Consider the following 60,948-nt stretch of genomic DNA (forward strand, 5'->3'; position numbering starts at 1 on the left):
GACCAGAATACATACTTATTATCATTACTGCTAATTTTCTCATCTGAGTGAAAAAAAAAAAAACATGCAAATTCTTGATGTCGCAAAAGCAGATAGATCCTCAAAAAAACTTTGTTCCAAAATAGATTAATTGCAGTCTTGGTAAAAACTGGACACACACACACAAACTAGTTAAGTAAAATATTGAAAGATGTAAATAAAAGGATGAAATAAATGAAACAAGTTAAAGGAAATGTTTTTTACTGGAATCGTCACATATGTGTCATATCATGTTGAAATTTCTGCTGATGACACAGGTAATAATGACCAAAGTTAAATGATGTAAGCAGTGAATTTTATTTGATGAAAAACAAGTTTTACAAAATTCAATCAAAATGAATCCACAATTACAAATACATAATTAACAGTGTTTAATACCATTTACTTTTAAATAAAAGCAAGCAAAATTTGCTGTTCACTAATGCAAAGTACAAAAAAGAATTCATAAGCTTTGCAGTGAAGCACAGCCAGAATAAATAAGCATATATGTTTGGTTTGAATTCATAAATTTTTTTCAAATAAGCAATTCATAGGCTCGTTGTGGTTGTTCTCTTCAACCAACACACTGCTCACTAACAAAATAATACTAAGATACAACCTGTGACCTAAGAGGAAGTAGTCTGGCTTTGCATGTTTTGAATTGAAGCAATATATGAACAGTGTGTTTTAGAAAAATGACAATTAATTTCCTGGAAGATATTCCTGCGGCAGAGGCGCAGAGGACAAGGTTGGAACAGAATATATAATTTTATTTTGCTCGGGCATGTCGATGGACAGCGTTTCTCTCAAATCTAAAAAGGACAGAAAGACCAATTTTAGACCAAGCAAACATCTTCAGACATTTGGTAGACAGGCAACATCTCAAATGAGTGTTACTGGTCTTGTATTTCCACAACATTCATACCTTCATCAGCTCTTTTGTCCTGTGATGGAGAGATGTCTTCCTCCTCATCTGAGCCCAACTCATCAATCAGGATCTGGTCCATGGCCTGCCTGCCTTGTGACTCTGTGTAGAGGGTCTCCACCTGGGGAGGAGCTGAGGGAGCGGCAGGATCTGCAGCTGGAACTGAGTCTTGGGACGGAGCTGGGGCTGAAACAGCATCTGGATCTGGAGCTGAATCTTGGACAGGAACTGGAGCCGTCTCTGGAGTTGGTGCAGCTGGAGCAGGAGAGGTCAGAAAAGGAGCAAAGACAGGGCTTTGGACAGATTCAAGCAGTGGTGCAGACGCAGGTGCAGCAAGGATGGGAACTAGTTGTGATTCCACCGTGATCACGGGGGTCAGGTAGTCTGATATTTGATCTGGGATGACCTCAGCAGGTTCAGGTACCACCACTACTGCAGGACCTTCCTGAGTCCCCGCTGCCTCTTCCTGAACAACTGATATCTGCAGCGTGGGGTCAGTCTTCCTGGGTCTCCCCCTCCTCTTTGTACCACTCTTGTCTTGAGCTCTTGATCTTTTCCTTTGGCTCTCCACCCTGAGAGTACAACAATTGTAATTAAGCTCAACAACAGTGGATATTGATACAGCTCTTTATGCTACTTTACAAAGCTAATAGTACAAAGTCCTTGAACGGGATCTGGGACATCAATAGAAAGACCAGAGCAACCTTTGCTTTCCTCTTGCTCCATATTCAATATAAACCAGATGAGTGATAAGCAGGCTGAGAGCTGATAGTGTTTTCAGCATGCACTGTAAAGTACAGTGCCACAATGCAAAAGCTTTCTAACTGAGGCTAAAACTTCTCCTCCCACTCTCTGCTGCATCAGAACAATTATTTACAATGTAAGTGGTAAAAGTGCTTAGATTTGCAGAACTTCTTCACTAGTTCATGAACATAGCTGTAAATGTAGGTCAGTGCACAGAGATTGACTGTGCTTCTCAACAAATTTACCCCCAAACCCACTGGTTAGTTTCCTTCTCTTCTGCCTCAGCTTTTCTCTTCTTGAGAAGGTCCCTGTCCCGCAATCGGCGACGGATTCCACCTTTAAAACAGAAACCCAGTACAGAGAAACCACATGTTTATATCAAAGATACACTGAGCAGCATTTGTTACGCATGACTCGCTAATGTGACTCATGGCATATAAAGAGTTGATTTATAGAGATTTTTTTTCTTTGCAGCTACATGCTGGCAAGGCTTTAGCAGACGTATTTACAAGCTTGGGTTTAATGTACAATTACACAGATTGACACAATTAGTCCGTCATTTGTAGTATAACTGCACAGACGTTGATCAAAATACCTCGGTCTCTGAGTTGACCTCAAGTCACCACACAGTGTACAAAGATGTAACTGGCTCACTCAGCTTTTTGGTGTAAACATATTGAAGTACCTCATTTTAAAAGAAGAGAAGAATTTCAAAAAGTTACCTTGGACCTCATTTGGATTTTGATATTCCAACTCTTCTTTCTCTTGTTGTGACATCTGCTCCATTCTGACTCCTGTTTTGAATGAATTCAACTCATTGAAGGCGGGCAAGCGCAGAAAACAAGACAGAATAACCTCTGACTGTTTTCTATTCCCACCCCTAAATGAATTATCTGGTTAACCATTACCATAGTGCAGGGAGAGTACTTGCAGCTTTGGTCTTATCATATTTGTAAAGGCGGATGAGTTGGCGCAGCACTGACAGAGAAAAAAAATAAAAAAAAAATTGTGTGTGTGGGCAGCTTGTGATAGGAAGAAATACATATATATGTGCTAATGGAGAAACTCCATATAGCCTATTTAGACTGCTGCTCAAAAATAAAGCAAAAACAGTACATGTAAAATACTTTTTTAATTAAACTTGTGAGCAGACTAGTCAATAAAATAATATATAGCCTATTTAGACTGCTGCTCAAAAATAAAGCAAAAACGGTACATGTAAAATACTTTTTTAATTAAACTTGTGAGCAGACTAGTCAATAAAATAAAATATAGCCTATTTAGACTGCTGCTCAAAAATAAAGCAAAAACGGTACATGTAAAATATTTTTTAATTAAACTTGTGAGCAGACTAGTCAATAAAATAAAATGTTGTGCATGTGCTGAACCAAAAACTGAATCTTTAAGCGAAATAGTTTACAAAAGGCAAAACTTTGAATGAAGACAATTATTCAATGTCTAAATTCTGAAGGGCCCAAAACAGTTCGGGTTTTATTAAGTTTTGAATATGTTCCAAAGGCCCACATGTGGCTTTCTGAATAAATACTAGTTAGTTATACTGTCACTAAGAGATGTCAAATGGGTCTGTTTGGGGGGGGGGGGGGGGGGGGGGGGGGGGGGTGAGCGACATTGCAGAGCACTCAGATAGCCTGAAACCAAGTGAGAGATCCTGTCTTCTAAAAGAGCAGGGGCAGATCTGTCTTATCTCTCAGATGGAGAGCAGCTCAGTTGGGGTGTGTTCTCAATCTTCTCACAACACATTGAGCCCTGATGTGTGTTTGAGCCACTCAGAGAAAAAAATGGCTATCCTGCAGAGTAAATAACACTCAACTGCCAATTGCCTCCAGCACTGTAATGGAAATGTTGAGGGTCCTTTTGTTCAAATCACTGACTTCTGTGTGGAGGGAGGTTCTTGCAATCCACACACAATTTCTTAAAAAAAACCTATATATATATATATATATATACACAGTAAGAGAATTTAAATTACTGTCTGTTTGATGTGCATTCTTTATGGGTGAACTCATGAGTGCAAATAAGTGGCAGTGGAAAATATTCTCTCATTTCAGTATTCAAACTCACTACACACCCACTGCGATAAACAACACCGTTACATTTAAACAAAAACTAATTTACACACACTCAAATTCGAGCTACAGATGTTCACCAGCACCTCCATTATCAGTGTGGACTCCCAGCTGGTCAAAAGATCACAGATGGCACACAGTTAACTCTTCAGATAATAAAAAGGTCCAACAAAGGACTCCTTCCAAGTCTCTCTAAATATCTGTCACTATCAGTATCAGCAGTACTGTTGCAGCCAAAAGCAGAGACGGCTGTCATTCACAAACATCCCTGCTGATGCACAATGACACCTAAATTTGAAGAATGTCAGTATACAGTGCCATCTTCTGGACTGCCTTTTCAACTACCAAACACCGTGTTAAAGACTGTTTTTATGTGTATACTCTGAACGTATGAGGCCGGAGATATGGTATTTGGATAGTGTGCCCTCAACAGTGGCTATATAGCAGTATATGGCTAAATCCATCCTATATCCTTACTATGTCACTAACCTTAATTTTTTTTTTTTTAAACTCCATAATTTGACAAATACACAGAATATTAAGGCTGATTTGTTGTTTTATTTGACTCAAACTCAGCCATCACTCTCAGTAGTTTTCTACTTCATGGCTCTGGGTGTCTCAGGAAGTAATGGGGAGGGGTTGGAGGGGGTGCCCGACTCCTCCATATATATATACAATGCTCTCTTTACTGCAAACCAAATACACCCCTCCTTTCTAGTAATGTGGCCAAACTGGTGGGGGGGGGGGGGGGGAGAAAAAAAAAAAACAAACAGGCATTTATGATTCATGCTTTGAGTTTATTTGTCAAAAATGTACACACAGATCACACATTTGCAAGATATATTTTTGCTTCAGTAGGCAACAGGTTTGCATAACATTTAAAATGTGTGATTTTTTTGCCTGACCTGTGCACTGATTGTGGGACAATTTAAGTACACCAAAACGCAGGTTTGCTTTCTGTGAAACTTTATTAAGTTAGGCATAAACAGAGTTCACCATGTGACCTACATTCTCGACGTCTATTTTGCGTAATCTGCACACATGTATTCTGCACAACGTCGCTGCATCACATTGACTTTAAACACCCCCCCCCCAAAAAAAAAATGGCTCATGTCTTCACTAAGCACGGTACAGTAGTTTCCTTGCAGAAATAAATTGCACCACAGCACTGTTTCGGGGGCAGCGTCATGTTTTGTGACTGCAATGCCTATTGAGCAGCGATGGGCGTTTCTGGACGCAGATGGCGCTGTTGAGCATATATTTTGTTTCAGTCCCGTTTCCCTCCATGGTTTCCCCTCTCTCCGACTAACTTAGCGTTTGGCTCAGTTCATTATACAGTCCTATATTCTCCCTCCATTAGGGCATCTCTGCCTTTGGACTGAAGATCCCAGCAAAACCCGAGAGAGAAAAGTTTAACTTTCATAGGGCACGATGGACATGAAAAAGAGGATCCACTTGGAGCTAAGAAACAGGACACCGTCTGATGTGAGTCGTGCTTTTTTAAAAAAAAAAAAAAAAAAAAAAAAACCAACCCTTAGTTTTCTGGCTAGCCTCGCTAGCTAGCTTGCTACTTTTTTTTTTTTTTTTTTTTTTGCTTTGCGAGTGACCTGTGTGGCTAAACGTAATGGTGACCACATGGGCTTTTTTTTTTTTTTAAAGATGATGTTTCTTCTTTATAACGGGGCGGAAAACACTCGGCACAAACAAGCTCCGATCCCCCTTTTTTTTTTTTTTTTTTTTAATACTAGTCTCGGATTTTTTTTGGGGCGTACAAGAGAGGGGACACCGAGACGAGGGGAAAAAAAAAGCTTTATATTCAATCGTTACTTTGAAACGACGAAGTCCCCCCCTCAAAAGCTCAAAAGCTCCGCCGGTATTATCGCAGTGCTTTAACCGTTTCGCAGCCCCCCTTCCTCGGTCGGTCAGCGGCGCACACGCACGCACGGTGGTTTCGGCTCGTCTCCACCGCGGTGGCACAATTAGTAAACTTCTTTTCACGCCGATGTGTTCATGAAACCTGCTTTCCCTGCGCCGCGTTTTGCCATTCAAGAGCGAGAGAGCGGTGTGTTTTATACAGACCTTGGGAGCCATGTTTTGCTGCTAGCATAACTGCTATATAAAAAAAAAATAATAAAAAAAAAAAAAAAAAAATGGGGCGCTTTTTTTTTTTTTTTATTACAACTCTTAAAAGATGTTCGTGCTAAAAAATAATAATAAAAAAATGTAAGAGTTTTTGTATAAAAGACCAAACGAGCCGATCGCGAGTCATGTCCTGACATTTCTGTAACGTTTACCATCAAAATGGGACAAATTCAGCAGCGACAACAACAACACACACACACACACACACACAAACCCAACACTTGGTTCACCGGTCATCGTTTCACCTCCTTCACTGAAGTATGAACCCGTAAAACACGAACCACCCGGCGGACACACTCCGCTCCTCTCCGCGGTGTCTTTAAACACGTCCAAGCTGTTGCAATCCGTAAGTTGTTGTTTTTTTTTGAACGGGAAGTGTCCATCGGTTTAATTCCTGTAAATAGACCCGGTCGTCGCCCACCAGCAGCTCTCTCTTTTTTTTTTTCTTTCTTTCTTTCCCCCCCCAGCTGTCTGCTCTCTAAAATGTGACATGCTGATGAAAGTGAAGTCTGCTGATCGTTCAGACAACAAGCCAGATAACTTCGTGTTTTTTTGTTCCCGCCATATTACCCCCCTTCTCCACACCGACCCCCCCCCCCCAAAAAAAAAAAAAAGACAACAAGAATACGTCCACTTAAAACATCAAAACAACAACGAGTCTGTGCTCCGGTATTTGTTTTTTTGTTTTTGTTTTTTTAAGCCGGTGGTTGTAACGATGAACCAGCGGCTTCATGAACCGAGACAGGCTGCTTGAAAGACCCGGAGATCCGGAGCACCGCGCTTCGTGCGTGGGCAGCCCCCAAAAAAAAAAAAACCTCGACGGTCGGCGTTTCCCCCCCTCATGCACGAAATAAAACAAATTTAACACAGGAAAAAAACAACAACACTTCAGATAATGTTTACGTAGCTACAATCACTCTTTCTACACAGCACGTTCCGCCATTGAAGCGACCAGAGGACCGCATACTGTATCTCAGGCATCGCCATGTTGTCATTCTGTCGTCTGAAGCTCTGGGAGAGAGGACCTGTCTCCATCTTTGTTTTTGTTTTATATATACTAAAAATGTCCGTTCTCAATATATTTCCTTCGACCTGAAAGCGATGTTGTACCCTGTAACAAAAGCTGGCAATATCAAGGAATATTCCACTTTTTTTTTTTTTTTTCTTTTTTTTTTTTTTCCCCCCATTGAAAAGCTGGTTTAACGAAAAAAAAAAAAAAAAGAGGAGCGTCTTTACTGAGGGTGTAATTCGCGATCCTTCCCGCTGCTGCTGGGTTGGTTAATGGCGGGCAGACAGACTCGAGCTGCTCCTCCGCCGCACGGCAGCGTTTAAAAAAAGGGGGCAATGGCTAGCCTGTAGCGAGCTAGCTCACAAAAAAAAAAAAAAAAAAAATCATTGCATTTGTCATTAGTGACTGAATCAGCAGGACATGTGGGAAGCTGCTGCTGCTGCTGGGCTCTTCCTCGTCTCCCAACAAATCGATGTATTTATCTGTCGCGGCCGAGCAAATGAAGCCCACAGTGGTACAAAGTGTTGTTAGATGGAGCCACGAGGAGCGTTTTCGGTGTTTTGTTTTGTTTTGTTTACTTCACAAATCAGGATCTTTGACGTTTTGACAACAACTTTTTTTTTTTTTTTTTTTTCCCTGTTCCACAATGAATTGCGCAACCAGTGTTAGCTTTAAGTAACTCAAACTAACTCCGCCTTCAGACTTGTTTTTCTTATATTTTTAAGCAACTATAAAAAAAAAAATATATGCCTTTTTGAATCGCTTTACGCAAAGTAAAGGGCCCTTTCACGAAACAACCACCCCTGTTTTACGCGTTGTATTTAGGTTGTACAGCTGCTTTTCTTAGCAGCTGTAGATTTAATTGACAAAATAAGAGTTTGTGAAATATATCCTAAAACGGGAAATATTTGGTTTGTTTTAGAATAAAACGTAGCCATAGATAAGTATTGCAGGGCTACGATGTAACGATTATTTTCATTATTCAATGAATCTGTTGAATATTTTCTTCATCAATAGATTAGCTGTTTTGGTCTTTAAAATGGTGAAAGACAATGACCAGTGTTTGTCAAAGTCCAAATTGCAACCTAAAATGTTTTTTGTCCCGACCAACAGCCCGCCACCAAAATATAGTTTATTATCATGGGGGACTTAAAGAACCAGAAAATATTTACATTTTAGAAATTGGGTTCAGGGAATTGTTGCATTTTTCATTAAAAAAAAAATAAAATAATAATAATCACTCAAAACAATATATTGATTATCAGATATCAAATTTATTAAATGGCTAATCTTTTCATCTAAAGCAGTTATAGTATCACAACATGCATAAAATATTGCAGTTTATTAATGCAATATTATATTTTTCTACATTTCAGGTACGAGAACTCGTCCTCGACAATTGTCGATCAGTTGAAGGAAAAATCGAAGGCCTCACAGCTGAGTTTGTCAACCTGGAATTCCTCAGTTTGATAAATGTTGGCTTAATCTCAGTCTCCAACCTGCCTAAACTAGGAAAACTGAAAAAGGTAAGTGTGATGTTCCACCTTCATACGCCTTCTAAAAACTAATGTGACAGCTGGATTAATCTCTCTTTCCACTTGTCTTTCAGCTGGAGTTGAGTGACAACAGAATCAGCGGCGGTCTTGATGTTTTAGCAGAGAAACTTCCCAACCTCACACATCTAAACCTGAGTGGCAACAAATTGAAAGACATCAGCACATTGGAACCATTGGTATGTGTCCAGATGGATGTGTTTTAAGAGCCATTTAGATGCAACACAGTGGTTCCACATGTCTTTGGAATGATGGAGACTTGTGCAGACTTTATGCTTTTGGTGTTTTATATCATGTTAATACAATATTTATAGTCAACAACAAACTAAAACGTGTATTGCTGTGGTGCATACACAGCTGTACTAAGGGAAATGTGGTTGTAGTTCATCGAATGTTATTACATCGTCAGCATACAAATACCAACTACATTTCTAATGTCAAGGCTGCTTTCTATATATATATATATATATATATATATATATATATGGACATTAATATTCAAACAAGTTGCACTGCATCATATGCTGGAACTGACAGTGGAAAAAGGTCAGCAGGAACCCTTCTTATTCAATTGTTTGTTTTAAAAAAAAAAAGAGAATTATCATTGAAAAAGACACCATTGAATTCAATTGACTGCACATGCGGCTGTTCTTGTTAAGGGTTCAAGAAATTTTTACGCATTTTACGATCGTGTTTTTTTTTCCTGAAACACACTTTAGAAAGCAAAGCTTCACGTAGAAAAATTACCAGATATTTTTGTCTAATCCAGAAGCAAAAATCATGTAAACCCAGTAGCAGTTTTGTTTACTGATCGGCACCGCTGGCTGCAGTGTCCCAATACAGCCCGAGATGTTAAAGGGATAACCCAACCAGTAGAAGACATGCACGGGCTGACCATCAAAGTCGTCTCACATTACATCTCAGTACCACTAAAACAGGAGAACACAGTTGAGCAGCAGAGTGTAATCACAGCACTTCGCTGCTTCTCATCCACAGAAAAAGCTGGACAACCTGAAGAGTTTGGACCTGTTCAACTGTGAAGTGACAAACCTCAACGACTACAGAGAGAGTGTGTTCAAGCTGCTGCCTCAGCTCACCTACCTGGATGGCTACGACATGGAGGACAGGGAAGCCTCTGACTCTGACGGAGAGGTGGACGGAGATGGTGTAGATGATGATGAGGATGAAGGTATGACGTTTCATCCACTCTTTCCAGCGGCTCAGATTAACTGACAAACAGAATGAGAATCATACGCTCTGTAATTTTCTAAATAATATAGATCAGCATTACAACATGGTTTAATAAATTCTGTCTCTCACTTTTAATGGATAACTGCTGATTTTCTACTTTTTAAGCTAACAAATCTCATGAAAAGACCAAAACCAACAATAAATTGCTCTTGCTAATAGCTATTGTCTGTGAATCCCATGTCTGAATTTAGCGCATTCCTCTGAGCCATGAAGCTCCAACGTTGTTCAGAGACATCAGTTTGACATGCTGTTGCACTGGCTGATGTGTTTCTCTATGATGACAAATATGTGCACTGTAGTTCATTTAGAAACAATATCACAGACAAATCACAGTGATCACTTTCACATCTCTGAAAAGGGATCACTGTGACCGGTCTGCTTTCACTTTGTGCTAGACTGATTCTTTTTACTTTTTGTTTGTTGCAGAGGGAGAGGAGGAGGAAGATGAGGATGGAGAGGAGGAGGATTTTGATGAGGAAGAAGACGAAGAGGAAGACGAAGAGGAGGTAGAAGGAGAGGAGGAGGATGAAGAAGTCAGCGGTGAAGATGAGGTAAAAACACAACAAGCTTGGTGGGGTCATTGAAGCAGTTCAGATTGCATTGTGTCTGATGTTTCAACTTGTGAAATTTTTGTCTACCAAGGAGGAAGACTTTGGTCAGGATGGAGAAGTAGATGAAGAAGATGAGGATGAGGATGAAGATGAAGATGGTATGTATCTACTTAAAGTAACTTTATACCCAGTTTTAGCTTCATGTGTTAAAAACTGCATTTAAACCCAGAACATCTCAAACAGCACAACACTCAGTCACAAGTCCCTCCATCTCTTATTTCATGACAAACGCAGACAAGGCCGAGACTTCCATCAGGGGCATGATGATTTTATTATTTCTACAGAAAAGAAGTAACTTGATTTGTGTTTTGGAAAATGGCTAAGAAATATCAAATAAAGTGGCTAAATACAAATGCAGTCATGTTACTCATTAAGTGAGTCGAAAATGTTTGTATAAAGCCAACATGAGCCCTTCTCTCAAATGGAAAATTGAAAATGCCAAATACTTCTACACAGCGAGAGAACCGTATTGGCCTGTAAAGTGTGCTGTGTGTGGGCAAAGGTTTGGTATGTTTTTAAATTCATAAAAAAAGAAAGAAGAGAGTTCAGCTTTTCCATTTTATTTCTACAAAAGCTCTAAAGGTAAATAAAGAAAATGTGTTGGTAGAATGGGGAGTACATGTGCATATATGGGTGCCGTGGCTAACTTTGTATCGAGGGCTACAGGCTGTGGCCAAAGTGGTCGTATGTTCCCCTACAAACAGCGCATGAAGCTTGTCCAATCCATTGATCAGTTACCATGATACAAAAATGAAGCTGCCTATAGCTGATTGTTTGATTAAAAAAAAAAACAACGAGGAGCCAACAAAAGGCTCTGAATCAGATGTCACTGATGATGAAAGTGCAGGCAGGGGAAAAAAAAAAACTACTGATCCTGTGAAGAATAAAAGTTACTACTTTTAACCACAGTGCCTCACACAGTACTAGTTGTTGTGGTATGAGGGGGAAACTAGGCTGGAGGCTTTCTACAAGGTGGCTGGTCTATTGCAGGTGACTCAAAATTTGTGACAATGTCAGTGCAGTTTAACTTTGAAACTTTGTTTCAAACAACAGTAAGAAACACAAAACCTGCTGAAGCAGAAGTGTGACCTGAAACACTTAGCCCCTACTGATTTACTTTCAGCGGTTACGTGAGAGTAATCGCTCAGCAGAGCCACTGCTTGTTGTAGAGAAATGTAATATTCAAATTCAAATATTTTCCATGTCTCGAGTCACTTTATATCTTCACGGCAATGCAAAACTGGGGAATGCAAATTAAGGCCACTTATCATCAGCGTCCAAGGTCTTTGATAAATATAATGATGTACCAAAAACCAAAAGTTGCAGCCACCTGAGAAAGTTGGTAGCAGTAAAAAAGTGAGTCGGTTGCCCTGATATTTGAAGATATTTGATTTCAGTAAGATTATGACACCTGCTGGAGATTCTAGTTACTTTAAACCAAAAGGTGTAAAGGGACTGCTTTGGTGGTTAATACATACTGACTATTATAACTAAAATAAGACATGCACTGCTAGTCATAAGTAAAACAAACTGACAATCTTAATCAGGGCATTAAAAACTAAGTGGAGCTCAGTGCAGAAGGTCTGAGGAGGGCAGGGCCCGTTTAAAACAAGAGAAATTTCAGTGCTGAACATTCATATCTGACACTGTTTATTTTGAGCTCCGAATAATGTAACACGAGAACATGCAGGGACAGCAAAACATGATAGTGGCCATTCTTAAGCACTGCCTCAGATCCCACACAGAATGTGTTTGATAGTACAAAGATTAAAGTTGTTTATGATGAAGTAAGTGTGAGGAACCTTCTACGATAGCCAACATCTAAAGACTATATCTGAGGTCGATTGCTGTGTTCATGGTTGCAGATATAATTTTGTATTTGTTTGGATAAGACTGAAGTTTTGTGATATCGGCATTGGGACACCACCTGATACATATTTCTTCTTCTTTACCCCCAGAAGCAGAAACTGCTGCCAAAGGCGAGAAGAGAAAGCGAGAACCAGAGGATGAAGACGAGGACGACGATGACGAAGACGACGATTAAAAGCTAAACTGAAAACGAGAGCCTACCGAGTTACCCTTCCTCCCCCACAAACCCGAACGTCCGCCCTCCTACAACTCGCACCGCCTTTGTAATCCACGTCTACCCTCTCCCCCCCCCCCCAGCTCTGAGCTCTTTTTATGGGGCAAGACTGTACCGGATGGGTGGGCCGAGTGGAGCTGCCCCCACCTTTTTTTCCTCCCCCGATGGAACTGAGAGCCACCCAACACCCTGCGCCTCACCCCACCCACGGCCCCCCGAGGTTCTCAGGCAGCCCACCACTCAGCATTCCACAATTTCACTGTCGATCCCTCTTTATGTATTCCCGTGTGAGGACTTTGGGACTGGTATCTAGTTTTGGGTCTGTGCTTTTAATATTTTGTTGGATGAATTATTTTTTGTTGTTGGGTTTATTATTTCTCTTTTTTTTTTTTGTCTTAAATTTTTTTTTTTTTTTTCCTGTTCCTTATTTTTCCCAATAAAATTATTGCTATAGCAGCTGTGCAACCAGCGGGCCATGATTTTTAGCGTGGCCGCCTGTTGCACAAATCAAGGTTGTAGCTACATTTTTACTTTCTGTATGACAAAAAAACAACTTTGTAAATAAAATGTTAACATTTTGTGCTTTTCCCTTTTCCTACCTTGCTCTTCTGCCAAAATTAACGTAAACGGATGGACAATGACTGATCCGCAGTCTGCATCTGTACCCTAAACCAGGAGTTGCATGCTCATATGGACATTGAAAGAATCATTAGTCAGTGCTATATTGACCAGTAATGATGCAAGAAAAGTGGATAAAATCTCATGCAAAGGTCCAGTTCACCTGCACTAACCGAAGACTTCAGCAGCCTGAGTTAACTCAAACAAGTGCTGACTGTCCAAAGTCTTTTCAAAGTGAAGTTCATTGTGTTTCCTCAGACACAGGGAATTTTGTACCAAAAAGACCAACTCCGGAAGCCAAATCTAGATTTATTTTTCAGCCAAGCTGTTCATTAATTCAGGTTTTTTTCCCCTTTGTAAACTGTTATGCAGCATTGTTGAGATAAACCACTTTGGCAAACTTAGACTGCTGAAGCCTCATTTTGGCTTTGGCTGAACCGAAGAATACATTCCTTCGGAGAACAATGGATTTTGTCACAGAGAGGGAACATTTCACAGCCAGTATGAACAGGAGGAACGATTACTTGCTCTTTAAAATTTATTAGGGCTTGTAAGGGATTATTGTTTAAGACAATCAATTCTTTGAATGAAAAGTCAAATGTAGGGTATGTAAAAATGCCCTAATTCAAAGCTAATTTTGGGCTTCACAGTCAGTTAGACAAATCAATTAAAGATTCTCCCAATTTACAGTACTTTTTCTTTGTGTTAATATTCCTACACAGCAGCTTAGTGCTGTCCAGAGAAACACAAAAATAACTTAATGCTCAAATTTTAACTTCACTCAAAACCCAATTTATTTCATTAATTCAATCAGACGACTTTGCTGGGTGAGGATGGTGGATTTTCGATTACAATCCTGTTAAGAGCAGTTCATTTCACAGCTATGCCTGCATCTTTAAAATGCACATGTCGGTATGCAAGTATTGTACTGACATAGTTTAAAAAATACAATCCCATTCCACATCAAGTTTTCCACCTGAAAAGCTACATTTGTAGCCTGTAGTTTGAAGTTTATTATATGTTTTGTAACCAAGTGCAGTCATTTTTCAGTTCACAGTCTCAGTAATGTAACCTCAAGATAAAGGCCACTGGTGTCTACCACCTTTATTCTTAATATCAAGGCCTGAAACGGCAACTGACCTGCACCATGGAGCAAAAATAATTATTTGTTTTTGGCTGCTGCTTCTTTTATAGACCATTTTGAACACAGACCATCATTTACAGATAAAGTGTTTGTTTCCACATGTTGCAGCCTCAGACTCCAAATATTCAGCAGTTCACTGACATCTGCTGTTTTTGTAACAGAAAGAGTTCTGCTCACATAGGAATGAATGACTAAAATGTTTATATTTCTGTTTATTTGTTTGTGAAGGACAATACTCTGCTTTATCAGAGACAGCCTACAAACAGAGAAAAAAAGATTTCCCAGAAAATTGTAATAATATTTTGTAATTAATATTTTTGTTTTAGATATTTTGAAAAATCAAAATCAAAAGAAATGGGGAAAATTCTTAAAGTTTTCCTAAATACATTAAAACAACGATCTAAAGACGTCACAGTAACTGCATTAAAAATGCACCCGAGTCTGGCACAGCGAGGCTCATACAAACTCGGCAACAACCATTAAATTAAAATAGTTTATTAAATCAGACAGCCAACACTACAAATGACTTTGCAGCTACATTATTGCTTCAGTGTAATGTAGGAGTCTGTCAGAGTGGGCATGCTTTAATGCCGAGGTCTAGAGCATGGATTGATATTGTTGTTTTCAATTGGCTTATTAAGAGAGTTTTTTTTTTTTTTCTTGGTACACAGCACATTCATAACAGAGCAGCAGAGTGATCATCATCATCATCTGAGTTTTACAATTATAACTCTCAGTAGAGCGTCACAACAGTGTGATGATTCATCCATTCACCATACCAGAACTCAGAGGAAACGGCAAGAAAAAGATTCATGAGGAAACAACTTTGCGAAACAACTTTGCTTTGCCGCTTCACACAGCTTATTGTTAATAATTCATACTACTGCATGACGAGTGTATATACTGTAGAAATTATACTCTATTTCAAAAGCAAGCCACAGACTGACAGGGAAAGGATATCAGAGGGTATGTGATAGCAGTGAGGTTATGATTTTGTTGGCTCAGTGAGTCCACAAAAAAATGTGTAATCAAATTCTACTAGCCCTCCCTTCCATAATCAAGTATTGTATTAATAGTGAAAAATGCGTGACTCACCAGAGAGGAATCTTAACAACCTTGATGCAGCAGAGGTAGTCTGACTATTGGTTTCTGGTGGTCAAACTCCAAAATGCTGGATTTTACACATCCCATGGTCCATTCGGTGAACTCTTTTGTTTGACTGTCCTATTTGCCTCTACAGCTTCATTTGGTCTTGTATTATCAGTAGTTAATTGTGGCTAATGTTACCAAACCTCTCATATTTGCTGCCGGCCGGAAAAAAGTACGTTTGTTATGATCTCATTGGCTATTCAGGCATCGCTCCACCACCTGTGCAATGGTCTAATCAGCCAGAATAATTGGAAACACTTGTGTAGGTGTACAGAACCTACTTAACTCAGCATTCAGTTTTATGTTCTCTCAAAGAGGCTCCAATATTTTTACAGACACCAAATGTCTCAGGCTATTGAATCTAAAATATATGCACGAGATATTTTCATGTGATGAAGCAGTACAGCAATAAAAACAGAGAAACTTGAGCTGAAGGTTTCAATCAGCGGAAATAAGGCTCATGCATCATGATACTGACAAGACAATGTAGTATAAGGTGATTATTCCTGTCTTAAAGCTACTTCAGGCTGGAAAGGGGACAAAATAGTCTATTATTCTGATAAGTTTACACTCCATCTGAAGGGACTAAAATTCAAAATAAAATAAAAAATTTCAATGGTAAATGTGTATATTTTTTTTTTTAACTCAAAAAGTGTAAAATTGTAATTTATCTTTAACAATGTGTCCAAATACTAACAGCCATCACTGAAAGAGCCTGTCATTAATTACTGTTCAACCACATTCAGCAGTAGGAAGGGACAGCAGTAAAGAGAGTGCTTCACACAAAGTTTGCTGATGACAGTTCAGCCGCGATGGAAGAAGTGCTGAAGAAACAGGCTCAAAATGGCAGCTGCGGTTGCTATTTAACTGGTGATATTCAGCATTTCCTACAAGCTGAGAATTTATTCCAACAGCACCACAAGTCAGCAAATGAAAGACATTTTAAACACTCCAAATTTCTTTGGACTTTTGGAAAAGTAAAATAATACAGACGTACAAAAAAAAACTTTTATTGTTTGAGGCAAATCTATCTGCCCAAATAAAAACTATGAGGAAACATAGACAGGATTCAGCTGGTTGGAATGATTCTGTAGTGGAAAAGGAAATAAAATGGAGGTAAAACCTGTTACCTCAAAATGTTTAATGTGAACAGTCAAATAAGCCCCTGGAACGAGTGCCCTGGCCAACTGTAAAAAAAACAGCAGCACACGGTGGGAATGTGTTGAGACTTGTCGGCCAACATCAGTGGTCGGAGTTCACACCGGCCTCGGAACAAAAGTCAGCCAGAGACGAAGCTGCTGTGCTAGAACTGTCCTGCCAGAGGTCAGAGGGGTCACACACATCACAATTGTATTGAAGTGAGTGCGGGTTGGTGTGGCAGTTTCCATGTGATACCTGAAATCTGTGCCAAGTCTAGAAAATCATTGTGGTGCGTGTGCCTCTAAGTATGTAAATAAAAACCTGCATGGTCGTTCGTACTAAATCTGATCATGCTATACTGCTGTGTTGTCTGTTTTCTGCAAGTGGTTCAGTGGCATCTACGCAAATTTACATGGTTATCAGACTTTTGTTTGTCTCAAGAAGTTGCCAAGAGACAAAGGGAATGTTCCTCTTTAGTTAGTTGAAAAAGTTACAAGTTCAAATCAGCTATCCCTGAAAGCAACAAATGTTAGAAACTGGTCCGACTGCACTGACAGAAACTGTGAACATTATTCAGAGGTTCCCTGAGGGAAAACACATTTTTACAAGCCATCAGGGTAAACTTTACCAACCAGTCAGTTCAAATGCAGACATATTTTACAGTTATTTATGGCTGCTGATAGATACAATTTAAAAATCTAATGAACCATTTACTGGGTTCATAAAAGTGAGTGAGATCCACCGCCATCTTCAGGTAGGCTCTTTTCCATTAGCCTCATGTACACAATGTATTTTCACAGAGGTTTTCTGATACTGATATTTCTATCAGCATTCTACGATAGCAATGCATCTGGTAAAAGTCTTTTACAAACATTAAAACAATATTTACTTTGGAAAATTATTTTCACTAACATGCTTGCTGTGGAGTTTCAACCATAATAGATTAAGTTTTCTTAGTTAATATGAGATTTTAGATATTCAAACTTCATTCTTAGGTTTGGAAACAGCAAATCAATTCCCATTCAAGGTCCACTTGGTTAGAAACTATATCTGCTTGTCAAAACCGTTTTGCAAAATATTACGCCAAGAGAGTATCAAGATATTGTAAATTTTGGGACAAATCTATTCAGCATCCGTATAGAAATAAAATAACCAGATGGGAATTTATGTTTTGTGTGTATGTGTGAAGCTAGTGACTTAAATACTTGACAAATTAAGAAACTTCCTAATGTTGATGCAAACATCTAATCAAAACTGAATTTTGCACAAAAACAAAACAATGCTATTGGTTGATTTAATGCCCCACAGTTAAACGAAGGAAAGACTACAGGGGTTTAAATGGTCTGGTTAAAATGTGTGACAGTTTACACATTTATATTGTTATACAGCATTGGTCTCATACTAGTAGATCACAATTTATCTGGTAGATCGAACGAGCCCTCAGAGGAAAAAAGTTTGGAGACCCCTGTTACAGAGTATCATACCAGCCTCCCCTGGTCCAGTTATTATAGCCTCATCAGAGCTGAGAGATGCAGTACAAAAGTAGATGTCATTTTGCCTCAAAATCTGACCCAAAATCAACAAAATATGATCCGAAAACCTCAGTATCAGAGCAATTTAAAAATACCCTTTGTGTGGAAGAATATATTGAAAACTGAGTTAAACACCAAGAAGCTGACCTAGAAGTTGTGCATTACTCTGGCTCTTTACAGTGGCTCCACTTCAGGAAAAATCCAATAGCATTTTGTCTGTTTGAAAAAAAATTTGTGCTGTATTTGCCAAAATTACAACTGCAAATTCAAGTACTTGATTAAATGCTATTTTCTACGACCGTGTTTTAAAATAAATATAAAAATTAAGATCAAAACTGCTACATGGCATCAGTTACAGAATTGGCTTACACATGAAACTGCTGTAAAAGCGGATGGGTTCCCACCAACTTTCCAGTCATTTAAAAACAAAAGAATAAAAACAAATGCAGCATAATGAAATGGCAGCCGGGATCACGATATTGCCATTCATTTAGCTCACTGGCACTCAAGCACACAAATATCTGTCAGAGTTAAACACCACATCCGTCTCCAATTACAGTAGTTTAAATATTGGGGGGAAAAAAACAATCACCGAGCATAGAAAATAAATTCAGCATTATCTGACAATCACACAGCCTGTCTGCTGCTGCCCTGCAACGACTTTCAAACAGCACCCCGACAGCCACATCACTCAGTCAAGACAGGCACAAACGTCCTTTCGTCCCTCAGCTACAAATAGCATAAAAAAGCTAAAAATTACAATAAACTTGCATAGCTGTGAAGCGTACAAAATAAACGGGGGAAAAGGTCAGAAGGTGCAAAGAGTTTTAAAAGTGTATGCACATGAATAAAGAATATGTGCGCCGTGTGAAGGATTGATAAAACACAAAATTAAGATTTAAATCACCCCTGTGCAGTGAGTATGTGGGGCTCATTGGAGGAAAACAGGTGAGCTGTGACCCAACGAAGAGTGTGGTGGTTTTTCGAAAAGGGGGTTAAGTAAGTTTGTACAGTAATGCATGTGTCCCGTGAAAAGGTGAAGGTGACTCAGCAGGTCTGGTAAGTCTTAAAGTGAGCTCTGAGACTGGGAGTTTTTGATGTTCTTAATCTCCAGCTCCAGCTGTTTGATGTGCACGTCCCTCTGGTTGAGGAGCTCCCTCAGCCGTCGGATTTCCTCCTGCTGCTTGTGGAACTTCAGACGCAGCTGTGGACAAACACATAAACAGCACAGTGGTGATAAATTACGGGTGTAATGTCCTCTGGAGACAAGGGGAACATGTCCCTGTCATGTTTTAGGCTGCAGTTTTAGTTTGATGCAATGATTAAAACCTCTACACACATACTGCTGCACGGCTGCTACAATCTACATGAAACAAGCTTTGAGTTAGTAAAAATATCAATTAGTGGCTCATTAACATAAAGCTGTATTTTAATGTTGTGATTGATCAAGGTGAAAGTAACCATAGTTGCTCTTTATAATGTTGGGTACGTAATCTGGAGTTTTCTGCACCAGTTTTTGCACCATTTCTAAGACAATGTTGTTAGAAACCTGCTGAATCAAAGAAGAGATTTTACTGTTTGTAACAGGGATGAAGAAAAGGAAATCGCAGACGCCAAGTAAGAGACTACAATGGGAAAATGGGAAAATGTTTTGAGGCTTGATCATGGCATCATAATTGACAAACTGATCATATTCTTGTGTAAAATCCTATTCTGAAAAGTAACAACGGCATCGTGGAGTAAAAGAGCACCGGTGCATAAAATACAAGAAATTCAAAACTGTACTTGAGTAAAAGTACTTAATACTGGGCTCACAGCGATATTAGGCTTCCTGAGTAGCAGCAGACAAGTGTACATTGGATTTTTTTTGCCCCAGGTTTTGCCTCTCAGGCCATACTAAAGCGACCCACACCTGTTTACTCGTGGAACTTGTTTGGGTCACCTGACAGGAATCTCTGCAGAGACGACTCAAAAACTGCAGACTTTCCTTTGCCTATTTAAAAAAAATTACTACTTTGCTTTTCTTTAAAGTTTTTTTTTAGTTTTGTGGTCTGTGGTAAGTGATGTAAATAAAGTGCTATCTCAGTATCAGTATCTTTCAGGTTCAGGGGACATATTTATAAATCTGAAGGATTTATGGAAGACATGAAGAAGGTTAATTATGAATAATTAAGTAGGATGTAATTAAATAATATTTTTTCATCTTTTTCACCCTGTGTGTGTGTGTAAAAACTGCCAAATCAAAATAACTGTAGAAACAGAATATAAAACACAGAACGACCGTACAGGTGGAGTCACAGATATCATTGAGCACCTCGTTCTCTGTCCTGGGAGGAGAGCAAAGTGTGAGGTCTTCTCCGTTGCTCACAGGTGTCCAACTCCGGTCGTCCTCTGTGTGTACGCTGTCCTCTTTGGTTCCCAGTTGGTCCTGAATGTAAGTGAGCTGCATCATGCCTGGTCTGCTCTGCGACCTGCGAGTGTCCAGTGAACTGCCAAGCGCCTTCATCTCTGGATACGACTCTGCTACTTGACTTCCAGGCTTCAAAGACATCAGCACTGGACCTAGAAGACAAAGAGAGTATAAACAAGTGATACATTAATTAATTAGTCTGTATATTTTACCGGCCAACCACACTAAAGGACTGCTTGTTAAACTGAATGCTTTTATTTTGAAATTTGAAAAAAAAAAAAAAAAAAAAAAAAAAGAGTATAGCTCAAACAGCTACCTAAATATGATAAGGGCTACAACTAACAATTATACTTAAATTATTTCTTTCTAGTTGTTCAGTCTATTAAACAACAGCAAATAGTACAAAATGTCTAACATGATATCTTCAAATGTTTTATTTTGTCCAACCAACAGTCACAAACCCAAAGATATTCTCTTTACACTGATACTCAGCTGATAAAAGACGCAGTTTGAATTGGGAGTGTTAAAAGCAATAGGCCACTGCAGTTTCAGAGACCGCAGATTCAACAACCCAAATTAAAGGAGTAAAGGCCCCCAGCACCTCACCTACATGTACAAATATCTCTTACACATATTGATTATTTCTGACCTTTGTTGATGCCACTGAGCCACTCGTCTGCAGTCAAAGCAGGCCTGTTACCAGCCGTCATTGGATAGATGTCTTCTTGGTATGACTCCGACTGGAAACAGATTCAGTGAATTCAGACACCAAAATAACATCTCTGAAATGTAGTGAACTCAAAAGGTGGATGTTTTTCTTGCAGAGCAGGGTCGTCTGTCCTCTTACCCTGCGGGGTACGATCATAGAAAGAGGCTCTATGAGACTCTTGGTTGTCACCAGTTTGTAGAACCTGAAGACTTCGCAGGTGCTCACGTCCAGACCTCTCTTTGGCATCACACCTGCAGGACACAAACAGACCTAAACCGTTTTACTTTGCCACACAAGAGACCCACATCTTCACTGCTCTACTGCGTTACTTTATACCTGTGGTGTTACATTATATCTTATTTATGTTGTTGGGAGTTAAGAACAGTTAATGCACAAGATAAAACATTACTGACAGAAAGATGTACTGAAACCTTTGAAAACCCTTTAAAACCTTGTGCACACTACAGGCCAACCGATACTGGATTTTTGGCGCCGATACGGACACCTATATTAAGGAGTATGACCATTTTTATAGCAATATATTAGCAGATATTGTTTATAGAAATAATGTGTATGGACAAAATCTTTTTGCAATGATCCCTCAAATATGGTTTTCAAACACTTTCAATACTTGACAGATATATAATAGAGGCAGGATATTTCCCAGTTAATGACATTAGTGCACTGAAACAGTAAACTTCAATGGGAATTTAATAATTATCAAAAACTATGAACAAAAAAACCCCAAATAGAACAAATTCTAATTTAAACCAAGCAGCATCATTTTCTGCATTATGTTCTTATTTTTTTTTATAATGGCACTAATCATCCAATATAGCTGCGATCAGCCATTATTAGCTGATCAAATCTGCCAGTTAATATATTGGTCTGGCTTTATTGCACACTGCACCAAACCACAGGCAGCCTGAGCAAATTTAAAGCACAGTCTGTTCACAGTAGAAAAACTATACGTTTTAAGTTAACCACATAATATAAAACAGAGGGGGGGATATTTTTCATTGTCAGATCCTTGTGATGATTTTGGACTTTTGTCAATGATTTCACCGAGCTCCCAGAGTGCTTTGAAGGTAAAATGACACCATCTTTCTAAGGCTTTAGTTGTATAGTTTGCTGTGTAATGTACCCGGATAATTCTTATTTAAAAAAATTACCACAATGTCAGAAAAGAAAAGAAAAAAAAAAGAGAAAAGAATCAATTCTAATTAATGTAATGTTTCTTTGTCACCAGTCACTGAATGTTCAACAGAGTGCTAAAGTCCTGCTGCCAGACATGTGGTTAAAGGTTAACTTGAATTCCAGTAACTAAGAAAGACTTCTGGTACCTAAAAAAATAAATAAAACCTGTATGTGACACTGTCTTCAACCACAACGAGCAGGTGAAGCACAAGTTTAAAACTTAAGACATGAGTGCATGTCTGTCTGCTTTCAGGCTCACGCTGCTGTCTGTCACTTCACATGATCGATGCCATCACTTGGATCAGCTTATTTGGCTATTCAAATATTGCAGGCGTATTTGTACATCAGCTTTGTTTACAGGTTACAGATAATGAGTATGGCCAGGATGCAGGTGGAGACTCCAAACGGAGATCAACAGGCACATCTTATACACAGTTAAAGAAATAGTTCAATTAACCATCCTTCCAAGATACTAGAGTTTGACTACAGATGAAAATAATAGAAGTGTTTAGGTGACATTTCTTTAGGTTCGATAATGTGTGTGTGTGTGTGTGTGTGTGTGTGTGTGTGTGTGTGTGTGTGTGTGTGTGTGTGTGTGTGTGTGTGTGTGTGTGTGTTTCTTACCCATTCCTTTCTGAGGTAAGAGCGAGCGGTATTCAGTTAAGTAGTGGATGTACGGTTTTTCTGAGCTGATCTCATAGTATCTGATATTTCCGTCACCCTAAAAAACAAAAGTGAAGTCTTTGTAACAATAAAAATTCTTTGTTTTCTGTGTGATTGTCAGAATGTGATAAGGAGTTGTATTTTATCTCCGAGACCCACCTTCCCGGCCAGGAAAAGCATGTGTGTGTCAGGGTCGTAGAAAGGAAAGAGGACCCCTGAGGAACCATCCAGGTTCTCCTCCAACAAAGGCACAGACAGATCATCCTACAAACGCACACAAAGATCAAAAACTTTTCTTTTTAAAAAAAAACAACAACACCATTGACATGTACAAGATAGCAAAAAAAAAAAAAAATCCCCCTGATATCAAAGGACTATCATTTAAATCCATTGCTGCATGAGAAGCACTCTCCAGCACTGAATTTAAAACAGTGAGTGCTCAATCCCTAATACGGGTTTTGCCTTAATCCTCCACCCACGATTCACTCTCGCACATTAAAACACACTGACCTGCCACGCCAGCTACTACTACTACAGGCCAAACAGGTGTGATCAGTGTACTGGGAGATGGTGAAGCAACCACAAGGAGAAAAACTCCAGTTTAAACCACAGACTCAGGTATTTCTTCAGGTGAACTGCTGAGTGGTTGAACTGGTTCACATTATCCACTAGATGGCAGAGTTGTGTTTGAGACAGCAGATACATGAATATTGTGAGAGGTTGAGAAGTGTTAAGCAGCCTCTGAGGAGCCCTATGACCATCAGTGGTGAAGGAAGTATTCAGAGAAATGACTAATCCATCAAGTACTTTATTCCCTTACAAATTCAAAACCTGCATTCAAAATTCACAGAATTAACAGTACAGAAGTGGTTATAGCAAAATGTAAAAAATACTTGAACCACCTACAGAAAGTCACAACATAAACCTGGACGATCATGAGATGATAAATGGGGTAGAAAAAACTAAATTCTGTGACAGAAATCTGTTTTCATCTTTTTGGGCTTTTCTCTAATTGTTGCATTTTCTTTTTTTAAATGTTGGAAAGGTTTGCGTCTTTGAGCCTCAAATGATCATCTAAATGAAAGAAACTGAGAAGTTCAGAGAGGAAATCATTTTTGGTAAAACTGAAAAAAACTCAGATGCATCTTTTTATGGTCAAATAGACAGTCAAAAATACTGGGAGTCAATATACACAAGTATTGTATTTTATAAGTTTATCCAGTGGTTTGTATAGAAATCTGAATCTTAACCAATGCTACACATGTAGTGGAGTAAAAAGTAGAATATATAGATGTGAAATCTGGTGGAGCAGAAACATAAGGTGCATTAAATAGTCTTTCCACCACTGAAGATCCAACGTTAGGTAGGGAAGAACTGTGTGCATGTTTTTAGTTATTTATTAATTTCTTTGCACAGTTCCAGTACTTGTTTCAGATATGAGGAAAATTAGAGCGAAACATGAATTGATGGGTTGTGGTGTAACATTTATAATAGTTAATTATGTCCAAAATATTCAACTCTTCTCACCTCCCCTTAATATTTTCTTTAAATATTCATTATTTTCAACAATAAACTACAACTTTTAACTCTGACTAAAGCTCAGAGGTTTTACTGATGTAGACGAGGAAATAAGGCTGCCTGGGGGCGTGACCTCTGGTGGTGATGTAATATGCTGCCATAACTTCATTCACGTTGCTATTAATTCTCTGCTACAGGGGTTGTGTTTATTTGTGGCTCTTATGTTGTTGCTGATTTGTTGGTTTTCTTTAGATTTTTTTTTTTTGTAGACTGGACTATATGGATTTCTGCAGTTTATAAATCTTTGTACATCACTATTGAATATAATAAACTTTATAAAAATCAATCACAACACCCTGATTGACCGAGCTAAAAAATAACCATCAGCATTATCATGTACAATCAGCAGCACTTCCCGCACTGTGTTGTACTATAAATTTCTCCACACGTACTTCTGTCATGATGTTTATTATCTTTTTTTCTGTCTCTGTTTCTGCCAGTCTAAACTCCTTTAACCCACTTGAACCTACGTCAGTCTGTCCCTTTTATCAAACGCTCATCAAACCCTCCCAATTCACACTTGTCATGTTGTGATTCAGAAGCATCAACAGGAAACTTAACAATCAATCAACTAGTCCTGCAACAGAAAAAGTTATTTTCATTACTTTTCATAATTTTTTTTTTCCAAGTGAGCATCTTTGGGTTTTGGATTGCTGATCAATAATCGATTTGAATACATCAGCCTGAGCTGTGGAAACATTTTCTCTTATCTCATTTTAATGATTTTATTGATCACCTGAACATGATTGTGTTTGTTTAGAAAAATATATACACATACAAAGTGAGATTTAAAATTTGTGCCTGAAAAGGTGCCAGAGGAAACCCTTATTGATAAAAAAAAATATTACATGGTAATTATTAGTAAAATACTGTGGGAACACAGCAGTGTGCAGATCCTGCACTTTTCTTTCCGTATGAAGATATGTGTTGCGGTGCTGTCAGTGCGTCTCTAACCTGATCCCACAGAGCTATCTGTCGGTCATTCCAGCGCGAGGTGCCTGACGTGAGAAGCATCTTCATGTTTCCCAGGACCAACACTTTACTGGCTTTGTGCGTCTTGCAGTTGGCTACCTGCAAATAAGTGACACAATATGCATGAAAGTCAGCATTAATCAGGCATGATGAACATTAATGTGCATTGTAAGACTTTTTTATGTCATATTAAAGGACGATTTGTTGACAGCAACAGCCCTGAAAACATCAGTATTACAGCACTGTGCCGCAATGTTTCTTATGGGTCTACATGAGCCTATTTGGCAGAGGAGGTGAGAGCAGACCAAATGTAAAGGGTGTGATTCCCTGGCTGGTGACCCAGGGGTTTGTGCAGCTATGCTGTGATCCAGGCCAAGCCAAAGGTGTCAGTTTTGGCTGTGTGGTGCTGGATAAGTGCCTGTGTGTCTGGGCAGGGAAGAGGGAAAAGGAGCAGGGAACTCCCACTTACACAATATTGGCTGTGATGAAAATGTGCACCAGAATTAAGACTCATGGTTCAATCGTTTTTAAAAGAAGCATGTTACTTTCCAATGAAGAATTTTATGTTGCTTTGAATTTCCTTCTTCAAAAGAGATGCTGTTCATTGCCATTTAAAGTAAATATATAAAAATACTTCAAGTAACATAATGTGATGTGAAAAAATAGGAACAAATTCAAATGAGAAGCTAATTATGTGACAGACCCCCTAAAATGAAGTCAAAAAAAGCTAGTCCAGCTGAATACGTAAGCTTTAAAAATATGAATTTATGTATTACTACAATTTGTATAGTTTAATTTTACATCTTTTTTCATGTCTGAATTAAGCACTGATAGAATTCTGCATTTTAAAAATTAAAAACAAATGATAGCTCCACAGCACTACATTTTCTATCACAATAACAAGGTGAATCATATTATCTGATAACTGAGCACACACACACACACACACACACACACACACACACACACACACACACACACACACACAGCAGTACCTGCAGCAGGTTTCCTGAGCGCGGCTCCATCAGTCGAACCTTCCTGTCCTTGCAGGTGGTGGCGAGGATGCTGCCATCTGTGTTGAAAGACATGGACAGGACCACATCTGTGTGGTGGCTGATGGTCCGCACCGGGTTTTTTATCACCTGTTCTTGACAGTCCAGGTTCCAGATCATTATCTGGAGGTGAAGAAGAACACACACAAATACACAGAAATTCAGCAACTGACAATCATTTGGGAAAGAACTCAAGTCAGACTTACAGTAATACATCGTTTTTGAAGGTTGGACTTCAGTAGAAGTAGAATGTTACTACTAATGAGCACTAATATATGATTTATTTATTCACATTTACTTACTATAACATCTTAAAATTAATAGCAGGTTTATGATACCGTACCAAATAATACTCTTTTGTTCTGACTTCACTTGACTTAAAATTAAAACTAGGGTGTACTTAAAGAAAACTATTTTTAACCAATAATTATACATTCACATCATAGATTCTATGATGTGAATGTATAATTCTTGCCAGGGAATGGTTTCACTCAAAGATGGGCTGAAAAGCATGTTATCATAGAGAGAGGGTACACGATAGCTGCACAAATGGGAATAACAGTGCATACTTTTCTTATCTCAGAGGAATTCATGCTGCTGCACTCAGTTGTGTGTGAAAAGAGACACAAGTTGTTTGAGCTTGAGAGAGAATTTCAAACCCTGTTTACTTTCTCACCTCAGAATGAAGGAGGATGGTGGGGCACTCATTTTATACAAATATATTAATGTGATCAATATGGGTAAGAGCACAGGGACTAAATGGGACATAAAAGACAGATAACTGGGCCTGACGTTGCATCGCCGACTGTTAAACTACAGCACTTTTTAGATGTAGATGTTTATTGTAGTAAAAGTGATCGTGATGTGTCATGCAATACTTGCATGTAAACTGTGAGTGAAAACTTAAGCCACTAGAAACAGCTGTGACCCGTTCGGTTGCATTGCAATAGATAAGTGCTTACAATATAGGTCACAGTACGTGCGAGTTCATTTCTTGTTACCCTAAATTTTCCATACAAGACTCCAAAAACTTGTGTTATAGATAGTGTGTGTGTGTGTGTGTGTGTGTGTGTGTGTGTGTGTGTTGGTGCTACCTTGTAGTCATAGGCCGTACTGAAGAGGATGTTGTTAGCAGTCGGGTGCCACTCGATGAGGCCCACTCTGCGGCTGTGACCCTGCAGCTCCTTCCACGGTACTGTAAGGTTTTTCAGCACACCATGAGGAGGGATTTCCCACACTTTCACCTGCAGACACACACAAATTAACAAACAAAAATAAACCAAACCAATCAACTTACTATGGATAACAAATGGCACAGCCTCAAGACACAGTTTTATACAAATAGTCTGAAGAGGTAAAACTTGTTGAGTCTTCCTTTTTCTTTCTGGATTTGTTCTGAGCCACTGTGCCAGGTCAGAGCTGAGGAATGTGAGGAATGACTTCTAGTTCTTCTTGAAGGCTGAACAGCTAAGGCAATATAATGATCTCCTTGCTGCAACATGCTCATATCCCAGGAAAAAGATAAGACGTGAGGAAACCATTTTGAAAATGCAATACATGTGTGTGTTTGTGTTATTTTGTGTACAAACCGTGGAGTCCTCTGAGCAGGAGGCGATGCAGTAGTCGTTGAAGGGATTCCATTTGACATCTAACACGTTGCCTCTGTGGCCCGATACTCGAGGGTGGTGAGGGTCTACTTTACCCGTCTGACAGAAAAACACAAAAATACAAAAAATTATTACAACACAACATGTGAACAGTGTGACATGTTGGGAAATAACAATTATTTGCTCTCAATGCAAAGTACACTTGTCTGTACATAAAGTATGGGGCTTGAATCAGCAGCAGCATTGTGTAAAGACTTGAATTAAGAGGAAACTGTTAGCCTGGTTGTGTCCCAGGGTGGAATCCACCTTACTAACACAATATCTGTTTTGTTAAGAAAAAAATAAATAAAAACAACAATTCACCATTTCATGTGGGGTTACGTGCTGGACTTTCTATTGACTGAGAGCTGCAATTTACTGGAGTCTCTGCTAGCAACTTTATGCCAAGCTAATCAAATTGGCTGACAGCTGAAGCATTATATTTACTAAACAGACGTGACAGCAGTATCAGTCAACCCCTCTAACTCTCTAAATAATAAGTGCATTACATTGCATTTTGCTTCCTAACTTGCTCACTTTCTTCTTGATGTCACAAGACTACTGTAACACTGTCATCTCCACCTGGGATTGATAGATCTAACTGGTCTTTCAACATGCTTAATTACTAACATTTTATTTTCTCCACTTATATAGTAACAGGTTCTTAGAGAAGTAGATAAAACCTTAGAAAAACAACACACATTGAGTTTTAAGAGTTTATCTGAAAACTGCATCCTATTATTTCTGTCAGGTAGAGACTTATCATCATGTTTCATGCACTTTGTAAAAACTTTAAAAACAAACATTTTGGAAAAATAAAAAAATATAAATGAAAATAATTTGTGCCAGCAGACCTCTGAATGCCCTTTAAGGTCATGTCCATAAAATATTTTTTCTACTAATGTCTGTAATTTCTGAGTTGTTTTGTAGCTCAGTCCAAGTGGAAGCAGAAGCCCACATGAACGCTCTTTTACTGAGCTCTGTGTGCAGCCTTGTCAGTGACTGGAGCGTTCAGAGAGCTCAGCCTGCAGTTTGACATTAGAGGTCTATATAGTGGTCTAATAGCAGCTATAACTGATCTTTTGGCCACTTGGGGGCATCTGAGAATTTTTTTTTCTCCACCAGCTGCTGAGGGAAATATCTGTATATATAGCTGCCAAATGCTTGGCTACTTTCACCAGCTGGTAACTTACTGTCTATCGATCATTTGGTGCTTTGCATTTTTTTCACTTTCAGACTTGTAGTCCTCAACTTACAACAACACTGACTCAAGTGACATCCCTTGAGGACATTTATCCAACTAAACACAGCTGCCAGTGGAGCCACAAAAACTTTTGTGCACTTTTGTGTGATTGGTGCAGCTTTAAATTCAAACAGCCAGATCCTCAGATCCAAATAGTTTTCAAGGGTCTAAAGAGGACGTGTCAATCTGTGCAGGTTAGGGCAGGTATTCCAGTTTTCAAGCTGTCCAACTGTGCATGACACTAACATCAAATTACTCAGAGTGAGGGTGGAATTACACAAACACCTTATGACACACGCCTTTCATATTCGATGATCCTGTTACAAGGAAAAAGTCACTCAAGATTTTCTGCCTCAACAAGACTGCTAATTATGCCATTTGTACAAACAGAACCTTCTTCTGACATACACACCTGCAGGCTAAATGAACGTGCAGGTCAGGTATGTTTGGAAGAAGGGCATGATGTAACCATTATCTGTGCTTCCAGAAAACCGAACACATGGAAGTAGAACTGCTGTTCTTATATTAATGCGTGTTGACTACTTTCTCCCCAGAACAATAGCTGATCTGTAAGTCTACACACACAGGAGGTGGGATGTGAAGGCGGTGGAGGGGGAATGCTGAAGTTTCACCTACTCTAGACAGTCAAAGGGGGAGAACAGGGGGTCAAAAGATAAGTTATGTCATTCCTAAGCTCATATGCAATTCATACCCATGCCAGGAGGATGGTGATAACTCAGACATACTGAGAGAGGGATGAAATAGGGAGAAGTGTTTGGCTTGATGAATACCTCTGAGGTGGAGATTTACAGCGAGACTGTAAATTTTCCCGCCACACGAGTGAGGACATTTATTTGTGAGTTCACTATTATTAGTGATAACACCAGGGATGTGAAAATATCCATAATTAATGTCTGGTACTGTGTTTGATGTCTCACTTTTCAGCTGAGGTTAGTGAGGGAGATAAGACAGAGTAATGACTGAAAAAAGTAACCACATGCAATGTCTAGGTTGCAGTGAAAAATGTGACGGGGGTTTCTCCCTATTTAGAGATTCTTTTGGCTACAGTGGTCCTGTGCTATTTATAATCCGAGAGCAGAGCTGTCTTTTGCAGGTGTGCTGTGCATGCAGGAACAAAAAAAAACCATGAAAGATGTTGAGCAGTCAGCTCAGAAAAATTTGCCACCCTAAAAAACAGTTGTCATTTAAATTCAGGTTGGTGACCTTGAACAAAAAAAAAAAAATCTGAAGTGAGAACTGTTTGGTAAAAATTTCAGCCATGAGTCAAACATTGTAACTTTTCCATTTGTACGCCTGTTGTGTTCAGTTGCAAGCTGGAAGAAACTTAAGGCAGAGTGATTCTAGTTTATGAGGAGCCATCTTTGTTGATTTATATAAGAAAAGAAACTAGAAAACTCTATTTGTAAAGTCTTTCCAAAATAGTTTTACAACACATATGGAGCTTGCAACTCATGGGCTCTTTGAAATAGAAACAGCCATATTCCAGACTGACTCAAATTCTAAAAGAAATGAGGATGACATGAAATTCATCTTAAAAGTTTACAGTCTTATTAAAAAACAAGTAAAGAACAAGTAAAAGGTGCAAAGCTTAGGTGAATTCTATGTGTGGCAATTTCCATGTTTCGGGATATGGCATAATGCTGTAGAAAAAAATCAATTACTCACACAAGGAGTCTTTCGTTTTTCTACCCTCTACCTCACTTAAATTGATGTTTTGTTTCACTTCATTGTTCAGCCCGACACTGTACTTCTGTTTCATAGATGGGAAATATTTTTGTTTGATTTTGCCCCAACTTATGCATCGTAAGGGATGTATCCGTCGAGCTGATGTTGCTCTTAGACTACGTAGAAGCTGAGTATAGGTTTTTTGGAGCACGTAATATGACTTTTTTCAATAAAACCAAACAAATATGCCAATTTAAGAGATTACATCTCTATAAGTACATTTCCAACATCCTGTACAGTTATGTCAATCTCATCCATGCTTCATGCCATTTGTCACAATTTCTCTGTCACTGTTCTTCATGGATGGACAGGAAGACAATGTCCCCACTTATCATCCAGCCTACAAAACTGGCTCCAATGTTCCATCCAGGAAAACAGCAACTGCAGATACACATGTAACTGAATCATTCATAAAGAGTTAGAGATACTGGAACCTGGCTTCTGTTTGATTGTAGATAGAGACTTAAACAATGCCAACATATCCCCGCCTATCCTCTCACGTTTAGAGTGAGATATTGCTTATATCACTTTAAAAATCTGACATCATTGTGTCTGCAGACCTACTGTGAGGTGCAGATACTCACATGATGGATAGACAGCACCAGGAAGGCCCCTCCCCCGGCACACTCGGTGATGACGGCCAGGAAACGTGGGTTGGCAGCACAGAAGTTGTTGTCCTGGACGCTGCGTGTGATTGGCACGCTGTCATAGCAGCTCTCCTTGGTGGCGGCCTTACCAAACACGTGGCGGAACTTGGAGCTGCGGTACTGAGGACGCCATGTCATCTGAGAGACAGGGGAGAAAGGGAGGAAGAGAGAGGTCAGTCAAGGAGAATCATCCATCTTGCACAGTGAGGGTGACACAGCTTTTTATAGGTGTTAATAATCCTGCTCCTTTCTCACAGGAGAGCAGAGAGATAGTGGATATGATCAATTCTGCAAAACACAAACAGCACTGACTCTGAAGTTTTCATCGGAGAGAGAACTGATTACCCCCAAAACAAGATACACTGCTCCGTTAAAATACAAAAACTAAAAGGAGCCTAAGAAGCAATGCTTGCCACACCTTGCATCAGCAGAAACTGATTTGTGCCACATCCCTTTCGGGTCAAAGTAGCAATGCGTACAGTGTTACACAATAAAATACAAGTGGCATAAATCACGACACAAAAACCAGCGGAGACAGTGCGCACGGGTAGACACAATGATAGAAGAAAAACCGTGCAACGCTATGCAGGATTATTTGGGGAACTATGGAGCGTCGAATTAGCGAACTGAGGGTTCCTAGATCCGGCTAGCATGTCTGCATATCTTAGCATTGCCTTTGTGTACAAATGGTGATCAACAAATAAACTATGAAACACGGTTACTTTCAGGTTGTTGTGAACAGAAGTCTGTCTTAGGCCAGGATTTCTGCAAATCTTGTGGCCTTCCACAGGGTACTATTTTAGTCCCACTTTTGTTCCCATTATCTGTAAATGATGTATGTGACAATTATCCTGCTTTACTTGTGTCCTGTAGAAAATGTGGTAAAACAATTACTGAGCAAAGAGTCTGGTAAAAGCTGGTTAATAAATTATCACTTCATTTGGAAATACAGTATATTGTTTAGGTCCCAAATAAAAACTCAATGCAATGTGTTTAAATGTTTGATGTAATGGAAGAAGCATTCAATCAGAGACATTTATTTTATGGGTTGTACTTTAGGTCATCAAAACTACTACATAAAAACAGTGACGATCATTATAAAGTGTCATTGTGACGCTCAGATTCTCTTTATGTTAGGACTTCAAATCATCCAAAGGATAAGATTTATCTATATCTACCTATAGAGATCCTATCATCTATCTATATCTAAAATAAATTCATTTGACACCAGCTTACGCTGCAAAGTCAAATCCAGTGAGTCATTTTGAACATGAACAGGGACACTTTTTCAACAACAGTCTTCAGGTTTTGATCCCAATTATTTTAAGCATATTTGATTTTATTTAAAGCTCTACAATATTAGTCATGTCAGACTAATGTAAAACATACTGATCGATATATCTGTTTGGTTGGGAAGACATTTCATAAAATTTCGTGGTGCTTTAAGGTGGAATTCATTTCCAAATGAGGTGACACACGAAACCAAACCTTGTGTATTGTTTAAGAAAAGGAATGTCGAGAGCAGTTTGTTTATAGCTACTCTCAATACTTCAAATTACATCATGTGTTGTAAATGACAATAATCATCGTCATGATTATGATTCTGTTTGTGTTTCAAACAGATGGATTGTATTAATAATGCAACTGCTATTGGACTTTACAAGGTTCCTTGAATTATTATTTCTTAGCCAGGAAAGAATTAGTCTTAAAAAAGTTTGTTTTAATGATGTTCGACAAATAAAATCAATCGCTCAATCAAGTAATAAACAGTTGATGTAGAAGTAGAGGAAAAGCTGTGAGACTTCTCAAATCCTGAGTCTCTTTTTAGCCACTTTCCTTAAGCCAGTCGATGCATATGTCATTATTGTGAGAGATAAGTGGCTCTGGTCCACTGGGACGAGGCCTGGCCAGCCAACATGTCTGCTCTAGTACTCTGCCTGGCTCTCTGCCTGCCTGCTGCATGGTCATTACTTATGAATTAGGGGTGGAGGAGGTTGATGGACAAGAGCGCAGAAATGGACCCAAACAACAACTTAAGAGCATAGAGAGCCACATGAGCAACGGACACAACAACAAGAGCAGTAAACCCATCATAGGTTTCTGTTTTCTAGCAAATCACACATGACCTAAAACCATTCCTGTCACTGAAAGTAATGACATCATCTTCCTGATTTATGTGGACTGCCCGTGGGCCTTTCAAATGATGGCTAAATAAATACACGGTTCGCATGATGCAGGTGCGGCTGAAAAGAAGCTGAGCAAGGAAATAAACTGACAGACGGAGGAAATTCTGGTAAAAAAAAAAGAAAGACAAGAGAAATGAATGGGTGGGGATCATGACTTCATGTCTCAGTTCACTCCTGCACCTCTCACCTTCTGCCCTGAGGCCGTCGAAGAGAGCCTCACGCTGTCACACAGGAATGTTTTCCCTACCTACGACGAGCTTCATTGAACTTCTCAGGTGTTTAAGAGTGTGACGGCCACTCAGACACTGTCACTCAGCCATATGACCGTCCTGACAGCTGAACTAGTCATATTCACACATCTTCAAGAAACACATTTTGTATTGACTCAATAACCTAAATGCTAAAAAGAAATTGAATTAGCTTAAATAATGGCGTTCCTTCTTTCCTCCTTTGATACATTTTCGGGACAATAAAAAAATCACACAAAGAGAGGGCTCCAACCATAAACTGTATGTAAAAGTGGACATACCTTCCAAGTCTGAAAAATGAGGCCAATGTGGAAGTGCAATAAACGGCAATACTACCGAGTGACACTAGAGGTTGGTTCCAATGAGCTCCAATGAGCTATTACACTCCCATTCCAGTTCTCTCATGAAATACAAAGTCAATAAATGTTTTCCACAATAGCTAAAGTCCCTCCTTATTATCAGTTTTCTGGCTGACCATCTGGAAATAATCCCATCATTAATTAGAAATTAGGCCACAAAAAGCAGCATTTTACAGGGCGTGTCTGTTTGATTGACAGGCCTGTGGTGCAGTCAGGTTTCTGCTATCGTTGGCGGAGTGTCATGACCTCGGGTTTCTAATTGGATCCAGTCAGATCCACCGCGTGTTCCTCTCAGCTCGTCCAAATATGGTCACTTCTAACTCTGAAATAGCAAGATGGAGAAAGCAAGATCCGAACTCAAGGCTTCATAACGGCAGTTCACAAACCAATGATTGAATTCACTGTTAGTTGCTGCCTGGTTCCAACTACCAATGTTTTAGGTCATTTGTTATTTAACTCGTACAATCACACGTACTCTTGTCATTTCAAGATTGCGCAACTTGCTTAAACTGATTACAATACTATACACTAAATAACAGAATGACTGTATGTACAAACCTAATTTTTATTGATAGATAAATCTGTCTATTAAATGTTAGCCTCTGATGAAAAATGCCCTCCACAATTTCACAGACCACAAGGATCATCATCAAATTGCTTGTTCTGTTGGATCAACAGTTCAAAAGTTATTTGTTTGCCATAATAATACACATTGAAAAAGCAGTAAATCCTCATATTTGAGAAGCTGAAACAGTCAAATGTGCAACATCTTTGCCTGAACAAGACTTAAGTCTGAGTGTGCAGCCCTGCCAGCAGCTCTGTGAGGGTGCACTTCAGCACGGTGGAGCTTTGACCACAACAACATGCTAACATGCCTCTACCGACAAGGCTTATAATGACGTGTAGCAGACATACTATTTACTGTGTTTATACAGTCACTTAGTTTAGTGTGTCAGTATGTTGGAATTACTTAAAGTGCAGTAAAAAAAAAAAAAAAAAAAAAGGATTTACAGCAAGTATTTTAAAAGTCTAAAAACTGACCTGATGGTGCGACTTGAAACATTATTACAAATTCATCTTGAGGGGGACACAAACATCTGCACCAGATTTCATTGCCAGTAGTCACTAAAACCACAAATATAAAAATAACCTTGTGGTAACACAAGAGGAAAAGTCATGAATGTCGACAACAAAATTTTATTTCAGTCTATTCAGAAGATGCTCGGATATTTGACTGGACAATTAAAGACTCTGAAGAGCTCTTGGGATCCTTCCATTTTTAGCCTTACTAGTTGTGTGGAGCTGAAAATAGAAAGCCAAAGAAATGTCTTTAACTGTTTAAAAACTGTCATAATATTTAGATAAGTTTGTGTAAATTTATTGCTAACTTGTTTCAGGTCTACCCTGAATATGTACCGTACTGTACTCTGTGTGTGTACTTTAGATCTACTGACATCCATTCCTGCTGTATTTTGTGGTTCATTGTGAAGTTGTTCTAATTGGTGTTGCAATGACACATATAAGATATTCATGGTGTTTATCACCCTTGTGCGTCTGCTCTGCTCCACAACAACAGAACCGTTAAACGAACTTCCCCAACGAAAGCTGGACATGCCGAATAAGACTAACACCCATAATGGCATCAGAGGAATTAACTGTTACCAAGCTTACATTTCTATTTAAACCATTGGATGAATAAATCAATGGATGCATGTTTGTTAAAGGACTTCATACGACACACCAAGCTACCATTCACTTACAAACTGGAGCACATCTGGGCTCATATAATCAGCATTCGTGTATTGGTGAGGCTTACAAGACCAGAGGGAGAGGCTTCCAGGGCAGACAGCTAAGACATCTTATCACATCTAAAGCAGGTTGTAATCAGGCCAGTGGCAGCTTCCTTTCCGCTGCGTGTTGCAGCAGGTACGCAGCAGTCTGTGTGGTGCGCGGCCTGTCCTGGCTCCTTGTAGAACTGATGACGAAAACATTATTCCTGCTATTTTTACACCGGCTTCTTGCTGATCAAAAGAAAGCCAGGCATGTTCACTGACAGCAGAAAAGTTGTTTTTTTCCACAAGGATTTCTTAGAACTTATGTCTGGCAAAATAAAAGAGATGCAGTCCTTTTTTTCACAGGGAAATTTATTTTAGTCCATGACCAGTGAGTCACAGCAGCAGCCGCATTAAGGGGGCTGTAAAAGCAGTCATAAAACTAAACTGAAAACACAGATATGACTTTAAAAAAAATATATACTGTACATCTGGTTTGCTCAGCCAGAGTTCTTTTGTGAGTCTGTACTTGTAAATAGATGTGCATAGCATACATATTCACCTATTCCTCTCCTAGAGGCTGTTTTTAAAGCACCTCATAACTCATAATCACTTACGCTGGCAGCCACTCCTCTCTTTGGCTTGCCAAGGCTCAGAGCTAGGGTTGGAGGAGTTCAAAGTTTACTTGTTGGTGTCACGATTTCAATTACTAAAGCAGCCAATGGCCAGCAGCTATGAGGAGTAAGATGTTTTAATGCTCAAAATCTGCAAAGTGTCCATCAATTTTGCCATCAATTCCTCCATCCTGTTGTCTGCAAGAACCCTTATCCTAAACAAACTGACCTCATGACAGCAAACCTAACAAGGTCTCTATAAAACCAAGCGTGCACGAGCCCAACCCTCTCGAACTGTAGATGTAATGTTTTGTAAACGCTCAACATGAAATCTAAGACGAGGAATGTACAGGTGTGAACATACGGCGTGGCAGTGTGAGCATATGCGTATTTATTGCGTGTCTGAGTGAGTTGGAGACACCTCCCTTTGTTTAGTCCGTCTGATATCATACACAGATGACAGTTTACAACCTCTGTCTAGTAATAGGATAACCCCCACTCTGGTAATCCAAGAGCTATAGTGCGCATGTGAGTAGGTATGAAAGGATCAGGCAGGATATGGCTGCATGTGTGCTTTAGAGTCACTGTGTTTACCTGGAGGAACTATCCAGATACCCTCGCAGTCATTAAAAAAAAAACTGTGTAACCTTCCGAAATGTCCACATACATGTGCTTTGGTGTGATTTAATTCAGTGTAATGTTGATACATTCAGCTCTTCAGATTAGTTCACAACAGTCCTTTATACTCGCAGTCTGTTTTAAAAGGTGTATGAATTCATGAGGAGACAGAAGTGATGTAATGATTAACGTGTACAGTCTGGCAGGCCGAATGTGGATGATCTGAACGAGACCAACTGACTCATGGATGGAAAATAAACAGATTAATGCTAATTTCACTGCAGGATTTACAATATTTATGGTCAAAATATTGGCAGGTTCTGTCTCTTTCAATGTTTTTTTACATTAGGACCCAAGCATCTGTTTAAGCTGAACACAACTGTCATTTTTACATCTGAGCGATCAAAAATTTGGTGGATAAAATGAAAATGCCAACAAGACTAAAACATATTGTACCATAAAACATTTTTTTGTATAGTAGTGACTATAAAGATGTTTAAGAGCCTTATATCAATTAATAATAACTAACGACAATTTTTTTTTTTTGTCATGATCCCACTGCACACTGGGAAAACAGTGACTACTTTGAGAGTCAAGAAACACAACTGATGATCACTGATCAGATCATATAAACCACTGTTTTTGGAGAAAAAAGCTTGAACCTGCAGTGCAGAACTTTGTCTCCCACTTCTGCCAGTGAGAGTAAATACAAAAACACTGTTGACACGTGTATACATCATAGACTCCACTGTAGCCCTCTCGGCTGGTACCATTTACCAGTTAATAAAGTAAGTAACTAACTAACTAACTAACTAACTAACTATCTATCTATCTATCTATCTATCTATCTATCTATCTATCTTTCTATCTATCTATCTATTTCATTTTACTATCACACTTTGATCCATCTAGAAGTTTTCTTTGGAAAGTCTAAAAGAGCTGCACAATCGATTTATTTCATTCATGTTGCATAGCCTGATCAGCTGGTGGTAGTCTCTGGTGTGCATGCTCTCTCCATTGAGCATGGTCGGTATGCATTTATCTGGCCAGCATGAGAATGTCTCACTCGACACCAGATTTATAAACTCTGCACACTGTGAGATACAGAGACTTTTCCCTGGCAGTGACAGGCTTAATCAGCATTGGGTGAATTAATTTGACAGCAGCTTGAATGTAACAGTCATTCATATGTAACAGTCCAACACTATAGGTTTAAGAGAGTGCACCTAAAATGTCTACAATAATGCTTGACTGCACAGTATAACAACTATAGGAAGTCAACAGTAAAATAGTCAGTCTGTAGTCAGTTTCAGATGTTTGTTTACAAACAGTTTGGGTCATAATTTTATGGTTTTCCTTCATCTTTGCTTTAAAATAAGTTCAGGGTTTGTTTAAAAGATGTGGAGAAGAATTAGGAAGTATAACATTATTACTGATAGAAATTATGGTCACACTAGAAAATAATACCAAAGGTGGAATAAACTGGAACTTAAACTGTTCCACTGTGGGAGAAAAGATGAATCAGAAACTGAAACAAAAGTCCTCTCATTTGTCGAGGCTTCATTGTGAACATGTATCCCATTAACAGAGCTCTCCATTAGTTCCCTACTGACAGCACACAGCTTCCGCACAGCAAGTCCATTAGCTGCTGAAGGTCACCCATATGAAATTTGCAAAACAATAAGATACAAATCATGGATGCGCTCACACACAGAATGTCAAACTGCAGACAGATCATGAAGCTCACACACAAGTTGGCACAGGACAAGAGATAACACATTCAAACATAGACCAACATCAAGGTTGTGTAATCTGACATGTTCTGACAAAAACTGAGCTTCAGGAATCAATCCTTTTTTATAGATATGTAAGAAAATATGCAAAACTGTTGAATACATTAGCGCTTGATAAAAACTTAGCCTAAACCATTAATGTATATAAAAGTGGACGTAGCTTCCAGGTCTGAAAAATTAGGCCAATGCAGAAGTACCTTAAACTGCAATACCACCAGGGGCCACTAGGGGTTGGCTCCAAAAAGGCTCTGGCTCCATAGACTCCCATTCATCTTCTCTCATGAAATACAAAGTTAATACATTTTTTCCACAAGCCATTTTGGTGTCATTCGCTAAAGTCACTTCTTATTAGTTTTCTGGCGGTCCATCAGAAAATAATCCTATCATAAATTAGATATTAGGCCTGACAAAGCGGTATGTTTTGGGGCGTGTCTGTTTGATTGACAGGCCTGTGATGCAGTCAGGTTTCAGCTATTAGTGGGCGGGCACAATGTCCTCACACCAGATTGAGTCAGATCCATTGAGTCAGTCCTTTTCCCAGTCAGGACAAAAAAAACAGTGGATGCTCATGTCGTCATAAACCTTGACATGAGAAACAGGACGGCAGGCTTAATGAAAAGACGTCAAACACACTCCGATTCAAACCACAAGGCGCATATTTCAGCAAATGGTAGTGTTTTGGAGGGTGGACACCACCATAAATAGCCTGTGGGTAGGGATGACTTGACTGGGACATTGGATGATGATGTCATTTTCAGTGTTGTGGAACAGCTTCAGTTTCATACTGACATCTTTTTGTCGTCAGTAAAAAATAGAAAATCCATCCACGCTTATGGCAGCGAATGAGAGGCTACTCATCCAAGTTTTGAGCCATAGGATAATTAACAGAAAGAGTATGAGTCCAGTCCGCTGTCCAATAAACGTGTTAAAATATGTATGAATTCAGGCCACGAGCTGGTCTGAAGATTTTTGTTTCATCTTGTCCAAGCCTGTCTCATGCACAAGCACACATAGACTCCAGAGTTTGAATCCTCGGGGGAAAAAGTGAGCTCACACACACGCTCACACACAGAATGTCAAACTGCAGACAGATCATGAAGCAAGTCATGAAAGAAACAGCCAGAAGGACAACACGGAAGAGAGAAAGAGATTGCAATTGAGTGCGAAGGAGTGTGACAGAGGCCAAGTGGCCGTTCAGCAGCACTCACCCTGTCGAGTGAGTCGTCACTGGCAGAAGAAGCAGCAGCAGCAGGTCCTTAAGTGAGTAAAAGTTATCTTCTGTCTCCAGTGGCAAGAAAAAGACAAAAAAAAAAAAATCCCCACTGCAGTCACTGGTCTTGCTTTATCTCAAGCACATGGGTCAGTGCTGCTTCTGTGCTTCTTCACGCATGCACACAGACACACACAGACACCTCGTATGAAACCCCACTGTCCCGTCCGAGCTCAAACTCTGATGTGCACACAGTCCACACAGGCAGCCAGTCAGAGGAGACGGTGGGTGTGTGTGCAGCATGAAGCCGAGTGCGTGTGTGAACAAGCAAGGGGTGAGCACAGGAGTGTGTACACTCCCCGAGAGGGAGGTGACTGCAAGAGAGAGGGAGAGAGAGAGAGAGAGAGAGAGAGAGAGAGAGAGCAGGTAATCACGCTGCCTCTCCTTCCCCGAGTGCCGCTCCCTCTCGTCGCTCCTCCACTCTGTTTGCTCAATCAGGATTTCTCAGTCGATCTTTGCAGAAAAGGAGAGGACAAGAGGAAAAACAAACTGCAGACACTCTCCTTCACCCTTGACGCCCTATTTGTGCTTGATTTGCATGTAAATTTAGTGAAAGTAATGCGCTGTGTATTCATCTCTTCTGCATCTAGAAATGTGTATTCCAAGAAAGTCTAACTGAAGTCTCTCTAAGATGAGGCAGAACGAGTTTGAGCATCTTAAAAACACAATAAGCAGAAATAACGTTCATCTAAATGGTATAAAATACAAAAGCACAATGTCAATGGCTCTACTCTGCAGTAATAAGCTCCCACAGCTTTCATGAAGAAATTAAAAGTAAAGAAGAGAAAATATTTTATTCAAAAGAAAACAGGCCATCCTCTTGGCGTGAAGGTTTAAAGGGGTTTTAACCATTATACTGCACTTCCACAAAACAAACTGGGAAACCTGAAAGTAAAGCTGCATCTAACAGACTTTAAATTTGTATGCGCGTCAAGCTCCAACAGCCACTACATTTCCCATGATGCAACTCAATAACATCTTTAATTATACACTCACCAACTGATAAATAGAGAAATAAAAAGTGTAAAATCAATTGAGTTTCCCTTTACAGACACGAAACATAACTTTTGCTGCATTTCATCCAGAGTCTCCGCTCCCTCACTTCTATCTCTGTGCCTGATCTAATAAAGACAGAAATGTCAAAATATAATAGAAACCACCACATAGAAAAGTGACTTAAAATTGTTTAAAATAAAGATTGGAAGTAGGATAAAATTGAGACACAATCAAGCGGCAAGCAGCAGTGACGTCACCCATCGATTTGTGAACGGCCGTTATGAAGCTTCGAGTTTGGAATTTGGCTGTCGCCATTTTGCTAATCCGGAGCGGTTTGGAGCCGGTAGTGACCATATTTGGGCGAGCTGGGGGAAGCAAGCACAGATCTGATTCGGTCTGATAGGAAACCCGGCGATACTACGTCCCCCCACCGATAGTCGTAACCTGACTGCATCACAGGCCTGTCAATCAAACAGAGACACCCCCCCCAAAACCTTTTTTTTAATTTTTTTTTTTTTTTTTTTTTTTTTTTTTTATTATGTAATTTATGACGTGATTATTCTAAATTGGACAGCCAGAACACTAATATGGAAGAGTGAATTTAACGAATGACATATTGAAAATGTGTGGAGAAATTTTATTGACTGAGAATTTTAGAACAGAGAGAAATTAAATGGGAGTCTATGGAGCTGGAGGCTTTTTGGAGCCAACCTCAAGCAGCACCCGGTGGTATCGCAGCACTTCTGCATTGGCCTCATTTTTCAGAGTCGGGAGCTACGTCCACTTTCAGTCTAAGGACACAATTCAGGGGAAAAAAGGCCCTTTTTTAAATTTTTGAGTATTAGCTACCTTTATATATTGCAAACAGATTTACATTGTGGACTCAATTTTTTACATTACACAGATATCAAGTGAAAGTGCAGTCCCTCTCAAACCGTCTGTCCTCTGTGAAGTGTATGCGACCCCTCAAACGAAGAAGCTTCAAATTAAAAGCAGAAAGATTCAACCTGCACACACAATTAGATTAGCTGCAATGCTTGGCAGAACGCCAAGCTGCAACAAAACCCATTCAACCAGTCACATGGCTTCAGCTGGACAGCGGTGGCCGTCACTCCGAGTCAAACTGGACCATTACATAAATGCACAATAGCTGTATAGGCTAGGCTAACGGGTTGAAATAAGGACATTGATAGCTTGCCTTCACATGGTCAAACAGGGGTGTAACCGAGGTAATGATCAATCATCGTGACTGCACAAACGTAAGCTCCTGGATGCCAGCGGTAACACGAAGAAGTATTCAGATTACAACGACTATTCCCGTCCCTACATTTCATCCGAATTTTGTCAGGTTTGGATTTATTCAAGGATTTTATTCAAAGATAGCATAAGGCCCCTGTTTTAAGTGTTTTATCCCCATTGTTTATTTGCAGGGAGTTTCATGTTTTTCTAACTGTTGGATTTTTGCTAACTTTTATTGTACTGTGCACACCGGGGATCCAGCCAAATATACTGCTCTTTGGACCACCCTGCCTAAATAAAGGCTGAATAAATCAATGAATTTTGTCAGAGTAATGTTAACAATTAAGGCAAAATTAATCCTTTGAAAAAACACTCGATTTAAATTTTACAAAGACCTGGAAACTTGTTTTCTTTATTTTGTATTTCTCTTTAAAATAAATATCTGCGACCAAAATATCAACGTAGCTAGATCAAGTAAAAAAAAAAAAAAGCAGCGTGAGCAGCATAAAAAATTAAGAGGGCAAAAATGCCCTAAGAATGTAAAACGTGAATTATATATTTACAGTAATAGAATTGTCTCCTGCTGTCTCTCACAAATGCAGTTGGTTTTCTATACACATCATAGGATGATGTAACACTTTTCTTTGGAATAGCAATCATAGGGTTTAATTACTCCTATTGGCGACTACTGTGTACGTTTTGATCAGGGCTCTTGTCACCTTGATAACTTAGCACTAATTAGTGCCCCCAACATTTTACAAACAACCCAATTGGGGGCAAAAGTTACCCCTCAAATATTTATTATTTGGGGTTTCAGGTGTATTTCACTGGCTGTGAGGATGTGGTTTGCTGCTTTGCGAGTAAAAAACAATCTGCAATATCATCATGCAGGAAGGCATCTTATTGGGTTCTGTAAACATTATTAGTATTACTGATGTTGTGATGTGCAAGCAGGAGATTAATGGTGTAGTTTTTTGAGGTGGAAGTAATTTTAACTACTTCACAGTTTCAGTTAGAGAGGCATCCTACTTTGCAAGATGATCAAATGTTTTGTGTGTAACACCTTGATCTGCAATGGCATCAAATAAATAATAGAAAGGTGTAAAAAGTACAGTGTCTTCTTCTGTAGAGTTGTTAAAGAAAGGACATGCTAGAGCATGAAAAATGGAAAATGAAAAAATGAGGTGAAGTACAAATGGGACACACACACACAGACATGCAAACATTACTGATATAGTGACAACAAGTCAAAGAGTCACCTCCACCAAATACACAACAAAGTCCAACGGTCACACAGTGTCTCTGAGATAAGAGGCAGAACACACAGACTGGAGAAGAGACAGGAAGCTGCTGCCGCGGCAGAGGCTCGAGTTTAATGACACAACAATCTGAATTAGTTTTAATCAGCAACAACATTTAGTACAACCTAACCTAACCTAATCCTAACATCAGCAGACAATCACCATTCACATTTACATAATGTACAAATACTGAAAACAAATGTTGTGCAGAAGAGAAACAATGATTTTACAGATACTGAAATGACTTGAGGATTGTGTAATTTGCCAAAAGTGATATCAACCAGACAGACAGTGCAGTGATCGGCCAACGTCACCATGTATCTACTCTTCTTATAAAAGCAGACAGACAACTCTGATTTATGACACTCGCAGAGGATCCACTTGTTGTTACACTCTGTATTGGCTTTCATTAGCTCTGGGCCCTGGGTTAAACCTTGGCGTTTGGAGCGTGTGTGTGTGTGTGTGTGTGTGTGTGTGTGTGTGTGTGTGTGTGTGTGTGTGTGTGTGTGTGTGTGTGTGTGTGTATGAGTGTGCGTTTGAGAGAGAATTATCAATAAGGACAGGGCATTGGTCCTAAAAGTTTGTGGCTCTTTCTAAAGAGCTTGCACCAGAGGCTTGCCCTCTAATCACGGATCACACAGTTGCAAGCTAATAGCTAGCTGCTGTGAGAATATAGGCCCAAGCCTTTGACACCACAGAGACACAATGACCTTCCCTGCTTCACTTTGTCATTGGTGAGTAGCTGTCTGACTGTGTTTTGACTGTAAAACACCTGGTTTGAGTGCCAAGTACAATCCTGTGTTCCAGCTCAGTGGCTTCACTTCTACAGCGAGCTTCAGGATTTGTGCTCACCAACTGAGTAAATAGTGCAGTCCCATTCAAATATACAATTCACTGAACAGGTGCAGTCAAAAATTTAATAAGTCTGGAGCTATTGAAGTCCAGTGTACACAGAAACCTCCATTAAAGCTGGATTAATTTACACAAGTCCTCCTGAAAGCAAATAAATGTCGAAATGACCAAGCATTTTCAGTTCATATTATAAATTTGCATGTTGCTTTACATTCTGGTTTTGTTCCTTTCGTGTGCAAATGAAAAGCCACACCTGCTCGGACACAAACAGGATACTGACTCTACAGGTCGTCACTCAGGCCAGGCAGCGAAAACATGTCAACATTTTCTAATTCAGATTGTTTGTGCAATTTCTATACAGTAAATGAACACTAAATTTTAAAGCAGTTGGAGGGGAAAACGTGATTTAGACATTGCAGTGGGAATATTATCTTCACATTTCGGTTGACAAACATCTATCTTCTATCAGAGCTCATGCTGTAGTGTTTCTATCTCGGTTGTATTAAAGCACTGGTTCCCACACTGAGGGCGATCCCTGCCGTGGAGCGAGCTGAAAACACTGCAAAGTCAGCATCTCTACTGAGACTCAAGCTGAATTAATCTGATTCACAAAAAAACAATAAAGAGCGCTCTGATGCCACTAAGATTGTTGGGACTCAGGTTAGCCAGATTGATAAAGTAAAACAACATGTTCAGTATAGGATGGTCAGAGGTTTGTAAAGAAAAACAGCTGGTGCTCTCGGAGCAAATATGCCAGTAATTCAAATCCAAAATGTAAAGACCCCTTTCTTGCTCTCAGCTTCAGAGTCACTACAGCAGGAGAGCTGAGTGGTTGTTTGTGCCCAAGAAATATACCATCTTGCCATCAGATTGCCATCTTGCTATTTTGGAGCCAGAAGTGACCAACAGTAGATCTGACTCAATCTGATGGAGAACATCACACCCCGCCTACCTATAGCGGAAACCTGACTGCACCACAGGCCTGTCAATTAAACAGACACACCCAATATCGTTTTTAAGGCCTAATATCTAATCTATCTCTATCGCTATATAATTAATGATGGAATCCTTTTCGGATGACAGAACTCTAAAAAGAAGGAGGGACTTCAGCAAATGATACCATAATGACTTTAGGAAAAAAATAATTGACTTTGTATTTCATCAGATAAATTGAATGGGAGTCTATGGAGCCAGAGCCTTTTTGGATGCCGCCCCTATGGCCCTCGGTGGTATTGCAGTTTAATGCACTTCCACATTGGCTTCCATTTCCAGACCTGGAGGCTACATCCACTTTTACATACAATCTATGATTTAAATCCTGGCCTCCTGATCACCCCAACCACCCTGACCAGGCTCTCTACACGGACTTCTGTACTTCATCAAATGACATGCATCTACTATTTACGCAAAGGTGAGACCAATTGTCACACAGACACACTGTCTGCTAGAGAACTGGCACGTGCATCACAAGCTTTGCCGTGATACTGGACTGGTCATTTGATCTACGAATATTCTCTCAATCTACTATCAAGAAAATCTACAATATCCTATTGTATATATTGATATTATGATGGAAAATTACATATATTGTAACTCAAGATTTGACCAACATCTGCGCTGTTCTTCACTCTCTAACTACACAACTACAACAAGAATGAAAGTGTGAAAATAAACGACAAACTGTGAGAGTAAGATTTAATAAAGAACCACACAAGACACAACATGAACAATCATGTTTCAGATCAGAATCTGCTAAACACACAAAGGTGTGACTAAGTACACTGATAAAATCACAGAGTTATTCATCTTTACCAGCACAAGCCCAAACCTGGGACACATGCACATGTGCAGATTTAAAAGTCTATTTCCAGCCAGCAAATCTGTCTCCTCGATTTATTCACCCTGGAGGAATGTTTCTTCTTTCAAACAAGTGTGTTTAAATTTCAGGAAGCAATACAGTCAGGTCAGAGGTGACAGCCTGCTGATTTGTGATGCATTCAAGCAGATCAAAGACAGAGAAGAAATGGTAATCAGAGGCAGGAGGTGATGAGAGGAAAAAAGTATTTGATAAAATGCTCAGTAGTCATTTGGTTGATACATCATGTGATGGTGATCTCACCTCCAGTTGGCTTAAATGTTACATTACTCACATGTTTGCATGCCCATGCAGTGCATCTCTTAACTTTTATGTCTGATTCACACCAATATCAGCATTAACACAGCTGTTTGAAACAATTCCCATTCAGTGACATCACAGCTTTACTTACTTACATCAACTCTGGCAGCGAGTCACAGTTTGTAAAGCCAACACGCTCTGGATTCACATCAGAGAGGCACTCCAAATTACATTTTACCCACTTACAAAGATCAAGAATCACGTGTCAATTCAAATCTGTTACACACCGAGATGTTTATGTGCACCGCACTCAGCGTTCACACATACAGGTTTACTGTGATGATTGCAGACATAAAGAATGTAATCTTTTACACACACACGTACAGTACGCACAAATCGACAGCATCCAAGACAACAAACATCTGCAGAGTCTGACGAGCTGGAAATCAAATCAATTCCTTTACCGACTTAAGAGTCAGAGGGTTCCTCAAGACACGGAAATACTGCACGCAACACAATATGATCACATCACTGAGAGTGGAGCTGTACTCAGTCAGACCTCAGGTGTTTTCATTTTGTTGAACTGCTCAATAAACGTATCAATAAGTGGAGCTGAAGTAGCTACATATTTATGAATCTGTTGGTACCACCTTGTTTTACAGGGGATGTTATTTCATAGTAATTTCCAACAAAGACAACTGATATGTTTCTGTAATTTCTTAGAAAGATTCCTGGACTGTGTAATTTGACTCCAACGGAGTGTTCTGAAATCACCCCCTTGTCGACTCGTTCTCTAATCTCCACTGTATATAATAGACACACTAAGTAGTTCACACAGAGGTAAGCAGCAAGATTTAGGTTTCAGACACCATCGTTTTGCGCCATAATCGTCAGCTGTAGAGCCATGCAACATCTTAAACTGAGAGATGTTTCTAATATTTTGCCCCCCCCTTCTCCCTCCCAATCATATCGATGATTATAGGATAATTAGTGGAAAAACAGCTCACGTAGTTTAAGAGCACTACAAACTACACATTCTCCAAAATGATCATGAAGTTGAATCATCAACTCTCAGTTCCTGAACATTAAAACCTTCATGAAGGGAGGATTTACTGCACCGCTGCCGTTTTGCACTGCATTAGTTTCAGCAAGTGTTCCTAAACTAGCAACTGAGTGGGAAAAAAAAAAAGCTTTTAGAGGTGAGGTTTAATTGATAATCAAGTAAAGAGCGGGACAAAGCCTCTAACATTAGCCAAAACAATTGACATGGCTCAGGTCAAATGCAGCGGGTGTGAGGGGTACTTTTTCTTACATAACCAGTAACCACAGAAAAAAAGCTTATGTTAGAGGAAAGCAGCAACCAACAGTGACGTCACCCACTGGTTTGTGAACTGACGTCATGAAGCTTCAAGTTCGGACTTTGTCGGATTTTTGGAGCGGTTTGAAGGCAGAAGTGACCATATTCGGACGGTGGTGGATCTGAAAACCCAAGGACCCTGTGCCCCGCCCATCAATGGAAGAAACCTGACAGCACCAAAGGCCTGTCAATCACACACGGCCCCAAAAACACCACCTTTTAGGCTAAACCTCTATTTATGACGGGATTATTTTCCGATTTTTTTATTTAAAAAAAAAATAAAATGTATATAACATTTATTTTTATTATTCAAAATGAATAAGAAGGAGTGACTTTAGCTAACAACACTGAAATAACTTGCAGAAAAAACTGTATTGACTTTGTATCTCATGAGCAAAGTTAAATGGGAGTCTATGGAGCTCTTCCGCATCTGCCTCATTTTCAGACCCTGAAGCTACATCCACTTATATAAAATCTTTGTTGGAGCAGATACACTGTTCATATCCATTCATTACAGTTTGTTCTTTTTTGTTTTTACAAATGAGACCACCGGATTCACATCATGTTGCCCTTATTATGTAAACACGTATTAAGATGTGCTTAATAACAAATAAGGATTTATTTTTATTTTTATTATTATTATTATTATTGCATTTTTAAGACAGAAATGTCACATTTTGTTACTGGCTGTACTCGTTGTTACATAAATCTGAATACTTATTTTCCTTATTTTTGTACACGTGGCACATTAAATGTTTCCGTGTGTTGAAAAAAACAAAAATGAAACAAAAGAAATTGAAGGATGAAAAAAAAAAAAAAAATCTTACTCACCTCATTTGAGGTAATTATAATTATGGATCATGTCACAACACAGAGAGCGGTGCGTGTCTCAGGTTGTAGCCTCGGGAGGGTTTCCATTATTTTCTATCAATTACGACTACGCAAAGCTCCTCCGCAGACAGCGAAAAGCTCCTGATACAGTTAAAAAAATATTCAGCATCAAAGAGAAGAAGGAAGAGGAGAAAAATGTGCAACAGCACAAACTGAAGCTTGATGTTCTAAAATTAGTTCAAAAGACAATTTCTATTACAGAATGTGTTAAATATATGCATATAAATATTAAATGACAAAATGTCTGAAGGATGATTAATTATTCAGCGAAGGAAATGAGCTTGTCCCTCAGAGCAAAAAAAAAAAAAACAAGTTGCAGGGATCCTCATCCCTTCAATGAAAACGGTGTCAAAGAGCTGCAGCAGCTCGAGGTCATCATCTAGTCTATCCATGGTAACTGTAGTCAAGGTGAGTTTCACTTTCTGTGACTCCAGGGGATTAGCCTGCCTTTCTATAGGCTCAGCCTCTCTCTATAAACAATAACCTAGACACAGTACTGCAGCAGTGCACACCCTGTTATCAGGGCTAAGGCAGGCCACTGCTAATCAGATCACGCCCATTAGCTAACTGCATTAACGTGTTGTGATATTCGACATGCAGAGTCTGCAGCTCCCGGCGAGCTAATGCCAGAGTGAGTCTGTGACATCACGCGCACACACAAAAATACACTTCAAATGAGAACCGTTTAAGAATTGTGCTACAAATGAGCTTAGAAAATATTGTTTGACTCACAGACTCCTACTCAACATGTAGGCAATTCTGATGGAGCAATATTTGAGCTGAATGATGACGTGCTCATGTTTGAGCCAAGGATAACATTTATTATGCCCACCATCTCAGTATGTTAGCATGCAAACATTTTCATACCAGCAGTAACAACAAAGTGCGGCTGAGGCTAATCAGCCTAACAGTCATTTAATCCAAAAATATCGGTGCAACACAGATCACGAGGGATAACAGTTCATCAAAACATTAATGTCTGAATCAGATTTTATGGCAATCAATCAGCGGTTGAGAAATGTTGTTTAAAAACCAAAAATCCCTGAACAGCTGAACTTCACGTGAAAAAAAACACACGTGTGACCACGTCCACATGGGAAACATGTCGTTTTGGAACATATTTAATGGTGTAATGTGTGAAGCCCATGTAGATTCCCATGTAAAAACACATCATCATATGTTGCAACACGTGATAAACGTGTGATCACACGTGATCACGTGTCCCATGTGGAAAACATGGGGAACTGGTGTTTTTTCTTTTTCTCAGTGATGCCGTTATGTCAATAGATCACAAATACACTGTTTCGCCCTCAGAGAACTATGAATGTCTGCACAAAATTAGATATTTCAGTCTGTACCAGTGGTGGACTGAAAACAATCCCTACGGCGATGCAAATACTAATAGATGCTCCTGTGACCATATACATACATTGGTACTCTTTGTTCATGCACCCCAGACACTCATTTTAAATCAACATGTAAATCTATCTGTGAAAAGCACTTGTTGAGTCTGATGAACAAATGTACACATTCACCACTTACAGCATTTTTCATGAGCTACAACCGTCAGAGCTACTTTAGACCTCGGCAATCAATATGGTGAACATGCACACAGAGACACATCAGTGGAGGAGGGCATCCACTTGGTTTCATGAATAATGAATCAGACTCTGCTGACCCATCTGCTTTACGATTAAGACCCAACAGGTCACAAGATAAATCTGAGGGGCCATGAAAAGTCAGAGAAGATTTTTTTTTTCTCTTTTTATGGCCACTGCATTTATGAAATACTGGATAGTTTCATCAGCCTATAAAAGACATTAAAACTTGCACTCTCTCTTTGCGTCAAGTGCTGATGAGTAGGGCCGCCACAATCATGACACTTTACTGAATGATTAAGTGACCTACAATTGTTTGTGATTAAGGTTTTAATTGTCTTTTTCTGTTTACTTTATGCGACTATTATTTTATAAGCCTACACATACACCTCATGAATTATAAAAGCCATTCATTGGCTGTGGTGTTAGGCTTTGCAAATTAAACCCATGATTTTAATGTCAATATTTTTGCTACTGTCCACAAAGTCTCTTTTGTCCTCCAACAATACAAAAAAATAAACAAGTTCACTGGATGAAATGTTTCTTCATTGCAATGAACATGAGCACTGACTTTGTTTTTAAATGAATCACAAATACATCTTACCGATGGAGTTAATAATATCTTGAGCTCAATATGTGCTTTAATCTGAACCAGAAGTACCCAACAAAAGCACAAATTATTCCTGTTTGAGTAACGTTAACTAAGAACTGAAACGCTCTGCTGTTTAAGGGCATTATTAAAAAACAAGTAAAACAGTACGGTATACTTGTGACCTGTTTTGTTGTAAAATATATGTTGTCAGAAGAATCCAATGGGGCTTGAGCCAAGCACACAAAGAGGGAAGCTGAACGAATCTTTAGTTCTGGTCTTTTTATGGGAGTTATTGACTAAGATGAAAAATACAAAACAATGATAGCCACATTTTTTTTTTAATCAAAAATAACGGTTACTTTAAAAAGATACAACAATTTCATTCAGTAACTGTCAAAGACTGTGACAAATTGGTGATTAGCTGATGCGGTCAGCTCCAACAATCAGTCAGATTTTAGGCAGTCTGGTTCACTCGGTGTCCTAACACAGCACTGAGGTTTTCGCTTTTCCTGTGGCCTTCAGTTTGTCACCTCCCTGCAGACAGAAAAACTTGTACCAGAGCACTGTGCACACATCTATGGACTCTCTCTCTCTCTATTTTTCAAAAGTAATCCCCTCCCTGTTTGCCTCACGTGGGAGCAGCCCCAGATAATCCTCAAACAGTCGGACAGCTGTCATGTCAGAAACGTGCAGGACAACCTGCAAGTGATGTAACAGTAAAGAGAAGAATACTCAGACTGAATATATAAACAGGTCTTTTTAAGCCCTGGTTTAAAAAGTCATTATGCCTGGCAGTGTGAAAGAGTCTGCCTTGCAGTGACAAGAAACAGCAGGTGCCGGTTTGTTCAGGGGAGCTGGTGGTCTTCAGGACAATAACAGAGAGGTTCTGCGGTCACGTGCAGACTCTCCAGTTACATAAGAGCATTTTAGGATTTTGTGAACCCATTGTCAGGACGAGTACAGTAATCATCTTTAACATCCACTAGCAGATTGTTTCCTAAAGCCAGAGCCGACGCAGATTTTATCCAATTCGGCTGCTGGGCCTGAATATCAAATCATGATCTCCAAATACAACAAGTGTCCCATGATAAATGCACCCAAAATGTAAACATCTGCCTTCTTCAGAAAGAGTGGTGATGATGAGTTGTAATAATCACATAAATCACTGCTTACACTTTTCAAAAATAAGACCAAAGTAAACAGAAGACAAAAACAAAAAAGAGGGTAAATAAGGAAATATGAAGAGCTGAAATTATTCGGAAAATGATTACTATTACTATTAAGTCACTTTTCCGCAAATTACTTGATTCCAGTTTCTCAAATGAGAGGATTCTCTGCTTTTGAGCTTCATAGCACTGTAAACAAAATGATTTTTTTTTTTATGTAAACCTGTGGGTTATATACAACTTTAAGACAACACTTTTGGGCTTTGAAAACTGTGATAAACATTTTTGCTATTTTGTTATGTTCTTTTATACAATTAATAAGCAGAATAAATGCCATGTAATGAACAACATTTGCAGTTACAGCCCAAAAGCAGAATCTTTACCCACATTCCTCTTGACTCTGGTCAGCTTTCTGCTGTTTATAAGAAATATATATAAATATATTTATTGTTGTAGAAAACACTATACAACAGAATTTCACAGCTATAAAAATATCATACTTGGCTGAAAGCAAATCAAAAATGTCAACATTGCAGCACATCAGCTGATTTCATGGTCTGATGCTCATCAATAAAGGTCCAATATTGATGCTGTTCCGCCTTCAAATTCATTCAATAAATAACTTAACATGCGTCTATGTAACGTCCCAATTACAAATGAAAAGTGAAATTTAAAGGCAATAAAATGAACCTGTGCTCAGTTAAATACTCAGACATTTTGCTGCCTTATACTTGGTCTGGTATGACCAGGTTGTGGTCGCTCATGTTAGCAAACAGATGTTGCTGACTATTCCACTTCTGCTGCTGTCACACTACATTTAAGAATTTAACGTTATCAGTTGTCGCCGTTCAGCAGCAGATATTCACAGCAAATGTACCTACTCAAGTAAGTTTTTACAAAAAATGCAATTAAAACACTGCATTGTTCTGACATACAGGATTTTTAGACTTTAAGTTTCTATTAACCGAATAAACCTGAACCAATTGTTTCACTGACAGGTTGAGAACGGTGGAATTAAGAGAAAGAGGACACAAGCACCGTGAAATCACTTCGACCCTGCTGGGCAGGGAGGCAGGCCTTCATTAGGTTTAGTGAGGAGTGAACCACAGGGGGAGAGTCTTTTGGCCCCTGGAGGCTTTGTTTTGGAGGTATAGTTATGGCATCATTTATTGACAACATCAGGTTTTTCCACCACTTCACCACCTCAAGGCACAAAGTCTGGTCTGCGATAGCAAAGCAACAGAGGACATGTGAGATGAGCTCATTCAGCTTCAGGTGGTTTCTAACTTGTTACTAAATCAGTGATTTCATCCACAATGAGGGAAGTAGAAATGCATGCATGACACACAAACTTTTGCACGGACAGAGGCACACAAATTTGTAGTGCTGAATGTTCAATTAATGCAATATTCAACCAACAAAACAGTTTGCAGCCTCCGAGAAGTGACAATTCCCTGCTTACCATTGTTTTTTTTGATCATGTAAACTGAACGTCCTACAGATTCAATTATTGGTTTGACAAAAAAAAGACAACTAGGCATGTCTCCCTTGGGTTCTATGACCAATTTTTAACCTTAAATAAACTAAACTGAAAAAAAAAATGAAAAAAAAAATCGAGAATAAGGATCCATACAGCCATGTCAGCAGCTCTGTGAAGCTGTTCTTCAACACTTAGTGCTTAGAGATAAATACTAACCACAGCCTCTAGCATGCTCTCAGTGACTATGCTAACATTGCTGATGTTTAGCTGGTATAACATTTACCATTGTCAGTCTTAGTTCAGGACATTTGCATGCTAAGATCTGCCAATTAGCACTGAACACAGACAAGTACAGCTGAGGTACTAAAAACTTAAATTTTTGACCTGACAATGCTGCGAGAGGATCAGCCATTGGTGTCGTGCTGCCAGAATAGTAAATAGTTAATCCTAAAACAAGAGCCAATAAAAACAAATGTAATGGTTAAAACTGTCTCGCTGACATTTAAATGTGTATTGATTGATGATTCATGAAGTCAGCCTCGTTTTGACCCGCTACCATTTGCCCTGTCAAGTTAGTGCATTACGTGTTAAGACAAAGTCAACATTTCTTGTATTAATTTCAAATTAAAAGCCTTTCAGCGTTTCAGTAGGCAGACACCCTTCATTTCTTATTTTTATTGTTTAACACTTGATGGAACTTTTTGTGACTGAAATTTAAATGAAATCATAAAAAATTATCAAATTAAAGCAATTAAAAACCACATTATCATGTAAACTTGACTCAGTCAGAACAGTGGTTACACAACCTCAAAAACAACAACAACTTGACCATGTGCGTGTGCTCCGATACTTTAACAAATAGCAGCACTACACCTCTGGGATTAACAATAGATAATCAATCAGTTAGGTCAACCAACGCTGTCAGCACAGAAGCAGTGCAGCGAGCACGGCTACAACTAATGAAGTGATAATAAAAAATTTAAAAAAGCCCCAATAATCTTAAACAATCTTACGGGATATAAAAATCCTGTGGTGTATGTACTATTCAGTGAAAAGCTCTTCATCCATACACCCACACAAACACAGACCTGAACGTTTAACCTGGTCCTGGTTATATAACGACCCTTTAATGGGTTTCTTCACCTCAGTGTGGATTAACACCTAAAGATCCATCAAAGTGCCACAAACCTGACACACTCTACAAATAAAACACAGAACAACACATAAAACAACACACAGAGCGTGAACATTATCTGTGCGTCAGCAGCAGTTAGTGCCTCTGAATCATTTGGGAAAAAAAAAAAAAAAAATACACCAACAACTACTTCCACTCTCGATAATTATGCAGATTATTTTCTGTATTAATCGTTTCGTCTATTAAAAAGTCAGAAAATAGTCAAAGCTGTATTGTTTTGTCAGACCAACAGTCTCAAACTTCATACATGAACTTGACGAAACAATCTCAAGGACAGTTTAGCAGCTCTACTGAAGCTTCCTATTTCACATGATCTGTATGATCGGACTAAAGAGTCAAGGAAATGTAGGAGGAAGCACTTCCATTTTTACCGAGGACTTTAAGAACTTCTCGTCCATGTAGGCTTAACAGTTCCAAACCCGGTCTTTTATTGAAGATAATGTAATGGTATTAAAAGATTCCAAACTGGACTTCAAGATATTGTGTGTACTGTCAGAGAAGACAAGAAAAACAGCAACTACTTCCATTAGAGAAACTGGAACCAATCATTTTGTTGTATTTTTGTTGATAAAACTACTTCTTCTACTCAGTAGCAGACACTAGCAGAGCGGAGTGTGATCTTAGAGTATCGACCAGGTTCTGTGGTATAAGGCACAATGTTTGCTTAAGCCTCCTGTTAATTTGCAATCACTTTATTGCACAACAGCAGGTTGACAGGCACGTACTGTATTTCCTGAAGGGAATTTCTGCCACTCAGGCCCTCAGGTTCAAGGGCATATTTAATCAAAAACACGCCTTCAATTCACAGCAGTTATTACAGCAGGTAGGACTTTGATGCCTGATTACAGCAAGTGTATCATTTTAGCAATCTGAGGTGTCAGTGATGTGACATATAGTACAAGTTAAACAGACAAGCACTTCCTTTTTACAATAAAGAGCTAAGTAGAAAGTGAATAGAGCCTCTGCTTCTGATTCTGAAGAAGTGAGCTCCTGCACAGCAAACTGCAGAAGTCACAGGTTGGACAAAGAGGGGGAATCTAAGGTATGTGTTAACAGTCTGTGTGATAACATGCCAGCCGTACAGGTTAGCATTTTATGGCCTGACATGAAAGTGCACAACAGATTTCACAAGAGTAGAATTAAACAGAAGAGAGTACAGTGTCTTCAAATACCACAAACGTCTCATTAAAAACTGCCGGGGAGTGACGAGATTTCTTTTTTTCTCCCCAGTTCAAAGCCAGCTACAACAGGCGAGGTTTATTTTTGGTCTGGAGTTTTTTTTGTTGAGTGAGGATGTATTGCAATTCCTTACTCTGATGTTTATTATGGCAGGGGTTTGCTCATTAGGTAGATGACAGGCAAACGTAGACAAATTTAATGTTGGCAGGACGCCTCTCCACACAATACAGCACCAAAAGCCACGACTCATATTGTCACACTTTCTTCTTAAACTCGGCACATTACTTCCTTGTACGGACCAAAACAACTGTTTAGGTTTGTGAATGAAAAGCTGGTCGTTCAAAAGTATAATACAGCGTGCAGATCATTGGCGACAGACTTTTCCTTTGCCTGCATGAAAATTTGTATTAAACCACAGCAAAGCTGAAGTGTAGTAACTGACCTCTATTTATCTCATGTGCTCTGATTAAACAGCTGATGGGAGAACTTGGTGTATCAGTAAGACATATTAAAGAATAAAAAAAAAAAGTGTTCCTTTTAAAGCTTTCACATTATTTTTTTATTTTTAACAGAAGAGTTCAACATTTGGGGAGATATATTTATTCAGCTTCTTTCTCAGCTTAAAATAAGAAAACACTGACAGCACGCTCTATATGGATTTGAAATACATAGACTGTATATCAAATTGGATGTAGCTTCTAAATCTAAAAGAAATTGGTCAATGTGAAAGTGCCTAGAACTGCAATACCACTGAGGACCACTAGGGGGTCAGCTCCAGAAAGGCTCTGGCTCCATAGACTCCAATTCAGCTTATTTCATGAAATACAAAGTCAATACATTTTTGCTACGAGTTGTGTTGTTAGCTAAAGTTACTCCTTCTTATTAGTTTTATGGCGGTCCATCTGAAAACAATCCCAGCATTAATAAAAAAAAAAAAAAAGGTGTGTTTTGGGGGGTGTGTCAGCATGACTGACAAATCTGTCATGCAGTCAGATTTCCACTCTCGGTGGACGGGGCGTTGTGTCCTTGGGTTCCAAATCAAGTTAAGTCAGATCTTGATAGGGAAGCTGACGTCGGCTCATCAAGTGTTCAGTCCAGTCTGAAGCTTGAGCTTTTTTTTTTCAGAGGAACATACATTGACTTCATTATTTGAAACCTTAGCCTAGTTTAATATGAACATCCAGTATTGGAACATTATATACAGACATAAAATCAGAGGAGTATATCACAGTGGAAGTGATGTACAATTTTGCCGGAGTAGAGTATCCAAATGGCCCAAAGTCCTATTTACCCAAGTGCTCAACGTGGTGAGCATTAGACTCGGGTCATTACACACAAAGCTCTCAAAGTGCTTTTTCTTTTGTTTTAAGTTTGTTTACATCCATCCAGACAGAAGTGACTAAAAACAATGGATCTGAACCATCTGTTCCTGGTGATGATGTTTGCTGACATGAAAATGACATAAACTGAATGAGTGCACTATATTTTGTGTATACTATAGTTGACAGGATATATTTTTAATACAAATTCATCAGCTTATTACTGTGTTGGTTAACTGTTTAGTTTGTAGGGAAGCATAAAAACATGTATCCATCACAGGTTCCCACAAAGTGAGGCCCTCAAATAATCAAACAAAAGGTCCAAAATATTTCATTGACACTGATGCGACATAGTGAAAATCTCACATTTAAAAACTTCAACCAGTTAATTTGTTTGCATCTTTACTTGTTCATTGACGTAAACAATTAACAAATTCTCAATATTCCTAGGGATTGTTTGGGGGGTTTTTTTCAATTAAGAGATGCAGTGTAATTTATTGCTGTAGTTAACGACTCTTTTAATTTTTTTTAAATATATGATGATTATTTTCACATTGAAATTAAAAGTTTAGGTGGTAAAAAACCTAATAATAATGAAAAAATCTCAAGTTCTTAAGAGTGCAGGCTGTTTTATCCAATATCTGAAAATATTGTGCTCTTTTCATACAAAGCACATTTGCAAGTCAGTTAATGCCATTTTTGCTTGAAAAGTGAGTTTAGAGATTAATCAATTATCAAAAGTGTTGCAGATTAATTTTATATCAATCAGCTCATTAATTGATCAACTAACTTTTCCGGAATACATACAAATATTGTGCAGTGTCAGTAGTTTTCTATCACATGGCAAAGGTGCTCCAATTTGTTCGTCAACGAATCGATTTGTCAACGAACAGAAAACTGATCAAAGACCATTTCACTGATCAATATATCGATTTAGTCATTTTTCTAAGCAAAAATTAAGTATTTACTTTATTCCTCTCCAATGAGATGGATCTAATGCTTTTCTCTTTCATACATGACCATAAACTGAACATATTTGTGTTTTGGACTGTTGGTTGAATTTAATAGGAAACCGAGTAAATATCAGTTGATATTTTAATATCAAAGTGATAAGGTAAGAAAATCATCAGGAGATTAATCAATGATGAGAATAATCATTAGTTAGTACTTACACATTAAAGTAGCTAAAACCTGTTTTTTTTTCTGGATCTGAGACATAAACCATGAATCTGTTATCAGGAGTAATTTTATCATCCTCAATGCGATGAATTAATTGACTTATATCATATTGACAAATATTGAAAAATATTATAGATATTTTAATGATTTCCATAACTTATTATTTACTTTCATATGTATGACAGCAGCTTGTTAATTGTGCTGCTGCCAATCTTGGGCAGGACACTCTTGTGAAAGAGACTTTTATACTCAATGAGACTTTTCCAGGTTAAATGAATTAAAAAAAAATTTAAATTTAAAAATTTAAAAAAAATGTAGGCTAAATAAAGTGAATGGCAGTGGTTTTTGTCAGTCAAAACTTTTGGGGACTACCTCTAGAAATATATCATTCAGGGCTTTGTTATATCACATGTGGGGAAGCTTTAGGCATCCTCCACAGGACAGATTAGCTCATAAAGACATTATTATTTCAATTTAGAAAATGAGATCGTTTCAGTCCAGTTTTCCAAATAAAAATTTCGAATCAAATGTTGATTCCAGCTTCTGAGGATTTTGTCTTTGATGAGAGTAAAGTTTTGGGTTGTTTTTCTTTTTTTTTCTCCATGTTTTCTGTCATTTTATTACTTAAAACAATTTAACTAGTAATCGTGTGCCACAGCCATAATTTGTATCACTTCGGTTCGGGTTATGTAAATAAAGAAAAGATAATCAGCATGTCTGATTCTGATCAGCTTCAGCTCAAACAGCTGTCCGCTTCTGTCTCAGATCAAGTGTCTGTGTGCGAGTTAAAAAAAACAAACAAAAAAAAAACACACAGAGGTGCTCTGTGAAGCATATGCATCCTACAGCGTGCAGACAAACGGCGGGGCTGCCACTACACACTCGTTTCCAGACCTACGGGCGAGCCGTGTTGGTGTGTCCGCTCAGAGGAGGCTGTGGGGCCGCATGGCTGCAGCTCGGAGCCACGCTGCAAAGTGTGCAGCCCAAAATCCAAACTGTCCGACTCTCACCAACACAGCCAGATTCCCACCACCGAGCCGGGCTACGGACAACAGGAGAGGCGAAGTTAGGACAGGGAGGAACTCACCTTTGAGACGGTCATATGGGGCGAGATGCGGCTGCAGGTGGTGGTTCTTCCTGACGAGGACTCAATGAAGCGGCGGCAGGGGTGGAGGTGGAGGTGGTGGTGGTGGAGCTGCTGCTGCTGCTGCTGGTTGCTGCTGCGGTGCTGGAGGGGCTGGTGGAAGGGGAGAACAGACGACTCGTGTTACATCACCGGTGGTGGTTGTATGGCGGTCACTTAAAAGTCATGATGCCCGGGTTAACCTTGAGTCCCGTAGATAAATATAAAAATTTAAAAAATAAATTAAAAAAAAAAAAAAAAGCTCCGAGGCAGAACAGTTCCCTCCGTTCCAAACTGCAGCCACCATGAAAAAAAAAAAAAAGAAAACAGCCGGTGGAGGAGGAGGAGGAGGGCGGTGGATGAGGAGAGATGCAAGTACAGGATGCGACGATAGACGAGGAGGAGGAAAGAGGGAGGGGCGAGGCCATCCGTGCATACAGTATTAATGAAGGGAGATGGAAAATAATACCATAAAGTGACACAAAGACTGCAGAGGAAACCGACACAAAACAGATATATGGGCCTTTTGAAAATACAACTCAAACAAGGGTGGATTTAGAGCTCAATACATTAATTCACCAATACCTAAATACAGCTTTGAGGTCGGCCTACTTTTCTTATTAGTATTTAGTAGTG

At 39.1% G+C, this 60,948-nt stretch overlaps 3 protein-coding genes across 5 annotated transcripts; 1 reads left to right on the forward strand and 2 right to left on the reverse strand.

Annotated features, from left to right (window-relative positions):
* Positions 1–317: 317 nt before the first annotated feature.
* hemgn (hemogen) lies at positions 318–2,596 on the reverse strand. 2 transcript variants are annotated; one of them, XM_069168247.1, is made up of 4 exons: positions 2,410–2,596; positions 1,945–2,023; positions 944–1,515; positions 318–830 (listed from the first exon to the last, which is right to left on the reverse strand). In XM_069168247.1, exons 1-4 carry the CDS (start codon positions 2,471–2,473, stop codon positions 721–723), a joined length of 825 nt encoding a protein of 274 aa, XP_069024348.1. In that variant the 5' UTR covers positions 2,474–2,596; the 3' UTR covers positions 318–720. The 2 variants fall into 2 exon arrangements, with proteins under 2 accessions (XP_069024348.1, XP_069024347.1); XM_069168246.1 differs by having other exon boundaries at positions 1,933–2,023.
* Positions 2,597–4,984: 2,388 nt separating this feature from the next.
* anp32b (acidic (leucine-rich) nuclear phosphoprotein 32 family, member B) lies at positions 4,985–12,794 on the forward strand. The gene is made up of 7 exons (XM_069167390.1): positions 4,985–5,259; positions 8,302–8,451; positions 8,535–8,657; positions 9,475–9,667; positions 10,156–10,280; positions 10,372–10,438; positions 12,299–12,794. The coding sequence occupies exons 1-7, from the start codon at positions 5,206–5,208 to the stop codon at positions 12,382–12,384; spliced, it is 798 nt and encodes a 265-aa protein (XP_069023491.1). The 5' UTR covers positions 4,985–5,205; the 3' UTR covers positions 12,385–12,794.
* Positions 12,795–16,328: 3,534 nt separating this feature from the next.
* On the reverse strand, positions 16,329–60,582 carry coro2aa (coronin 2Aa). 2 transcript variants are annotated; one of them, XM_069167651.1, is made up of 12 exons: positions 60,277–60,582; positions 31,807–32,007; positions 28,177–28,293; positions 27,682–27,831; positions 26,531–26,710; positions 25,518–25,634; positions 23,145–23,249; positions 22,947–23,043; positions 21,264–21,376; positions 21,066–21,156; positions 20,321–20,568; positions 16,329–19,210 (listed from the first exon to the last, which is right to left on the reverse strand). In XM_069167651.1, exons 1-12 carry the CDS (start codon positions 60,289–60,291, stop codon positions 19,073–19,075), a joined length of 1,572 nt encoding a protein of 523 aa, XP_069023752.1. In that variant the 5' UTR covers positions 60,292–60,582; the 3' UTR covers positions 16,329–19,072. The 2 variants fall into 2 exon arrangements, with proteins under 2 accessions (XP_069023752.1, XP_069023753.1); XM_069167652.1 differs by lacking the exon at positions 60,277–60,582 and adding an exon at positions 40,668–40,885.
* Between the last annotated feature and the right edge of the window lie 366 nt (positions 60,583–60,948).

The sequence above is a fragment of the Embiotoca jacksoni genome, unplaced genomic scaffold (genome assembly GCF_022577435.1).
Source record: "Embiotoca jacksoni isolate LCO1_2020_lvr unplaced genomic scaffold, fEmbJac1.0.p SCAF_4, whole genome shotgun sequence".
NCBI lineage: Eukaryota > Metazoa > Chordata > Actinopteri > Embiotocidae > Embiotoca > Embiotoca jacksoni.

Coding starts and splice junctions, on each gene's coding strand:
- anp32b (XM_069167390.1), top strand. CDS start 5,206: ATGGACATGAAAAAGAGGATCCACTTGGAGCTAAGAAACAGGACACCG. Junction 5,260..8,301: donor GAAACAGGACACCGTCTGAT/GTGAGTCGTGCT, acceptor TCTACATTTCAG/GTACGAGAACTCGTCCTCGA. Junction 8,452..8,534: donor AACTAGGAAAACTGAAAAAG/GTAAGTGTGATG, acceptor CTTGTCTTTCAG/CTGGAGTTGAGTGACAACAG.
- coro2aa (XM_069167651.1), bottom strand. Junction 25,635..26,530: donor GCTCAGGAAACCTGCTGCAG/GTACTGCTGTGT, acceptor ACTTATTTGCAG/GTAGCCAACTGCAAGACGCA. Junction 21,377..22,946: donor CTTACCTCAGAAAGGAATGG/GTAAGAAACACA, acceptor TGTGTCCTGCAG/GTGTGATGCCAAAGAGAGGT.
- hemgn (XM_069168246.1), bottom strand. CDS start 2,473: ATGGAGCAGATGTCACAACAAGAGAAAGAAGAGTTGGAATATCAAAAT. Junction 2,024..2,409: donor AAATCCAAATGAGGTCCAAG/GTAACTTTTTGA, acceptor TCTGTTTTAAAG/GTGGAATCCGTCGCCGATTG. Junction 831..943: donor GGACAAAAGAGCTGATGAAG/GTATGAATGTTG, acceptor TGTCCTTTTTAG/ATTTGAGAGAAACGCTGTCC.